General features: G+C 43.6%; 2 protein-coding genes across 6 annotated transcripts; both read right to left on the bottom strand.

The window, feature by feature from the left end:
- Positions 1–2731: 2731 nt before the first annotated feature.
- LOC143843129 (phospholipid scramblase 2-like) lies at positions 2732–27479 on the bottom strand. 3 transcript variants are annotated; one of them, XM_077348748.1, is made up of 9 exons: positions 27345–27479; positions 21450–21482; positions 19321–19431; positions 13631–13797; positions 11550–11592; positions 8421–8641; positions 7343–7504; positions 5682–5843; positions 2732–3222 (listed from the first exon to the last, which is right to left on the bottom strand). In XM_077348748.1, the coding sequence occupies exons 2-9, from the start codon at positions 21460–21462 to the stop codon at positions 3166–3168; spliced, it is 936 nt and encodes a 311-aa protein (XP_077204863.1). In that variant the 5' UTR covers positions 21463–21482; positions 27345–27479; the 3' UTR covers positions 2732–3165. The 3 variants fall into 3 exon arrangements, with proteins under 3 accessions (XP_077204863.1, XP_077204861.1, XP_077204862.1); XM_077348746.1 differs by lacking the exon at positions 27345–27479 and adding an exon at positions 27010–27167; XM_077348747.1 differs by lacking the exon at positions 27345–27479 and adding an exon at positions 26684–26802.
- A 1436-nt stretch (positions 27480–28915) lies between these two features.
- Positions 28916–53009, bottom strand: LOC143843130 (phospholipid scramblase 1-like). Of its 3 annotated transcripts, none has more exons than XM_077348749.1 (9): positions 52935–53009; positions 48888–48920; positions 42463–42525; positions 37763–37842; positions 35297–35339; positions 32894–33114; positions 32124–32285; positions 30951–31112; positions 28916–29280 (listed from the first exon to the last, which is right to left on the bottom strand). In XM_077348749.1, exons 2-9 carry the CDS (start codon positions 48892–48894, stop codon positions 29224–29226), a joined length of 795 nt encoding a protein of 264 aa, XP_077204864.1. In that variant the 5' UTR covers positions 48895–48920; positions 52935–53009; the 3' UTR covers positions 28916–29223. The 3 variants fall into 3 exon arrangements, with proteins under 3 accessions (XP_077204864.1, XP_077204866.1, XP_077204865.1); XM_077348751.1 differs by having other exon boundaries at positions 32124–32237; XM_077348750.1 differs by lacking the exon at positions 52935–53009 and adding an exon at positions 52093–52158.
- Positions 53010–58475: the final 5466 nt, after the last annotated feature.

Raw genomic sequence — 58475 nt, 5'->3', positions numbered from 1 at the left:
GGGATGCCAGAGTTTCTACTTTCCAAAGCAGCCATTTTCTCCAGGGAAACTGATCTCTGTCATCTGGAGATGTGCTGTAGTTCCAGAGGATCCCTGGGTCTCACTTGGAGGCTGGCATCCCTAGCTGAGAGCTACTGTGCCTGGATCCAATTCAAGGGTTCTACACAGCTTGCACAAGGATTCTCTTCCCATGTTTCCCCTTGCCCTGGCAGCCATTTCTGACCCTGGGAAAACATATTCTCAGGTCTTGCTACAATTGCCAGTCTTCTGGTGGTGGTTGGAGATCTCCCAAAGACACCTGCAGATCATACAGATCATTTCCCCTGTGGAGAATTGCTGCTTTGCATGATGGGCTTTATGACAGCTGAGATGAATGCATCCTTGTTTTGCTCAGGCAAGGTTCACTATTTTATTAGTGATGCTATGCACATTGGCAGTTTCCGATCACAGGAAGTGGGTTTGCCAGACCTCTTCCTGGGTCACCAGTGCCAAGATGTGCCAAGATGGTACACCTATATTCCCTTTAGATCAGAAAGGGTTAGTAAGTTTAGTGGGCATGACCCTGACCACTGGTTGGGGAGAGCAGTGTTACCATTTTTCATAACCATGGCTATTCAACTCTATCTACTGGTTGGTGTTATATCTAGAACCGTTGAACATTCCAGACCAGATAAAAGCTGTATGAGTAGACATCATGAGGAAGAACCCATGGGCTGCTGTATAAGAAATTCTTTGCCTAGCCATACGATACTTGGTTATGAAAAATATATAATGCTCTCTGAATGTGTCTTATGTATATCTAATGTATTTGTGATCACTAAGGAAGGCTGTAGAAGCCAAAATGTATTCGGTTTCTAATGTTTCATAGGACATATTCATCCACCAGAAATGCTTGTAAATTATAGCCTGATATGTACTACATACTATATAATTAGTACTTTTATTTTGTTGTAGTTTGACCCTTTTGACACAAATTGGAAGATTTTGGGTTGAGTTTCCCCCCCCTCTTTTGTTGTTTACATAAGGAAGTTTACATCAGATGACAACACTGTGATGGCTATCATAGTTTTTGTTCTGCTGCAATTGTTGTTTGCAGTCAGTTGTTGTAAGGTAATGCATTGGGAGTCACCTTACCTTGACAGCAGAATGTGGCTGCTTCTGTCGACAGGACAGAATGAAGGAGCCGTGGGGACAGAAAGTGGAAGTATTTGGAGACATTCCAAACAAGTACCTTGATTTGCGTTTTTTAAAAGATACATTTAAAAGAATCTTTTGTAAAACGAACGTGAGAAAACTTGTATTATCTTTTGAAGGAGAATAAGGGGAAAGTAAAGGTATTTCCTCTGCAAGCACAGAGTCATGTCTGACCCTTGGGGTGACGCCCTCCAGCGTTTTCTTGGCAGACTCGATACAGGGAGGTTTGCCATTCCCTTCCCCAGTCATTACCGTTTTACCCCCCAGCAAGCTGGGTACTCATTTTACCGACCTCGGAAGGATGGAAGGCTGAATCAACCTAGAGCCGGCTGCTGGGATTGAACTCCCAGCCTCATGGTCAGAGCTTCAGACTGCATGTTGGCTGCCTTACCTTTTTTTTTTTTGATGTTTTTCAGCTATCTGAAATTGCTGGCATCTCAACCTCTCAATTTCTCCCTGGCACAAGGGGTAGTTATTTCCTCAACCCTTCCAACAACATCATTTCAAATTTATTTTTCAAATTCATCTATGCATTTTTTTTTATTGTGGCAAGGGATCCAAGTATATACAGGTAAAAAATTCCTGTTACTTATTAGAATCACCCCCTCCAAAAAAAAATTTAATATAAATTTAGGGTAACAAAATGGACAACCCCCCAAAAATTGCAACAATTTTTGGAATTTTTCAGGACCACCTGATAGCTGAGTTTGATATGCATTTAAAGGACTCTCAGTCCTTTTAAATGCTTTCAGAGTGAAATCTCAGCTTGGAGAAAATATTTAGAGGGACTGAGTGCCCTTTAAATGCCTCCAGAGTTCACTTACCCGATCACAAACGGTATATGATTTTTAAAAGGACAGCATTCCCTTTAAAGTTTAAATGTTTCCTCCACCTCCACTGGAAACAATGGAGGATGGGGACACATTTTTTGAGGGTTGATGAAACTGGACCCCCTGGCCCAATCTTTTTCAAACTTGGAGGGGGTGTTGAATAAAGTCACTAGCAGCTATTGTGCATTTACCTCAGCCCTGCCCCCCCCAAGGCAAAGAAACCCCAAATCAATTCTCCATTATAGTTTATGGGGACCATTAACTAGAATGGTCCTGATAGGCTATAATGTAGGCAAAAAATTCCTTTGCCTTTTCCAAATCACGTACCAGTATTGGGATTTAGGAATATCAGAAAATACTGATTTTTTCCGGTTCAATATAAAGGTAAAGGTATCCCCCCTGTGCAAGCACCGGGTCATGTCTGACCTTTGGGGTGACGCCCTCTAGCGTTTTTCATGGCAGACTCAATACAGGGTGGTTTGCCAGTGCCTTCCCCAGTCATTACCGTTTACCCCCCAGCAAGCTGGGTACTCATTTTACCAACCTCGGAAGGATGGAGAGCTGAGTCACCCTTGAGCCAACTGCTGGGATTGAACTCCCAGCCTCAGGGGCAGAGCTTCAGACTGATTGTCTGCTGCCTTACCATTCTGCGCCACAAGAGGCTCAATATACCTAAGCCAAAATAATACCAGCAATTTTTGAACACCTCAAGTGGAAATTACTTTATTTTCTTTAAATAAAACACAGAATAACTAGTAAGTTCAATTTATTTTATATACAAAGTATCCTTGTCTGCATACAGCTTCTCCCCACCACCACTGTGTGTACACTCACATGGATGGACATCAAAACCTGCACTTGTACAAGCTGTTGGGAGCCTTCTCACAGCACTGTGCCATGAGCAATCACATCCAATATACGTTTGCTATATCAAAAATAATAATTCAATATGCATTTCAATGTGCATTATATTTACAGCACAAGCCTCATAAGTGGAATTATTCCAGCATGTAGCTTCAAAACCTCGAATTCCAAAAATAACATTCATTGCACAGGGTTTGCACCTAGTTTTAGCCAAGCTAGAACAACAGTAGCATAAATCTTTTCTTCGAAGGGTCCCACAATGCAGAAGTCAACTCTGTTACCAGACTCCTGTCCTCTGCTGCCGATTATGCCCGTGTTCAAAAAACATGAAATCCTACAGAAGAAAAATATAAGATGAGCTTGTCAATGAAAGTCTCCCACATCTTTTACAAAATTCTATTAAGAGAAAAAAAAATTACCCAGACATTTAAAGAATGGACAGAGCAGGGCACCCTGAAGTGAGCACAGGATAATGGATCCCGTTAATTTTAAACAGGCAAACCCAGCCTTGAATTGAGAACCAACAGTTTTCTGCTCAACATCAATGGGCCCTTTTTATATGGGTTCTGCCAGAGTGTGATGGCATAGACTTACCTGTGCTGCCTTTTGGCGGGTGGGAAGAGCAGCGGCTTTGCAGCCATGCTCTGGCTGTGGGGGTATGTGTTGCAGCAGCGGCACACACACATCAGGGTGGGGCTTGGAGTGTCCTTAAGGGACACTGTCGGTCTCTTTCCCGCCTCTTTGCTGGAGCATGGGCAAGTGATCCCACCCACCCCCTCCCTTGTTATAACGGTTTGCTTAGGTTGTAATGTGTGTTTCGTCACAGTGTATTGGACACATGAGAATTAGCCTCTTAGAGGAGCCAGTTTGTGATCAGCCTCCCCGCGGGGATTGGGGCCTCCTTAAAGGGGTGGTGGTAACGAGCAGCTAGCCGACCAGGTGGGGTAGGCTAGGGTAGCTCATTCATGACCAGACAGCTTGTCAAGGTAGTTCACGCCCTTTGGCTCTCTACCTGGGTTATCTCCCATTCTTAGGAAAACCTGATTTGAAGTCCGTATTCCCAGTGGGGAACATTGATGGACTTCTCATAGCTTTTGGTTGTGGGTGGTGCAATCAGCAGACTGCCTAGGTCAGGCTCGTTCCCCTTGTGGAGCGCCAACCCTCTGTGGGAGGTTGTTTATAAAAAGCTGTGGCCATCTTAAAGCCAATACCTGGTGTTGTGTCTTCTTTCTGCCAGACTGGCCTCCTGCCAGTCAATATATCTCACTGTATTTAATGTCAAGATACATCACAAGGTCTAAAAAAATCTGCACACCTTCCCACATCTACCCCATAGATTTCTGCATTATTATACCAGTGGAAATTTGCCAGAACTGACTGTTGAATAGACTGATACTACAGCTGAAGCTACAGCATAGGTACTGACTGACACAGCATAGATACGGACTGACACTGGCAAAGCTGACTGAAATTCTTACAAGTGCAAATCACCCCCTACTCCTTTTGATTTATTAGACAATGGCCTTGTGTTTAAGTATGCTCCTTATCTGTCCTAAGTTCCAGAAAGGACTCCTGAGTCTGCCTTATGATGCTGGAAATCAGGAAAGTGATGCTCACATGAAAAGCCTAGAAAAGATTAGTTACTTATTTAAAAAAAAACCATACACCTTTCTGCCTTCAAAAGGACCAACAAGGTGAGGAACAAATTAAAATATACATCATAAAATTATATATTTAAAATGATTAATCAATATAAAAACACTAAAATCAGAGGTACAAATATATTTGAAAAAATTAAAACTGATGGTGGGAAGGAGGGATCATTGAGGGAATCACCTCCTAGTACAAGTTGGAAAGAGAAGACAAGAGATGAGTCTCTAAGCAGAGTGTTCCAGAGTTTTAGTGCTGCTGTTGAGAAGGCCTTCTCCAAATATAGAAAGGCTCTCTCTAAAAGTAGGACTTTTGAAGATGATCACAGTGGTCTGGTAGGTTCATAAGTAAGTAAGCAATCTTTCAGGTAACTAAGTCCAAAACCAAACCACCGCTTTCAATAATACTGGAAACAGACTGGGAACAAGGGTAAAGGTTCAGGACTAGACTTCTATGGTTCTTCTGCCTTACTCCAGTCACCAACCTAGCTTCATCCCTTCCAAACACTTCTCAAGGGTGGCCAATAAACAACACATTATAGTAATCAAACCTAGTTGCAAGCAAGGCATGCCTTTTCTGCCTACAAGAAGTCATCACTGACTGACTAGTTAAAGTTGGTAAAAGGTTCTCTTGGCCACAGCTGCCACCTACTTATCCAAAATTAGGCCAGAGTCCAAGAAGACCCCTAGACTATGCACCTGTTCCTTTCAAGGGGAGAGCATCCCATTCAGTCCTAATGACACCATAAATCCTAGATCAGACTTTCCACTCACCAGTAGAAGTTCTGGGATTAAGTTTCAAATTATTAGCCTGGATCTGCTTGAAAGCTGCTTCAAAAACAGGGTTTAGGGTTTCTGCAGCCTCCTTGAGATCAGCCAGATACATGCAACACAGCTAAGAGTCATCTGAATATTGATGACAATCTAGCCCAAATCTCCAGGAAACCTTACCTAGCAGCTTCATGTAGATGTTAAAGAACATTTGGGAAAAGACAGAAGGCCAAGGACTGAGCAGTAGCCCCCCAGCACCACCTTTTCAGACCTACCCTCCAGGTAGAGCTGGCACAATCGCAAAGGTTCTTTCCAATCCCATCCTGGACATATGTGCTGAGCACATACCAATGATATAAAAAACACAACTTACTATGAGGAAGCAAGCCCCAAGCATGACTGCTTTCATTTTAACATCAAGGTCCAGTGGGAACTGGATTCCAAAGTTGTCAGCATCTGTAAAAGCCTCCCTCACAAAGCCAGTCCATTGCTTAGAAATTCTTCCAACAGTAGACTTCTCGTCTGTAGACTTCACCTAATTTTTGAAAAAGGTTTTGAAATTGGAAAAACAAACTATTTTACTCTTGCAGCTACCAGGTCATACACATTTATTCAAACAATACTCCATAGCCACTTTAGCTACAAACATAAAAAAAAACAAGTTATTCCAAGCCCAAACAAAAGTAATTTTGTCATAATCCATTATCAAATACTGGCTTCCAGTTGGATTCCGGATCAGGCTTAAGGTTCTGGTAATCATCTTTAAGGCCATCCACAGTGTGGGCCCAGTGTACCTAGGGCAGTGGTTCTCAACCTGGGGACCCCTTTGGGGGTCAACCAACCCTTTCACAGGGGTTGCGACAGGATGAGCAGCTTGGTGAGGGATGGGGGGCAACACCACTGTTGCCCCTCCCCCTGAAGGCACCCGCCAATTTATAACCCATTTATATACAATCATGAACAATGGATCTTCATGCCTTTGGTCAGTTTCAGTTTAATTTCTGTGAAAGAACACTTGCATAATTGTATGGTTGGGGGTCACCACAATGTGAGGAACTGTATTAAAGGGTTGTGGTATTAGGAAGGTTGAGAACCACTGACCTAGGGGATCGCCTCTCTGCCTATACCCCTCAAAAAGCCTTATGCTCCGCTGCTACCAACTGCCTGATGATCCCTGGTCCCAAGGAAGCTCGCTTGACCTCAACCAGGGCCAGAATTTTTCTATCCTGGCCCCAACCTGGTGGAACGAGCTCCCAGAGAAGATCAGAGCCCTAAAGGAGCTTAAACAGTTCTGCAGGACCTGCAAAAGGAAGCTCTTCCGCCAGGCATTTGGTTGAGGTCGACCTGAATTCAATAATCTTCCATTAAAACCACCACTGTTATAACTGTATTGTTTTGTTCCATTTATCGTGTTATAGGTACTGTTTTTCTCCAGTTCCACATAAACCACCCTCAGCCTCAGGGGAGGGTGGTGTATCAACATAGTAAATAAATAAGTGTTGCAGAATCTCAAGTTGGGAGGTTCCTGACCTTGAGACTGGAGGGTGGATATTTTCTTGGTACAACTACAATGCATATTCTGTCACAGGTACAGGGATCTGGTGTCAGCACAAGTGTCAGAAGACCAGGTATACCTTTTCCACCTGCTCTTGTCCAATTTACCTCCTCCTCTGCAATCTCCACCCTACGTGTCTTTTGTCTATGGGAGTCTCCCATCAACTGTGATCCTTTTGGTAGTCCTCCTTTCCTCACCAGCAAAAAGGCAGACAGTAACTAGCCTCATGTTAGCCATTCTGTTCTTCTTGGGGGAAGGTGGGGATGAAATTCATTAGCTAGTTTTACTATTAAGCTAAATATCATATACAGAAACCCACCCACCATAACTAACTCAGCGCTTCATCATTCCTCCCCAAACTACAGTCCCAATTAAAAATGTCAGATTTCAAGCCAAGGCAAAAAAACAAAACAAAACAAAAACAGGTGGGTTCCCACCTGAGGACAACCATAGAACAAAGACTTATGGGATTATCTTACCTCAAAATTAATATCCTCACAGCAGCTGCATACTACACAGGGCCCAACAACTTTAAATATGTCTTCTCCTGCTTCATTTTGAATACTGAATTTAGGCAAGCAAGGATCCCAGAGCTGTTTAATATACCCAACTGGTGTACCTGGAGGTGCTTGAACTTCAAGCTTTAAGAAAAAAGAAAACACTGCATCTTCAGAATACAAAATTATACTTCAATTTTTGTAATAAACGCCAAAAAAAATTGCCCAGGCATGATCATAACTAACGTGGCCTGAATTTGCATTCTTGCAAAGAATCAGGTGATTCAGGATTTCTGCAAACTACCAAGAAATTGCAGAGGGGTTGTGCCACAAAAGAGAAGAAAAAAACTATAAGAACTGTAAGCCATGACGCAAAAGTGTAGGCAAGGTGATGACAGGACATTAGAAGTGACTTTGGGAACAGGATTTTGGGAATCAATCTGAAGAAAGATCATTTTTAAAATCTACCTGTGCAGTTTGGGCTTCCTACAACCACCACAGCTAGGTTAATACATAAAGCAGGATCATTTTCAAAAATCCTTTAGAGAAACAATTTCTCAATAAAGTAATGCATCTACCTTTTAGGTAAAGGTAAAGGTATCCCCTGTGCAAGCACCGGGTCATGTCTGACCCTTGGGGTGATGCCCTCTAACATTTTCATGGCATACTCAGTATGGGGTGGTTGGCCAGTGCCTTCCCCAGTCTAATGACAGGGTGGTTGGCCAGTGCCAATATGGGGTGGTTAGCCAGTGCCTCCCCCCCCCCCGCAAGCTGGGCACTCATTTTACCGCCCTCGGAAGGATGGAAGGCTGAGTCAACCTTGAGCCGGCTGCTGGGATTGAACTCCCAGCCTCATGGACAGAGCTTTCAGACTGCATGTCTGCTGCCTTGCCACTCTGCGCCACAAGAGGCTCATTTTATCTATACATAATTAAAAGGCAAAAATAAAATATTTCATGGTCAACTAAATGAGACTGTCCATATCATCATTTTGATTAAAAATTCTGGCTCAATAAAAGAAAAAAATAGAATACAAGTCAAGGAACAAAATGTGTTTTACCTCCTGCAAGCAACAAGGACAACAGCAACTGGAGCATCTCAGAGGTCTTGTGAGCTGTATAACAGGCTGGCCCAAGTTGTCAAATATCTGCATTGTAAAGGGTCGTGAGGGCCCACAGCAGTTTAGTGTACAGAAGTCATTCTCTTCAGCTGCAAAGTAGACCCTTTGTCCCAATGCATTTTTTATTTCATACTTGTTGGCTGTTTCAAAGCCTGTTATGACTATAAAAGAAGCAATATAAAGGCAGGAGGATTAGTTCATTCAACTTCAAATACTAGTAAAATATATGTTTGCAGCCTCAACTAAAATCTATAATGTTCTAGGGAAGACTTTCTCAACTTTTTTACCTCTGAGAAATCCCTGAAACATTTTTGAGGCTTCAAGAAATCCCAGAAGTAGGGTGATAGTGCAGAATATGGTTGGGAAGCCTAGCTGCATATATGCCCAAGTAGGTCCCCTCCCCTTCCCACTCCCTCCAGGCCCATCACTGAGCATTGGGAGCCAGGTCAACATGACCATATATAGTCCTATCACCCAATAAATGTTTAACAATTAATCCCCACTATTTGGGAAATCGTTCCAGGGCCATCAAGTAAATCCAGGGTTTCACAAAAGCCTTGTTCTAGGGTCCTATAAAAGCACCTGTGTTCATTAGCTTGACAAACTAATATGTCTATGCTTATCTATACACATCCTCTAACATATACAGCCTTACTTAAGCATATATGAATTGCCCTAAGCACAGTCACATCCCACTCCACCAATGAAAACTTCCCCAGGGCAGATTGCAGGGGTATAAAACTCTTTAAGTATTGAAAAATACACACAATCAGCAAGAGATCACATATAAAACTGATAAAAGTTTAAACCCTGAATACCAATAAAATAGCAACAAAGAAAAGGTTACGATTTCTAGACCAGCCTCCAGAAATAGAGGAAGAATTTGAGATTGGCGGAGGGGAAATAAATCAAAAGAGCAGTTAAACTATAAATTAAAACAGTCAAAGAGAGCATACAAATCCATCAGAAGGGATTAGTATATAAGGCATATGGCGGAGGGGAGGACTGCAGCAGAATGGCTATCTCCATTTCAAGTCGCCATAGAGCAGTTCATGACAAGAGGTTAGTCCTAAGCAGCCTAATAAAGCAGAGGGTAACGTTAGTTAAGCATATATATCATACATAAAGAGAAGAGAAAAGAAGCAAACAAGGTTAGAATCAGGGACAGAGCAAGAGTCTTGGTGAGAGTCACAAGTACCACAGTAAACAATATACAAATCTAAGAAGTAAACTGAAAATAGCAGTCATGCATCTAGAGCTCTCTGACATCACAATGACAGGAGACTCTGAAAAGGTGGAATGCTATGTTGTCATACATTGCAGAGGAAGAGAGAGAAATAGATGCCCCGGCAGCCATAGGCTGCAGAATTATGTGTCCAGTATGGCTTGGATTGGCATCAAGAAGTGCCCTTAAGTTTCAAAGCAATTATATTTTTCAAAGAAAAAATAGAGTAATCCATACTGAGAATCAGCAGGAACCCCCTTTTTCTACAGTAGAATTATCAAAGGGCATTACATAACAAGACCAAGAGCAGATCTTGCAACTAAACCTGCACACTGGAGATCACAGAAACACTGAAAATGGAAGCGGGCTGAAACAGAAGTCACACAGGGCTCAGCATGCAGGAGCACATTCATAGTGAAGTTAACAGATACTAAGATAAGAAGAATCTCGGGATGGGAATGATGGGCTCTGGGCTGATAAGGCAGGTGTTTTGTAAAGCATTGCCAGACACAAGAGATAAGTCCAGTACTTCTGGTCCTCACAGTTCAGATAGGCTGCAATCCGCCCATCACACTATCCTGGCTCATACAAACAGCCCCAGCTGTGTAATGCATTCAGCTCAGTCTTTAAAAGGGGTCACTAGATAATCCAAGAAAAAAAAGGAATCCATTTCAGGTTGTACTTTACCATATACCAATAGGACCTAGAGGAAGAACGGTGAGGAAGGGTAGGGCATTCTTCAAGGGCAAGGGTTGGGTTTTCACACTCTAGGGCAGTGGTCCCCAACCTTTCTGAGGTTGGGGACCGGCAGGGCATGGGGGCACGGGCCACGCCCGCGCATCGGGCCGCACCCGCGGGCCACGCCCGTGCGTCGGGCCGCGCCCGCACATCGGGCCGCGCCGCGCGAGCCGTGCCTGCACATCGGGCCGCGCCCGCATGGGCGCAGCCCGGCCCCGATTCCCTCTCCCCGCCCTCCCGCAGTAAGAAGCTTCCCAGGCCGCAAGCTTGCGGCCTGGGAAGTTTTTTACTGCGGGGGGGGGGGGCGGGGAGAGGGAGCCGCGGCCCGGCGCCATGGCCTTCATGGCCCGGCACCGGGCCGCGGCCCGCAGGTTGGGGACCACTGCTCTAGGGTCTAAGTCAAGATTTTATCAGCTTTTAAATAAGCAGAGTCTGGCAGGAATAAGAGTCAATAAAATATTCACAACAATTTAGAGTACAAGGTCAGTTTAGGGATTGTAAATTCTCAAAGAAAAAGAAGGAAAAATTTCTTCGTAAAGCATTAACTCATTTTTTTAAAAGTCTGTAACAATCACTACCTTGATACTGACTATAATGCAACATGTTAATGAAAACACTGTATTATATTCCTAACTAGTAAGCAAGCCCACTGTAATCTAAATACAGCGGGCGCTAGACCAGGGAGCCCCCTGGTCGAGGGGCCTGACGCAGCGAGAGGCCGCCGGACAGGGAGCCCCCGGCAACCGCGCTCTGCGCTGCTGCTGGGGGTGGCCTGACGCGTCGGAGGTGCTTCACGTCTCCCGACGCATCAGGCCACCATCAAGGGAGCAACTGTCAGCAGGCTGGGAATCGGCCGGGCCGGAGGAAGGGGCCAATCAGGCCCCTTCCTCATCACGGACAAAGGCCTCCCCCCAAGGGCTTAACAAATTATTTAGTCCGCGGCATGTTAAGGATTGTATTTCAGAGGCTACAAATAAGCAATGCTTTTACAACTCAATTATCTCCACATATCCAGGATTGCAAGGAAATAGAAGCAGCTGAGGAACAAATGTTTGAGATATATCTGGGCGCACAAAGAACCTCAAGTAGCATAATAAAATACACACCTTCCAGAAGTTCAATCTGCTGATGAATTAATATCTGATCAATCTGTCACAGTGGTTTAAAAGAAAAGCACATATTAAAACTGCAATGTGATTTAAAACGTCATATTCCCAGCTATTTTATGCTCTGTCTCCATTATCTCATGACTCAGGCTGCTCTATAATAAAATTGCTCAACCAAATCCTAAAACACATTAATTTAGAATCAGTTTCTATGAATCAATGGAGATGACTTTTTGGTCAACGCACTGTATGGTCATAAGCAGAGAACCCAGATAAAATGATAAAACAGCTGGGACAGGGCAGGAATGACTTTCACCAGGCCCTTTCAGATAGGGTTGCCTGACTCTGGCTAGGTACTTCTGGGAGCACTGGAGAAGACAGTGGGGACTGCAGTAATCAGCACTCCATGATACTTTAGGGATAGTAGTACAATGACAGAAAAAAAATCCATCAGCAACCTTTTACTAAAGTGGAATACAAAAGACAGTTTGAAACTGGCCAGTGTCAAAAATGCACAGAGGTATATTTCAAAGTCTTTGAGGCTCTATCTCCGTAGTTATTATACACCTCTGGAATACTTTTCCTGCCTACAGATTCACTCCAGCCATGTTAAGGTTTCCTTGGAAGTGACTCAACTTTGCTTTGCTAACCACAGGCAAGTGGGTTAGAATGAACAAGTAAATAAATTCTGATAGCAGCTGATTATCAAAACATGTCTGCCTGATAGGAAAGGAAAACTCAATCCGGAGCTGGTTTCTAAAACAGAATTCAAAGGCAGTTTCAAACCGGCCAATGTCAGAAATGCACAGAGGTGTATTTCAAAGCTATCTCAATAGTTACAGCTCCTTAATGCTTTTCATACCTACTCGTTCACTCCAGACATCTTCAGCCATCCTGGTCCGGGTGCTGTTGCCATGTGAAGCTTGGTGCATGGATAATCCCCAAAAGTGCTTTCTTGGTTGTGGCATCAAAACTTTAGAATTCCCTCCCTATGGAGATGGCTCCACCTGTTGCTATTGTTGTCTGCTGCCAGAGGGTGATGGCTTTTCCCTCCCTGTTTTGTTTGGTGTACCTCCTGTACCTGTTATTGGTCCAACATCCTGGCGTGTGTTTGTGTTATATTGAATTTTTTTAAACATGAGCTTTGGGGTAGATGACAGGGCAGATGGACGACATATGCAGCCAAAGTTACGGCAATGGCAAAGTACACGGGTGTCCTGGAGGTGGGCAGTTTGGGAAAGATGCTCTCCTCCAGGCAGAGAGGGCTTTTTACAGCCAAAAAAGAAAACATGCTAACTGTTTGATCAGAGGGACCATGTTCCGGTGGTCTTGATCCACAGGACATAGCACCTAGATTGGCTAAAGACCTAGCAGCCCATGTGGGGAGGGGTCTCCAAAAGGGGAGCCATTCCTTTGTTTTGGTCCTGGTTGAGATGTTACTGTGATTTTGGGGGATTCATGCCTACCTGTGAGTGTGCATTACAAGGAGGGATGATAAAAGGGGAATCATGGAAGGTGCTTGCAATGGTGCCTGGGAAGGGGCACCATGCAACCACCAGAGACCAGAGACCTCAAGGACTGTAGGGAGCTAGCTAGTATACTTTATTCTGATTAGCAGTACCAAGAAGTTGTCATGTAGTTACCCAGAGTTTGTGCCATGTCATAATAACATGCTTTAAACGAAAGAGTCTGCACACTTCCATGCTCAACTCCTTGCCATCAGACACACTAATAAAATATGTCCCAAAAGTGTGAACCTCGGACAATGCTCAGAAAGAAAGAAGGGCAGGTTTGATTCGAGGTGGTGGCACTATCAAAGAAGGTCAATTAGCAACTTGCTGTCTCAGCTTCCTGACTGGGCTAGCAGAGAGCTGGCAGGAAAAGTCTAGAGATTAGATCTGGATGGAAAGGTGGCATAGAAATATTTTCACTGAATATATTACTGGACATGACTGCACCTATTAACATATTGTGCTTGTGTTTGTGCACTCATGTATATATTCATATATATTATATACATTCTTATTCATTAGGAAAGGGGGGGAGAAGCAGCAACATTTAAATAGAGAAAGGGAAAATACCTGAGTTAAATATTCTAATCCAGGAGGACAGTTTGGAACGGGAGGTGGGGCTGGCATCCAAATTGCACCCCCGGGTGCATTAGGCTGGCCTTGGACAGGTGGTGCCCCATAAGATGGTTGATAACCCTGGAAATTGTAAGGAGGTTGTCCTGGAACACCTGGAGCTCCTAAAGAAGAGATACATACTAGATTGTAGGATTCTTATTGTCAAAAGGAAAAAAAAAACACTTTCTATGTCATTTTAATTTGTTACCAGTCCTCTTCTAACCAAGCCCAAAGGGGTTAACAAATGCCTATGTAATATACTTGAATGCTGGAAAACAAATTGGTGCTTCCTATTCCAACTCAATGTAAACAAACTGCATAATCAGAAACAATGCATAATTTCCCGGAGCTGACCTTTTAGCAGTCCAAACAATGCAAACTAGCAAGGGGACTGAAAACAAATCAGCCTGTGTCAGAATGCCCCTGTATAAATCTACGGTGCAGCCTCATTTGGAATACCGGGTACATTTCTAGTCACCACATCTCAAAAAAGATATTATAGCATTGGAAAAAGTGTTGAAATGGCCATGAAAATGATTAAGGGGATGGAATATCTTCCCTATGAAGAAAGGTTAAAGAAGTTAGGGCTCTTGAGCATGGAGAAATGATGATTGAGGAGTGACATGAGAGAGGTTTACAGAATTATGCATGGGATAAAGAAAATCAGAATTGCTTACCTGTAACTGTTGTTCATCGATGTCTTGTGAGCAGACACACACTGGGGGCAACTGCCCTGCTGACAGCACATGAATGAACTTCCTGCCAGTCAGATCACATGTCCAGGGCAGTATGCTCCACCCTCAGTTTCCCATGCCACTGCAAATCCCATAAATAACATCACCATCTCCAGGGGTAGTCAAACTGCGGCCCTCCAGATGTCCATGGACTACAATTCCTATGAGCCCATGGACATCTGGAGGGCCACAATTTGACTATCCCTGATCTAGGCCACCAACCAAGTGGCCCTAGCCTAAAGAAGAACTCAAATCAGGGTAGGAGGGAAGGAGTATGTGACAGCACACAAGATATCGATAAACAGTTACAGGGAAGCAATTCCATTTGTGTCTTGCATCTTACAGCACAACCCCACATTGAGACCTTAGCAAACTCCAAATACCTGTGCAGGAGGGTTGATGCTCTCAAACAACAAGTATAACATTTGCTTTCTGAATTCTGCATCCCTATAAGCCTACAGGTTCAGAGCAAGAGTTTAATAAATATCTTCCATTGCTCAAGTTATTGCTCAATAAATGTCATCCAGAGAAATTCTTTTGTGGAAAGACACTGATGTAGTTTGTGCTGTAACTGAATGTGCTTGTGCATCTAGAGGACATGGCAAAGAAGATTCTTCTTCTACAGCCTGTATAGGAGCTACCACCTAATCATGCAATAATTGGGGAAAAGCAGCCTCATCTTCTTTAGGTTTCCAATAACACCCAAAAAGAGAATTCAACTTCCTAAATGTCTGGTTCTCTCTAAATAAAGAATAGCACTCCTAATGTTTAATGAGTGTAGCATCTTCTCTGCTTTTGAACTAGCTTTCAGAAAGATAACTGATTTTCTGGGAAAGGTAATTTCCTGGGAAAGGTGATATGTGGATAGCACCTTAGGCAAAAATTCCCAGCTGGGATGCAACATTTCCACAGAAAAAAAATTAAGAAAAGGAGGGTCTATTTTAAGGGCCACCAGCTCTCCCACCCTCCTGGCGGAGGCAACTGTCACCGGGAAGGCTACTTTCATTGGCAAAGAGCCCAAATGCAGAAGTTGCCATGGGTTCAAAGGACATGTACATCAATCAATTGATATATTTTAACATGCTGTCCTACAAAGAGAACTGATACACTTCAGTTACTGCTTGGCTGTTTTCTATGTGGAAATTTAGAGTCAAAGAGAAGTAGAACTTCCTCCAAAGGATATCTAAATGTCTACTTTCCCTGTCAATGGGCAAAGAATGCTGCCTGTGTCTAGGCTGCATATATGTTTCACTTAATATTTTTGTAAGGCCTTGGAGGAGGAACATGTCTCATGTCTTAAGTGCCATTCAGTGCTTAACAACCACTCAGGGTGGCTGTCCCACCCCTGAATGCCACTCCTCCTCCAACCAGCTTGCCTGTCCACCCAGCAGCCAGCCAAACACCTTCCATTCCCCACCTTTGACCACCCCCTCCTCCTCCCATTTCCCTCTGAGGCTTGGAGTTCTTGAGATGAGAGCTACCAGTTCTATAACAGTTGCCTGCAGCCTTTCTAGGTCCTGGGGGGAGCAGGAGGCCATCTGCAGAGTTCTTCCGCTCCACCTCCCTAATCTAGTGCCCACTGTATTCCTGAATGCCCCTAGTTTTAAATCATTATTTATTGAAATAGGGATTGGCCCCTTGTTTTCAATCATTATTTATATTGTATTTATATTATACTTATATATACCACCCTCCCTTGTATTGGAAACTTTCATAAAACATAAAACAATGCTATGAATATCTTGACTTAAATATGTAACATCTGTATCAATAAGAACTTGTATTGAAATAAGCATTTTATAATTCAGCATTCAACAACTCAAATTTTACTGTACTGTGATTCAGTTTTTTTCTTCTATGGGTGCAGTTGATGGTGGGAGGGGAATGGGCACACAGAAAGATATTCAGCTGAGTCAGACTTTATATGGTATAGGCATCCCAGCTGACAGGGGCTCATGGGAATTGTAGTCCATGGACATCTGGAGAGCCACAGTCTGGCCTCCCCTGGATAGGCTCTCAATTTTTCCTTGGAGCTACCTGTACAGATGCTCATCTACTCCAAATTGGTATGGTTAGATTGTGAAGCCTTGTATAATAGGAAGGGCAATGACTGGTAGTATTTCCAAATATAGGTGGCAAAGGATTGTGTCCATGGAACGCATATGAGAAACTGGAATGTCCAATTCTAAGGCCTTCAACCATTCTCAAAATCTGTCCCCAATAAAGTTTATAGGCCTTGCTAGGAGAAATCTATACCAGTTTAGCTATGATCATTTAGTGATGGATCAGCAGAGCTCTCTGGGCTATTCCTAGATGGGGCAGCTGACTCTCAACTTATTTAACAAAGGGAATACAGAACATGTCAAAAGCCTTAGTGTGTTCTCCAAAATCTAAACCTGAATATATACTTCTGGATCGGTTGATCCCACTGTTCCAAATAAGCTGGGGAGCCAGCAGTATGCAGGCTGAGCAGCCAGCCTCTCCACCAGTGGTTAATTCAGAATGTGCCTGACCCAAAGGTATCTCTGAATCATCATCTCCCAAATCCCACACTGTTCCCTGAATGGATTCAATTCACAGGGAAGGGGTAGTATGCTGGAAGCACTAGAAAATTCCCATCACTAGAAATCCATTTGTGGATCACGTCTTCTTCGTCCTTCCTCCGATCCCACTGCTTCTAGAGGGCTGAAGATCATAAATACGGTATCCCCCAGGTATTAACCCAGGTTTGAAGAAGGACAGAGAAAATGGTGAAAAAATTCACACACCCGTTATCCATTCACAAAAGTTTTCCAGTGGATCCAAGCTTATGCCCACTATACATTTTGTACACAGCCCTTACTGCTAACTAAATGATACCAGGTTTTTGAGTTGCATGGTTTCAAAACCCAGTGTTATTTGTCTCTCACACACAGCTCCCATGTCCCTATGACGACCCTAACATATAACAGGCCTCTTTGTATCCCATCCCTCTTCTCGCAGTCTCTAGTACAGGTGCGGCTCTATTCCTGCAATCAGGAAACCCACTGTGTACTCCCATTCCCAATGTGGCTATTCAGTTTAAATAATCCGACATATTTGTGAGATGCTTGAGTGTGCCAAAGAAACCAATGCATCCATTAGATCATTCAAAACAGCACAGAACATCAGGTACATCACTCAAATTAATACAACTGCATATGCTACAGTGTGCCAGCTAAATGAAAGAATACAGTCCTTGCACTGCCCATTGTTATTACTGCTGCAGTTATTTAAATAAACAACAATTGTACCCACTATATGACAGAATTAATCAGAATGCAGACAACTGTTCAGAACCTATCCTGGCAGGGGTTTTTTTTGGGAGGTGGGGGGAGAAAAGAATGAGGGGTTAAAAGAGGTAAGGGCTTTATGGAATGGGTTGGATTTGAAGGAAAATACACCATGTGGGTATAAGACATTAAAGATAGTCAAGGAGAGTAGGTGGAATATTTTAAGACATCTTCGGTCCATTTGAGACTTCAGTACAAGAGCTTTCTGATCACGGCTTCCTGAGATTCATATCATTTGACCTCACTAGCATAGGAGGAGAACTAGACCAGCTTCTTACTGAATACCCCTTGTCTGAGAATTTTAATTGGAGGCATTCTAATGTTTTTCATGTTTTTAAATGTAATTATATACATACAATGTATGTATTGTTACCCATCCTAAGTGTTATGCAAGGGCAGGTTAAAAATAAAGCATATTAGTTTTATTAAGGATTTCTTTAAAATACCATTAGGTATTGAACAGTTAAAGAGAAAAACCACACACTGCAGAAACATGACCAGCATATAGACATGGCCACAATATGTGCTTGCATTTCTCTGAACAAACCAGAATGTTAGTTACAAAGTCATGTCCAACCTATCGTGACCCCATGGACAATGATCCTCCAGGATTCCTGTCCTCTACCATTCCCCGGAGTCCATTTAAGTTTGCACCTACTGCTTCAGTGACTCCATCCAGCCACCTCATTCTCTGTCATTCCCTTCTTCTTTTGCCCTCAATCGCTCCCAGCATTAGGCTCTTCTCCAGGGAGTCCTTCCTTCTCATGAGGTGGCCAAAGTATTTGAGTTTCATCTTAAGGATATGGCCTTCTAAAGAGCAGTCAGAGCTGATCTCCTCTAGGATTGACCGGTTTGTTTGCCTTGCAGTCCAAGGGACTCGCAAGAGTCTTCTCCAGCACCAGAGTTCAAAAGCCTCAATTCTTTGACGCTTGGCCTTCCTTATGGTCCAACTTTCACAGCCATACATTGCAACTGGTAAGACCATAGCCTTGACTAGATGCACTTTCATTGGCAGGGTGATGTCTCTGCTTTTTAGGATGTTGTCTAGATTTCCCATAGCTTTCCTCCCCAGGAACAAATGTCTTTTAATTTCTTTGCTGCAGTCCCCGTCTGCAGTGATCTTGGAGCCCAGGAAAATAAAATCTGTCACTACCTCCATTTATTCCCCATCTATTTGCCAGGAATCAAGAGGGCCAGATTCCATGATCTTAGTTTTCTTGATGTTGAGTTTCAAGCCAACTTTTGCACTCTCCTCCTTCACCCGCATCAAAAGGCTCTTTAGTTCCTCTTCACTTTCTGCCATTAGAGTGGTATCATCTACATATCTGAGGTTGTTGATATTTCTCCCTGCAATCTTGATCCCAATTTGTGACTCATCTAACCTTGCCTTTCTCATGATGTGCTCCACATACAAGTTAAATAGGCAAGGCGACAGTATACAGCCTTGCCAAACTCCTTTCTAAATTTTGAACCAATCAGTGAATCCATGCCCAGTTCCCACTGTTGCTCCTTGACCTGCATATAGGTTTCTCAAGAGACAGATAAGATGCTCTGTTATTCCCATCTCTTTAATGTTATAGTATAGACATCCACTTCTTACCTTGAAAACCTGGCCCAGGGGTATATTGAGGATAGCCGTAAGGTGGCTGTGGTCCAGGGTACCCAGGCCCCATGTACCCAGGAGGTGGAGGCACATATCCAGGCTTGTTAGCTGGAAGAAAAGGCAGACATTATGAACATACCTACAACATCAGCTCATCCAGGTGTCCTATAGGTACATGTTCATTTTTCATTATGCTGCATTAGTAATGTTATAATCTTGATAGCATCAATGACAATGTTTGAAGCCTCTGGCTTTTGTTTTTTTTTTTGAAAATTTGAACATAATCTAAGTGAAATATCCATTCAGTTAATACTGAAATAATAAGATTTTGTGAACTCTATTCTGATTTTTAATCTTATCCAAACATTTATACATATTGCAGTAAATCCTATGTTTCTAATTTACAAAATAATTCAGTTTGACAAGTACATCTTTATTTTTTAGTTATTAGATTGTTTAAGGATCACTCACCCAAAGGATCTTGTGGCAACTTACAACATTAAAACCAATAAGGTAAAAACATCCATTAAATTATATTTGGCTATCACTATACCATGATTAAGAGTCCAAATGTCTAGTTACCCTCTAAAACCCAACCTAAATAATTCAGCTTTGCATGCCCTGCAGAAAGGAAACAAGTCCAGCAGGGCATGTGTGTCATCTAAGAATGCATTCCACATGGTAGAGGTCACAAGTGAGAAGGCCTTTCCCCACTCATGGAGATATAGCCCACACACGTATGCTTCCTACTTGAACAGATTTCAGGTATGTGTGCTGATGACCTGGCACAGGGAGGAAAGTGGGGCTAGTGCATTCATACCAGCTTCCCTTCTATGTATACTGATGTCAACTTAAGTGGAGAAGGCTTCTGAGGTTTAGAATCCAGCTTGTGAAGATAAAAACTTCATCAAGTCCCTGCAGCCATCTGTCACACAAAATTGCTTTAGCAAGGTTTATCAACGTCATTATTGCTACCAGGACTACAGAGAAACATCACCTGCTACCTATTTTACACGGCTTTGCGCATGAAAAGAGTATACTATGTCTCAGCCACAACTCCACTCAATAGGAGTTTGGAGACTAGAGTTGGTTTCAAACCAGCCATCCTTAATCAAACTACACACAAGAAGAAAACAAAATAAGGAGATCCATGAGAGCATGAGGGGGGGGGCATTTTTATGCACATCTTAGTTTCACTGGAACTTCTTGTGATGTTTGAATGAAGCTTAAAATGTAGCCATGCAAAGACAGATACTTATGATGACATCCCAGTCTTTGCCATTTACCATTTCATACTAAGTCAATTCTGTTTGTGTAGCCAAAGGCCATTACAAAATATTGAATAATTCGTCCAAGTTATTATAACGATAAAATGGTACAATGATAAAAGTATTTGAAAAGTAAAGAAAAAGAAAATATAAATATAATAAATAATATACAAATACAAGAACCATTCCAAAACTGTTGGTAAACATTTACTATGCCATTACTTATTCCCGAGAGTTCTATTGTTCTCTTTAGAAGATTAAGAGTTGGTTCTTATATACCACTTTTCTCTACCAGACGGAGTCACAAAGCAGCTTACAGTTGCTTTCCCTTTCCTCTTCCCGCAACAGACACCCTGTGAGGGAGGTGAGGCTGAGAGAGCCTTGATATTACTGCTCGGTCAGAACAGCTTTATCAGTGCCATGGCGAGCCCAAGGTCATCCAGCCATCTGCATGCGTGGGAGCGAGGAATCAAACCTGGCTCATCAGATTAGAAGTCTGTGCTCCTAACCACTACACCAAGCTGGCTCTAATTTTGTTTGTTACCAAATTACTCAATGTCATTCTTTGAATAACAAGACAGTCAATGTCTGATTATAAGAAAATTATTTTTTCAGAATCAGAATTAAAGATTAAACCATTTAGTAGTCCTTTAAGAAACTTTGTCCTGGGTGACACTGACAGGGGGCATACTAAGACATAATGAATTCAATTCTCCAGGGCTGAATCTCTGCAAATACACAAACATTGGCAAAGCAAAACCACAAGAGGAAGCCATGGGAACAAGGTTGATTTCAGCAAAACTAGGCATTCTTGGTCAGGAAAGGCAGAAAAATATATTGACAAAATAGGTTACTCACATTCCATTTCCATAGATCCGCGTACAGCTGTTTCTGGGGAAGCAAAGAGTCATTTTTAATATGATACTTCTTTCAGCTCTGCTTTTCAGTTTAGTATTTGAAAGCCATTTCCAAAAAACAAAACCATAAGTTCCATGCGGGTTGTTTTCAAGGATCTGTAGTTCTAATTATGTTAAAACAATGTGTTTTTTTTAATGGCTTTCACAATTTATTGCTTTAACTATATCAGCTGCCTGGAAAGCTACTGGGAGAAGCAAGCACATCTACATTTAAACAAATAGCTCAAATACTTGCAAAAGGTTCATTTAGAGTGGCAGATTTTTATCTCAAAAAGTTGTGCAAGAAAATCTGTCCAATTTATATTCTGTCACTAGTTAAGATTTACATCCTATCTTTGTTTTCCAAGCTTTAACTCAATTTGTCTCAGAATAAATAACTCCCAATCATCTTACAAATTAGATTTAGATTATTACAAGTGGGGGACATGCAAGGACTTGTAGCTGGCATCTCATCTCTTTCCATAACAGTCCTTATATGCTCCCCTTTTTCTTCTTCCCATCCACCAGCTAACCTAACTTTACGCCATCTCTTCAGAGCTCCCTTCTTCCCTGTTAGACATCCTCTTCCCAGGAAAATTATGGCTGGGCGGCAGGTCAGCCCTGAGTTGTGCTGTGGCTGGGCCAGAGTGAGTTGCACGGTAGCTGCTGCCACCAGCCTAAGTGTGGGCAGTCAGTTTCCACTAGTCATTACTGGGCCTGTAGATGGTGAGTCCTCTTCTACCATGGACAGGACAGCGAATGGTAAGCAAGCCATTTTCAGGGATGTTCTGGCCTCTCAGTCCCCTCCTGCTCTTTCATGGCTTCCAAACTAATTTTTTTATTATTACAGGTTTTTCTTATTACATGTATTGTTTTTGTAGTTTGGGGATTTTTAATCCCCAGACACATTTTTGTTATTCTAGTTTTTTCGGCAACTCTGGAGTATCCTTCAGGTTTGAGAAGAAATCTCTGCAAGCTGTCCCTTCCATTCTGAGGCTCCCATTCTCTGTAGTGCACTTCAGAAACAGATATATTTCAAGAGCCACAAGGTGGGACCTGTACTGCAGTGGTCCCCAACCTTTTTATCACCGCTTGACAATTTTACTGGGGCCCGGGGAGGGTAGGCTTTTGCCGAGGGACGTTGCCATTGCCGCCTGAGCCCCTTCTCTGCTTTCTTTCCTGCCGGCGCCCCTGACTTTCCACCACCCACTGGAGGGCGCTGCCAGCAGCACCTTTGCAGTGCCACACTGAGGGGGAGCCCCAACCATGGCAGCCGCTGGAGAGCACCAAAGGTGAGCCGGCGGCAAAGTGGCAGGGCAGCCCCTGAGGCAGCAGCGGGGGAGGAGGACGAGAAGGAGCCACGGCCCGGTACTGACTGGTCTACGGACCGGTCCCGGTCCCCGGACCGGGGGTTGGGGACCACTGCTATACTGAGCAAAAATTCATCCAGGTTGTCTTGCACTTTTTGCATAAGCCAAGGCTGGCTAGCTCATCATTCTGGACTGCTACATGAGTCCTCATTCCAGCTCAAACTTCTCCCACCAATTACTTCTCGCATACAACACCAAACGTTATGGTGGGGGGATATGGTTATGAGGGCAATTGAGGGAATGTAGAACATAAGGAATTTTGGTACAGGAAATACAAGAGATGAGACACTGGAAGTTAACACAGAAATGCAATGCAAGACAAGATCCTTATGGGAAATTAAGTTCAATAGTGAATATAACAAGGCTTCAACGATTAACATTTTCTTTTGATAAGAACCACAAAGCTAGTGCAGTCCAAGAAGTGCTATATATATAACATTAATAATCATCTAATGATTATTTACATTATTATTTGCAAATGTACCAACTCATTTTTCATTTGCTTCTTCTAAAGCTTGTTTTGCAATGGCTAGACCCATGTAACTAATAAACAAATGGGAACTGTGGTTCTTTGGCAATTCAGAGAGTACAAGCAATTTCCTTGCTATTGTGTCTGTACTGTTTCTGGGAAGTAAGCCTGCTGAATTAGGAAACCATTTCACTACATCTTGGTTAGGTCATGGATTCATTCATCCAGGGCTGGTTTAGCCATGTAGCACGTGCTATGGTCCCTGTGCATCCAGGACCCAAGCGGTGCTTTCCCCCACTCTTACCAGGGCCGGAGCCTTGTAGCAACATAATCAAAACATGCAATATACATTCCAGTAAGTTATAAACAGGAATATGTAAGGCCCACACTTCTAGTATCTCTATCATCATGGTGGAGAAAGGATAAGAGATCCCAGAGTGCAGCCCTGAAATCTAGCCTGACATCCACAGCTCCACACAATAACTTCTGCAAGTTACCAGACTTCTTAGGATTATATTTAGCTTTACTGACCACTCACCAACACAGATTTAATATAGGCTACACTTCACTCACAAGGAGAGTCTCAAAACAGCTGCCCCCAAGGGGCCAAGCTCTCTGAAATGAATGACAGGGTCACATGTAAGGCTCATCTAGCAGTACAGTCTTGTCAAATCTTGTCTTGCCTCAGAAAAATAAGCCAAGGAAAAGTACACTGACATCATGGAAAGCACACGAAGTTTAGAAAAACTAGTATACTTAGTGATGATGTATCTGTGGAAGAAAAGGAAACAGAATGGAAAGCCATTATTTCCCAGCACTGTGGGTCAAACATAGAGACCCCAAATGGAAACTTAAATCTTTGTGCTTTTTGGAAGTTTTTTTTGTAATGACAAGAGCCTCTTGTGGCGCAGAGTGGTAAGGCAGCCGTCTGAAAGCTTTGCCCATGAGGCTGGGAGTTCAATCCCAGCAGCCGGCTCAAGGTTGACTCAGCCTTCCATCCTTCCGAGGTCGGTAAAATGAGGACCCAGCTTGCTGGGGGGAAAACGGTAATGACTGGGGAAGGCACTGGCAAACCACCCCATATTGAGTCTGCCATGAAAACGCTAGAGGGCGTCACCCCAAGGGTCAGACATGACTCGGTGCTTGCACAGGGGAAACCTTTACCTTTGTAATGACACTCACATTGCCTTCCCCTTTATTAGTTAGTGCTGCAATTTCATGAAGCCACATTCTTCCAAAGAGTTAAAAATAAAAGCTAGCAGGAGCAACAAAGCCATCCCTGTTGCGTGAATATGGGGCATTACACTATTGACTTTGGCAGGGGCCCAGCATATGAAAGGATAAAACCTGTTGTCATTATGTTTATCAGCAAGGGTCAAGCCCATCAATATAGAAAACTTTTCCTATTAGCTGGCTGCTATCACTGTTCACATAACCTTTTGCTAACAATGTTGGCTTCATTTGCCATACAGCAGCAAGCATCCTGTAACAAAATTGGTTATATAAGTATTTGGAGGGAGGAGGGGGCAGCAATTTTCGCAAGTTTCCCTCAATTGATCAGTAGTAAATTTGGCAGGGCTCCAAGGACTGCAGAAGTAGGAAAGGTTCCCTGTATAAAACCTTATAATTGTAGGATACACTCCACTATGTGCTCTGCTGGCCAGTAGCCCTCCAAACCCTTAAGTAGTGAGAAGTCATTCCCCAACACCTACAACCAGGAATCCTTCCACGAGTGATGTCCGGGATTCAACTCAGGGAAAAAAAGCCCATATAGTAGATAATGGACTCCGGTAGAGGACAGGAAGGCCTGGAGGATCATTGTCCATGGAGTCGCAATGGGTTAGAAACAACTTCACAAGTAGCAAGTAGTAGATAATACAAAAAAGTCCTTATTTCCAAACTCAAATCTTGTTTATTTTTGCTTAGAGGTAACTGCTTTAAGCTCACAATGATGGATGAATAAATGGCGTATCTTTTTCAGTGCAGTATAATTATCTAAATCTCATTTTGGTCCAACAGAGATGAATGACGACTAATGTCATAGTGACCTGTATTGTCAGGATAGTGAAGATCTTGAGTCATGGTGAATGTCGTAATGAGAAGGGTCCATTGGACTGTGATGAAGGTCAAAGTAAGAATGTGGTCCATTGGACCAGAGTGAAAGTTGAATAATATTGCACTGAATCAGATGCATCACTTGGTCACTGTGAGCTTCAAACATTATTTCTATCTTCTATGTTGTAAATAGAATATCTGAGGAAAAACAATCAAGATCTGAGTTTGGAAAAGAAAGGAATGTATATATCATAAGTACTGTGGTGTACTACATGGGCTATTTCTCTTGTTAAATTCACTTTACCCTGTATCCCTTCCACTGGTGATGCCAGGGATTCAACACAGGCAGTTTTGCACACTTGCCCTATTAATGTACTCTGGGACTGCATCCAAAAGGAAGCATTCAGTAAATGAATTACATTAAAGAACTGTTGGCTGAAACCATTAATGCTAGCCAATAAATGAAATCTCTTTTGTTTCTTCTAAACAAAGTTAGAAGTGGGGGTAAGATGTCGAAATAATGGGTGGGGAGGAGGGCTTCGGTGCACCCCTCCCCATTTCCCAGTTGGAAGAACTGAGAAGGCCTTCAGTTTTTCGATCTATTAATTTAGAATAAGTTTAAAGGTGTTTAAAAGCACACACTCAAAAGAGAAAAAGGATGTCATAGGTGAATTGTTCCATACTTCCCCCTCTCCAAGTTAGCAACTCTTCTTCAAACTGCCTCAAGCATAACCTTAAGAACTGTTTCACTGATTTTAAGAGGGACACTATTTCACCGGGGGGGGGGGGGTCCCCTAAGTACTCCCGATTTTCCAACTTTTTTCCAACTTGGCCATCTGACAAAACAGGGAGGGATTTCCAGAATCCCCAGTCCGTGCAGGAGAGCATAGGGATTGGGAGTAGTCGCGGGGACAGGCCACCCAATGTCTGCTTTGCTTTCCTCGCGGCGCGATCCTCTGCACAGGGACATCGCGTACAACGGGACTTTTCGCACGCTAAACCCGATAGGATTGCAGCCCTGAGCGGCAGCCTTTGAATTTCGACACGCCACATTTTGCAGCAGGCTAGCAAAGCAGACTTCTCCGGCCATGCTATCAGCGGCTCTACAGGTCGGCGTGACGTCTGAGCGGTCATATTCTCTAGGCCCACCCATCGCCCTGTTGGCTCAGGCTGTTTCCTCCGGGAAGGGGCCTTAGTGACTTCGGAAGGCAGGACGGGACCCCCCCCCCCCTCCAGCATTGGGGGTATCGCCTGTGGAACTGGAAGCTCAGGCCACCCCCAGCCTTCCAAGCGGTGGCTTACCCAAGCGGCGGCTGACTCGGGAGAGCAGTGCGCACCACCTTCAGAATCCAGGGGAGGAGGGAAGCGAGCACCGCAAGAGCCGCATCGCAGGAAGCGAAAGCGAAACCTCCTCGTCAGGGTCTTCCGCCCCCTCCTCACTGTTCAAAGCAATGGAGGGGGGGAGGATGCTAGACAGAGCGCCGCGCACCTGATCCCGCTTGGTGGACTGCATCGGATGGGCTACACGCGGCCCCGAAGCCCCGAGGCTGGTCGCACACGCTCGTCTGAATGGCCGGCCGCCCCCCGTCCCCTCTCCTCCTCCTCCCCCCCGGGGACCCGGTCAGTACCTGAGGGGCTCTACTCCTTTCCGCTTCTGGCCCGTCCGCGTCCGACGAGCGGCAGCGATAGCCCGAAGCTCCGCTTTTTGCGCCTTCGGATCCGCCCAGGACGGGAAAGGAGGGGCGGTGGGTGAGAAAAGCAGCCCGGCGGGCAAACTGGGAGGAGGGCGGAAACGTCACTAGCTCGGCCACAGCTACTTTCCCAGAGAAGGAAATGAAACTCGGGACATCCGCTGTCGGTAAACTTTGGAGCAGGTTCCCTTCTCGACATCCTCATGTTTGCACAAGGACGTGCCGCGGGGCTTAGCAGCTAAAACAAGAAGCCCGGCGGGCTGCGAGGCTACCTGGAGTTGAGTCGCCCGGTGTCGGAAGCCTTGAAGTCTTCCGATCAGAGGGCTGCGGGCGCCCCTGCAAAGGGACGGCTGCCTTCTTCAAGCAGAAGCCCCTTGGGAAGAGCAAGGGGCTCGGAGTAAGGCGCCTCGACGGTATCGCTGCAGCCAGTGCCCTTCTGGCGAAAACAAAGGCAGCCTCAGGTGGGAGTATTTATTGGGCGGGGGAGGAGCAGTTGTTTTAGAAGCATTTATTGTTTCTGCTGTGGTAATGGTAATAATGAGCAAATCAAAACCAGCCAGCCGTCTCTCTCTTTCCCCCGCTCCCATCTGATGGCTCAGAATATACTTGTTTCTTCTCACTGCACCGAAGCCTTGAAGATATTTAACCTGAAAAACAGATTCAGGTGTGTAGCCCTGTTGAAGCAGCAGAGCGAGGGGATGCTAATCTTCTGGCAGGAGTTCCAGGAAGGGAAGAATCCTCTCCCACAGGAAGAGCTGAAAACCGGTTACAATTGTTTCATACTTTGTAGTTTTGAAACCTCAAATTGCAGAAGAATATAAATTCTGACTCAGGACATCCAACCTTCTTCCTTCCCTGTCAGGAGGAGCAGAGCAGTAAGCTGATGGTCCCTTGGCTATATCTGCTCTATAACCAAGGAGGATGGAGGTGGATACAAGTGAAATAATTCAGGGGCTTCTTTTATACAAATGCTGGCTGCCAGTGGGGGAGTGCAGAATCGAACCCGACATGCCAGATTAGAAGTCCACACTCCTAACCACTACACCAAACTGGCTCTTGAGATAGATTTAAGAGACAGACTTTTGCCATATTTCCTGCATGATGTCTCTTTTTGTTTGTTTTGAGATTTTTGTAGTAGTTTGAGTAGTGTGAAATGAAGCATGTTTAGATTTTAAATTTGTTTTTCAATAAACATGATTTTCCATTTGATGTGTGTATTCTTGCAGTGAAGGACCACTGAGTGTACAAAGCTTGGATACAGAGTCTGGAGAAGGTGTTTAAAGGTACTGAGAGCCCTTTAAATGCCTTCAGTATTACTAGCACTATCACAGCAGCTTGCAAAAAGCATTTAAGTCCTTTAATACTCAAATATCCTCCCCCCTCCACTGGAATCAATGGACATTTGGGGCACATTCTCTGAGGCCTATGGAACTGGACCCCTTGGCCCAATCTTTACAAATGCAGTGGGGTGAGGGGAGGGTTGACCAGAGCCATTTTTGCAAATTTGGTCCTTTGACCTTAAAAATAGCCCCCCTGAGCCCAAGACACCCCCACATTGATTCTCCATTATAACCTATGGGGATCACTGAATATAATGTTTATATTTATGTTTATTAAATGTATAGTCCACCACTCCTTGCCTGCCAGGTTGGGGCAACTCACACCAAACAAAACAACATGATCACCATAGGCTGTAATACTGCCATAGCTTTCCCAAATATTTCCTGATACTTTTCAGGTTCAGTATACCCAACCCAGAAAAATACAGGGTTTTGGGTTTTCTTACACAACTCTAGTGGAAAGTACTTTATTTTCCTTAAATAAAATGCACAAGAACACAGTGTATGTTCAATTTTTTTAATATACAAAGTATTCTTGGCTGCATACAGCTCCCCCCCTCATTGTGTACTGTGACACAATCACACTCCATATAAGTTTGCTATATTAAAAAACCCTCAATATGCATTTCAATGTGCACTATATTTGGAGCCACAGCCTCATACGTTGACTTATTCCAGCGTGTAGCATCAAAACCCTGAATTCCAAATATGTCATTCAGTGCATAGGCTTTATACTTAGTTTTAGCCAAGCAAGAACAACAGTAGCATGAATGTTGTCTTTGAAAGGTTCACAATGCAGAATTCAACCCTGTTACCAGACTCCCATCCTCTGATGCCGATGATACCCCTGTTCAAAGAACATGAAATCCTACAAAGGAAGAAAAATATAATTAGATGAGCTTGTCAATGAAAGTCTGTTTCCCACAGGTCCATTATACACACACACGACCCTCCCCTGAGGCTCAGGGCGGTTTACATATAATGCGGAAAACAGTACATGTGCACCATATCTAACATATCACCTTTACTAAATTTTGATGGGCTTTTCGAGGCTCATATATATGCTCATGGCAGTTTACATATAATGCGGAAAACAGTACATGGACCTCAGCTTTTTACAATACCATTAACATTAAACTGTAACAGAGGTAACAGTATAACAATGCAAACAGGTCCAGAGCAAAACACATGGGTGGATTTCTGGGAGTGAGCAGGGGCCCTGTAGATGTTGCTGGTTACCTGGTCTCAACCAAATGCCTGGTGGAAGAGCTCCCTTTTACAGGCCCTGCGGAACTGTTTTAGCTCCGTCAGGGCCCTGATCTCCTCCGGGAGCTCATTCCACCAGGTGGTGGCCAAGACAGAGAAAGCTCTGGCCCTGGGTTAGGCCAGGCAGGCTTCTTTAGGGCCAGAGATCATTACTCGGTTGGTGGTGGAGGAAAGTAAAGCTCTTTCTACCCACTAATCTGCAAGGCAAGGATGTTCAAAAGTAGGACTTCTGAAGACGATTATAGTGTTCTGGTAGGTTCATAAAGGAGTAGGTAATATTTCAGGTATGTTGGTCATGAAACCAAACCACCACTTTGAATTGTGCTGGAAACAGACTTGGAACCAGGAGAAATGGGGTGACTAGACTACTATGGTCCTTATGCCTTACTCCAGTCACCATCCTGGCTTCAGCATTTTGCACCAACACTTCTCAAGGGTGTCCCATATACAGCACATTACAGTAATCTAATCCAGATGGAAGCAAGGCATGCATCACAGTGGGCAGATATCTGCCCAGCTGACTAAAAGTCAAAACTGGTAAAGGCCCTCCTGGGCACAGTTGCTACCTGCTTATCCATAAATATGCCTGAGTCCAAGTACACAACCAGACTATGTACCTGTTCCTTCAAGGGTAAAGCACCCCATCCTATAATGACACAGTAAATCCTAGGTCAGACCTTCTGTTCACCAGTAGAATTGCTGGGATTAAGTTTTTAATTATTAACCTAGTTCTACTCCAAATCTGCCCCCCAAGCAGGGTTCAATATTTCTGCAGCCTTCCTGAAATCAGCCAGGTATAGTCAACAGAGCTGAGGAACATCTGCATATTGATAACAGCCCAGCTCAGATCTTCAGATAACCTCACCTAGCAGTTTTATATAGATGTTAAAGAACATCTGGGACAAGTTGGACCCCTGTGGGACCCAACAGGCCACGGACTAGTCTAGGAGTGTCCAAACTGTGGTTCTCCAGAGGTCTGGAGAAGAATAGCAGACGACAACATATCTAGACTACAATTCTCATGAGCCCCTATGGTACCCCTGGACTAGTCCCTCAGTACCACCTTCTCAAACCCTTAAGGTACTCCACCAACTCTTCTTCTTCTACTCTGCAATCACCACCCCATAAGGCTTTGATCACTGAGAGTCCTCCATCAATTCTGAGCCTTTTGCTAGTCCACAAAATCATTACAAAGGTACCTCCCAATCCATCCTGGACAAATGTGCTAAGCAGATACTGATGACGGTGTAGGATTGAGACAACTCAACTTACAATGAGGAAGCAAGCCCCAAGCAGGACTGCTTTCATTTTAACATCAAGGTCCAGTGGGAACTGGACTCCAAAGTTGTCAGTATCTGTAAAGAGCTCCCTCACAAGACCAGTCCACTGCTTAGAAATTCTTCCAACAGAATACTGTTCATCGGTTGTCTTCACCTAATTTTTGAAAAAGAGGTTTTCAAATTACTCTTGCAGACACCAGGTCAACAGTTAGTCTGGAAAATCATTTCTTTTAAGTATAAACCATTATCAAATGTTAAGTGTTGCAGAATCTCAGGTAAGAAGGTTGCTGACCTTAAGACTGGAGAGTAGACATTTTTTTTATAAATGAATATTCTGGCACAGGTATAGGGATCTGGTGTCAGCACAAGTATCAGAAGACCTTTACCTTTTCCACCTGCCCTTAGTCAATTTACCCCCTACTGAAAGCCCGTTTGGTGTAGTGGTTAGGAATGTGAACTTCTAATCTGGCATCCCGGGTTTGATTCTGCACTCCCCCACATGCAACCAGCTGGGTGAACTTGGGCTCGCCATGGCACTGATAAAACTGTTCTGACTGAGCAGTAATATCAGAGCTCTCTCAGCCTCACCCACCTGACAGGGTGTCTGTTGTGGGGAGAGGAATGGGAAGGCGACTGTAAGCCGCTTTGAGTCTCCTTCAAGTAGGGAAAAGCGGCATATAGGAACCAACTCTTCTTCTACTCTGCAATCACCACCCCATAAGGCTTTGATCACTGAGAGTCCTCCATCAATTCTGATCCTTTTGCTAGTCCACAAAAAAAAGCAGATCATATCTAACCTCATGTTAGTCATTCTAAACTTCTTGGAAGAAGTTTGGGATCAAATGCATTAGATCAGGGATATTCAACCTGCGGTCCTCCAGATGTTCATGGACTACAATTCCCATGAGCCCCTGCCAGCAAATGTTGGCAGTGGCTCGTAGGAATTGTAGTCCATGGACATCTGGAGGACCACAGGTTGACTACCCCTGCATTAGATGGTTTTACTATTAAGCTAAATATCACAAAGAAACAAACTCCTCTTCTACCCACCGTAACTTCCACTCAAGGAAAGGAAGCAGGTTAATCTCTCACTCCCCACCCTCAGGACAAAGGTCATGAGCCAGCATAATCAAACATAGAACACAGGTCTGTAGAATCACCTTACCTCAAAATTAATATCCTCACAGCAGCTGCATACTATACAGGGCCCAACAACTGTAAATATGTCTTCTTCTGCTTCATTCTGGATAGTGAATTTAGGCAAGCAAGGGTGCCAGAGCTGTTTAACATACCCAACTGTTATGCCTGGAGGTGAATGAACTTCAAGCTTTCAAACAAACAAACAGAAACACTGCATCTTCAAAATACAGAATTATGCTTCAGTTTTTGTAACACTCTCCAAAATTTGTTCAACCTATAGTCATACCAGTGAATGTGGAATTTGCATTCTTGCAAAGAATCAGGTGACTCAGGATTTCTGCAAACTACCAAGAAATTACAGAGGGGTCGTGCAACAAAGGAGAAGAAACAGGCTATAAGAAGTGTCAGCCATTATGCAAAAGTGTAGGCAAGGTGATGACAGGAAATTAGAGGTAGTTTTGAGAATAGGATTTTTGGGAATCAAACTGATCATTTTTAAAATCTACCTGTGCAGTTTGGGTTTCCCACAGCAACCACATTCCCTGGGCTAATACATGACCAGGATCATTTATATATATATATATATAAATACTTTAGAGAAGGTATGATTTCTCTGTCATAACTTTTATCTATGCATAAATAAGCCACAAAAATATAATGGTTGATGATCAACTAACTAATGACATTTAAATTACACAAGGCGGGATTCCAAATGTCCATATAATTTTGCTTAAAAATGCTGGCTTATCAAAAGAAAAAAATAAAACATAAACTGTGGAGCAAAAGGTGTCTTACCTCCTGCAAGCAGCAAGGACACCAACAAGTGGCACATCTGAGAGGTCTTGTGAGCAGAATAACAGTATGGCCCATGTTGTCAACAATCTCCATTGTAAAGGGTCGCAAGGGCCCACAACAGTTTCGTGTACAGCAGTCATTCTCCTCAGTTGCAAAGTAGACCCTTTGACCCATTACATTTTTAATTTCATACTTGTTGGCTGTTTCAAAACCTGTTATAACTATTAAGCAAGCAACATAAAGGCAGGTGGATTAGTACATTCAATTTCTTATTCAAATATTAGTAAAATATGTTCATAACCATCTAAAATCGACAGTGTTCTAAGGCCTTATCAAGGCATCTGTATCTGTCAGCTTGACCCATATTCACATCCTAACCTGTCAATAAAAACTTTCCCAGGGCAGCTCACAACAGTAGAAAACTGTAAAAAAAATTACAAATTGCATACAATCAGCAAGAGATCAGGTAGAATAATGATTAAAGATTAAACCCTGAACACCAATCAAAGAATAGCAGACGACAACATATCTAGATGAGCTTCCAGAAGAAAAGAAAACCACTGAGAATCGATGGGGAGGAATAAATCAACAGAACAGTTAAATTATCAATTAAAACAGACCAAGAAATCATAAATACCATATGCTTTGGGCTGATCCTGCATTAAGCAGGGGGTTGAACTAGATGGTCTGTATGGCCCCTTCCAACCCTATGATTCTATGATGGATTTTCCATAGGGTAGGATGTTCAGCAATGCCCTTGCCTGGTCCAGAGATGGCCATTGATGGGCTTAGACAAAGGCATCGATGGGTCTATGAACTGGGAGCCATCATGTTTCAATTAGGTCTAGATGCTGGGCTTGGGGAAGAGATTTTCCCTGGCAGAGGGGCCAAGCAGAAGTGTAAGACAAAGAAGTCTGCCTAGGAGCCCCTGACCTGGGTCTGACCTGGCTTGCCAGATTTTAACAGTGTCTTGGTTTTGGCTCAAGCCTAGACTATTGAGGGGTGCCACTGGTTGTTGAAGACAGTATGCCAGTCTGGGACACAGGGGTCCCAGTTGAGGAGTGAGATAGATAGATGGGTGGGTTGGTGGATTGGATGGATGGATCAGATGGATCGGATATAAAGAAAAGTGAAAAGAAGCAAACAAGAATCTTGGTGAGAAATGGAATTACCATAGATAATATGGTAATTCCATTTACAAATCTAAGAGGTAAACTGAGAATGGAAGTCATGCATCTAAATCTCTCTGACATTACAATGAGAGGATATTCTGAAAATGTATAATGGTATGCTGTCATGAGACTAGTTAAGTTCTATCATACATTGCAGAGGAAGAGGGAGAAATAGATGTCCCACCATGTCTTGTTTTGGCACCAAAGAATGCCCTTAAATTTCAAAGCAATTATATTTTTCCAAAAATATATAGTAATCCATAGTGAGAATATGCAGGAACCCCCCTTTTTCTGCAAGAGAATTATCAAAGGGCATTAAATAAAGTCTTCAAGATCAGATCTTGCTATCAAACCTGCACACAGGAGATCAGAAAAACGTTAAGAATGGAAGCAGGCTGAGACACGAATATATACACGTTTCAGCATCCAGGAGCACATTCATAGTGAAGTTAACAGATAACTGAAATGAGAAGATAAATCTCATGATGGGAATGATGGGTTCTTGACTGATTAAGCAGCTGTTTTTCAAAGCACTGCCAGACACGAGAGATGGGTCCAGTACTTCTGGACCTCACAGTTCAGATGGGCTGCAATCTGCCCATCACAGTATCTGGCTCATGCAAACAGTCCCAGCTGTGTAATATATACAGCTAGGTCTATAAGAGGGGTCACTAGAGAATCCAAGAGAAAAAGGAATACTTGTTTTCTGACTTGAATGCCTTTTGCATTTCAGGTTGTACTTCACAGTATACAAATAGGACCTAGAGGAAGAACAGTGGGAAAGGGTAGGGCATTCTTTAAGGACAAAGGTTGGGTTTTCACACTCTGGACTTTAAGTCAACACTTCAGCTCTTAAATAAGTAAAACCTGGCAGGAATACGAGGCAATAAAACATTCACAACTACTTTGAGAACAAGGTCAGTTTACGGAATAATAAATGCTCAATAAAAGTGAGGAAAGTATTTTCTCCTAAGATATTACCTGATTTTTGAAAGAAAAATCTGTAATACCCACTACCTTAGCTATGTAGTCTGATTAAATGCAGCTCATTAATGTTAACAACATATTACATTCCTAATTGTATTTCAGGGGCTACAAATAAGCAATGCTTTTACAACTCAAATATCTCCACTCATCCAGGGTTGCAAAGAAATTGAAGATGCTGAGGAACAAACATTTGAGATATCTCTGGATGCACCAAGAACCTCAAGTAGCGTAATAAAATACACACCTTCCAGAAGTTCAATCTGCTGATGAATTAATATCTGATCAATCTGTTACAGTGGTTTAAAAGAAAGGCACATATTAAAACTGCAATGTGATTTAAAACTTAATATTCCCAGTTATTTCATGTTCTGTCCCCATGATTTCATGACTCAGGCTGCTCTATAATTGAACTGCTCTACCTAATTCTAAAACACATTTATTGGGAACTATTTCCATGAATCAATGGAGATGACTTTTTGGTTAATGCACTGAACAATCATAGCCAAAGAACCCAGATGAAATGATAGAACAGCTGGGACAGGGCAGGAATGACCTTCACCAGGCCCTTTCAGATAGGGTTGCCTGACCCTGGCTAGGTACTTCTGGGAGCACTGGAGAAGACAGTGGGGACTGCAGTAATCAGCACTCCATGATGCTTTAGGAACAGTTGTCCATATGTACTTAAATCTAGTGAACTCCTAAAACAATGTGCAATGCTTTGAGGTCACTTCTGGTTATGAGCCTGGAAGCAATCTTGTGCCATGGTGATGCCCCATCCCTAGTGCAATGACCAAATGTTTACCCATCATAGTGGGCAACTTGGCAAACCTCCTTTCAAAGACCTAGAGAGGCCCAGGCCTTTCCTAGCTTAAGGGCCACTACCCATAATACAAATTAAAAAACATGACATGGAACACATAACAATAAATTGTGATACTTATGAAAAACAACAAGCCTCAACATGAGGCTCAAGCCAAAGGACCCTCCAGGTTCAGCACTATCAGGTTAGCTCAGACTATCACATGTACGTGAAATTAGAGAGATTCTGGCCCAGATCAAATAGGAAACAGAAAATGCTCCGAGTTTGCCATCTTGGAGCCAAAAGCAGCTACTAGTACTACCCACAAATAAAGTTATCCAGAGAGATAGGGTTGGCCACTGTGTGAGACAAGATGTGGGCCTTGATGGACTACTGGTCTGATCCAACAGGGCTCTTCTTATGGTCATCTTTCCGCATTGTCATGGAGCAGTTCCTCCTCATGTTGCTTTGCAACAGCAAAACACAAGAAAGCTGCAGAGAAAACAGCATTTGCAGCTTGTCTAAGGTCAAGGACTCTCTCAAGTCAAGTAGAGCAAGGGGACATTCTAGCAACTGATTCAGGCTTAGCCTCCAACATTCACACACACACACCCTGCCCAATCTTAAGAGTTGTTCCTACTTATTACCGTACTTGCATGGGAAGTGATAGCAACAAATTAGATTTTTTCAAGAAATGTATGGAGATTTTCACATTCCCATTCTAAACCAGAAGTTATTAATTGGTAGCCCAATGTTGCATAATGCAACACAGGTGTGGGTTTCATGCAGCAAATTTCCTTCTGTTAATGAGTTCCCTCTAAATCACTATTGTCATTTCAAGCAGCGCTGCTTTCTTCCCCCCCCCCCCCCCCGGCCCTTTCCACTGTGGGATCTTCTCTTGAAGGTTTTTTTTTTTTTTACATTTTAAGTTGAGCGCTATAACACTAATCCAACAATGCTATGAGGTTACCACTGAGATTCTTCGACTCCATTAAAGTCAAGGCATCTCAACGATGCCACTAGAGTACTGAAGAGCTATATTGGTTTAGTGTTATAGTGCTCAACTTAGAACATTAAAAAAAGTCTGTGACAGATCATGTAGTATGAAAGGGTGGGGGGAAGCAGCATTTCAGAAAGTGCAATGGACATTTTCAACAGTACACCACAGTGGCTCAGAAGTGCAATGAGGGGATAGGAACTGGAAGAAGCCGTTTCCCTTAAAAGTGACTCAACTTTGCTTTGCTAACCTCAGGCAAGTGGTTTTGTATGAACAAGTAAATCACTTCTGCTAGCAGCTGGTTACTAAAACAGGTAGAAGTGACAGAAAAAATCCATCAGCAACTGATTACTAAAACAAAATTCAAAGGCAGTTTGAGACTGGGTGATGTTTGAGACTGGCCAAAGCCTCTGAGCTATCTTGGTAGTTATTATACAGCTCTTGAATGTTTTTCAAATCTATTCAGTCACATCAGCCATCATCAGCTGCCCAGCTTTGGTGCCATGGCCATCTGAAGTTTGGTGGGTGACAACTCAAGAAAGTATCTCCTTGGTTGTGGCACCAAAACTTTAGAATTCCCTCCCCAGGGAGATGCTTCCACCTGTTGCCAGAGGGTGAAGACTGTTCCTGTTACTGGCCCCCCACCCTGGTTGTGCTATGTGTGTTCACATGTTTTATTGAATTATTTAAATGAGGGTTTTGGGGTGGATGAGAATATATGCTGTAACAGTGCCAGTGAGGATCAAATGCATTGGCATCGCAGAGGTGGGCAGAATATGGGAAAAATAAATCTCCCAGGCAGAGAGGGAGATTTACAGCTGAAAGGGGAAACATGCTAGCTGTTTGATCATTGGGCTTGATCCCCAGGATAAAGGATAAAACAAGCATCATTTAAATATAGAAAGGGGAAATACCTGGGTTAAATATTCTAATCCAGGAGGACAGTTCATAACTGGAAGTGGTGCTGGCATCCAAACCGTGTCACTAGGCTGACCTTGAGAGAGAAAAAAATAGATACAAATTTGTGAGATTCATATTACCTCCCCCCTCCCCCCGCACTTTCCAGGGTTGATTATGCACTGGGTTTGAAGCTTATTCAGTTCAGTTTTTTTAAAAAAATTACACCAATGCCAGTGTCCACTCTGGTGCCATTCACCCTTTTTTTCCAACCTGCACTTTCAGGAACCCCTACGGACTCACTCCACTTATCCCTTGGCATATCCAAGGGTGGATTTTCTCCACTTAATTGGAGAAAGGTTTTCCCATTACACACTCTTAGAGGAACTGATGTGCATCTCTTTGGGATTTTCTCCTCCACCACCACCACCACCTTAGCCAGGCCTTCAGCACCAATATTATGCTGTGGTCTCTGGTAACTGGCATAGTTCAGCAGAGGACTTTATTGAAACTGCAAGGAAAGCTCTGCTTTCACTTCTGGGTTCGCTATTGTAGTGAAAGGCCTACTTGCCTTCATCTTGTCTAATGAATACAGAATAGAAATTTCCCTCTCCCCTTTCCCTCCCATCTTGGCAATTTCTTTCCTTTAAAGTAGCGGTCCCCAACCTGTGGGCTGCGGACCGCATGTGGTCCTTCGACTAATTGGAGGTGGGCCCTGAAGGACACCTTCTCTTTCCCCCCCCCCCGGCCCTTTACTTCATCCCCCCCAGCCCTTTACAACACACTTCATTGTTGTGGCGTGTCTGTATCTTATTTTGAAGGGATGTTTAAACATTACCATAGCGATCAGAGAGTGTTAGGGCAGTGGTTGAGAGTAGAGGAGCAAACTACCCCCCCCCCACTGGGCCTCAATAAAAGGCGTTGAGTGGTCCCCGGTGAGTGGTCCCCGGCGTTGAGTGGTCCCCGGGGATAAAAAGGTTGGGGACCACAGCTTTAAAGAATCAGTATCCTGGGGACTATCCAAAAGGCTCCCCTCCCCTTTCTCTGCTGTCAAAATGTGTAGATACATCATATTAGCATTCCAGGTGAGAGGGGGGGGCAACATAAAAGAAATAAACCATGGTGGGGGGTGTTGAGACATACAGTTATTTTGGATTTGTCTGTAAGCAGACGTGCATGCGTGAGCACATGCATTTTCCCCCAAGCAGCAGATAGGAGCTTAGATTTCTGTCAGCTACCAGATTTCCAATTTCTCCTTAAATTAATAGTCATTTCCCCTCAAATTGATGGGTGAAGAGGGGAAAGGTGGAGAGAGAACAAAGAGAGGAAAGCAATGAAATGTACCTGCCCCAACCTACTGACCTACCAATGACTGTTGATTGATGTGAGATGACATAGAATGCCACAAAAAGTGTTTTTTCCCGTTTCTGTTCAATGCCTGCTTTCAGTGCAGAAAGGAGCACTTCAGTAGTCATGCTTCAGAGTCATCCTATTTTGGATTGATTTGGGATAGGCAACTCTGATGCTGAAAAAAAATTGTGAGTGTAGGCTGTATCCAGGTCATTTTGATATGTTACTATCCCCCTCTTGTAGGTTTATTTACAGAATAAGATAAGACTAAGCAATTACACAGTCAGAGATGTTAAGGCTCTTTCTGTAGAGATTCAGAATACAGGGAGGGAGGGAGAGAGATTAGAGCACTAAAAGGAAATGGGCCTGAGGTCTGGGGAAGGCAGCATGACTGTTATGCAAATTCAGGGAAGAGTACAAGAAGAGTACAAGTACAAGAGTACAAGAATTCAGGGCTCTAAACTTAAGAGAGAAAGAGAGATAAGAAGCAGTAAATAGATGTGTATTGCTTGTCACAATAGAAAGGCTGTCAGCCCAAAGCAATAGAGAAACTTTTCACTATAGAATGTAAAAGCAGATTCAAAAACCTTGGAGTCTGATTACAGAGTTGGGAACCAAAAAGAAAAATCATTTTCAGAGCAGTGGAATGCCAAGTAGCAGCCAGGAGTCACAATATACCTTTAAACCTCCCGTGGCGCCGCCGGCGCCACGGACTAAATAAAAGGCTAAGGGGTTCTAGGGCGGGATGTGTCCGTGATGAGGAAGGGCCCTTCCTCCAGACAGACAATCGGAGGGACCAATCGGCAGGCGTGCAGCGCCTGCCGATTGGTCCCTCCGATTCCCAGCCCCAGCAACTGCGAGCCGCGTGCAGCGCGGCTCGCAGTTGCTCCCTTTGCCGCTGGCCTGGCGCATCGGAGGCACAAAGTGCCTCCAATGCATCAGGCCGGCTGCAAGGGAGCCCCCGGCAGCTGCACGGAGCGCGGCTGCCGGGGGCTCCCTGCCCGGCGGCCTGATGCGTCTTGCCGCTTCAGGCCGCGTCCCAACGAGCCCCCGCCAGCCGCCCTGGCCCGCCCAAGGACCCAGCAGCAGCCGCGATGGAGGCGAAGGCACCGGCAGCAGCGCCACCAGCGGAGGCGCCACCAGCAACGACGGAGCCGGCACTCGGGCCGGAGCAGGGAGTGGCGGCACATGCCGTCTCAAAAGACCTGCTATCACGGCCACAATTGGCGCCGGCGGTGGCCCAAGCCAGCAGAGCCGCAACCCGCCGTGGTAGCGGTGCTGCGATTGCCGGCGGGGGCTGTGATTGGCGGCGGCGTAAGAGCCGCGATCAGCGGAGGAAGCGGGCCTGTTCTCGGTCACGGCAGCACCAGAGCCACCAGCGCCCCCTGCCCCGCACACACACAGACCCGCTCCCACTCTGCAGCGTCAGGTTGGCTGCGCCGAAGCACCCAAGCTGGCCTGGGAGGGGGCGGGGAGAGCCTGGGGAGGGGGCGGTGGAAACTCCTTCTTGAGAAGGGAAAGAGCTGGGTCCAGCTACTTCCCCAGCCACGAAGCCAGGAAGCTGGCCTGGGAGGAAGCGGGGAGGGCCCTCCTAGCACCCGCTGTATTTCAAGTACAGCAGGCTTCACTACTAGTCAGAAATAAAGCATCAATGAACATTCCCCCTCAAAGTATAGAGCTGACATTATAACAGTGCAAACAATGCAAATAAAAGAATCATTTAATTGCATCATTTTGGCATAAAAATGAATACAAGAGCATCATTCCGTACAACCTTTTCTCTGTACAACCTGAGAAAAGAATGCAAAGCATACAGCTCTTGTTGCATGCCTCTGCCAGACTATGTGGAGCCATCAGAAATGTATCTTGGATTCTCTCTAACCTGCCCTTATATGAGGTCAGTATTTATTGCAGCATTTTTCATTCTAGTGAGGAGGCCAAAGAGGCTAACTGATTTGAGGGGAATTTCAGCTTGATTTACAAGCCAGTTAAACTGCAAGAAAAATCCCTTGTTCAAATCTGCTTCTCTCAATTTATCTAAGTGACACTAAAGTTTCAATCCTCTGTCTGCACAGTTGCTCCAGTCAAAAAATGCCTATATTTACCATGGAAGCTGGATCCACTGGAGGATTTCCATCACTAGACATCCACCTATGGATCATGTTTTCCTTGTCTTCCGCCTGTACTCCTGCCTAGGAACAATATGACCCAAGTATTGCAGATTTGCAATAAAATCACCCCACCTTTCTTCCATTAACAGAAATTCTCCAGTAGCTCCAAGATGATGCCTACTATACATTTTGTACACAGCCCTTACTGCTAACTGAATGATACCAGATTTTTGAGTTGCATGGTTTCAAAACCCAGTCTTATTTATTCTCACACATATACACTTTCCACATCCCTCTGATGACCCCTCTAACCTACAGTAGGCCTCTTTGTGTCCCCCTCCCCTGTCCTCATATCCCTAGTGCAGGCAGGGCTCTGTTCCTGCAATCAGGAAACCCACTGGGTACTCCATTCCCAATGTGTTTTTTCAGTTTAAATAGTCTTAACAGACACACTTGCTGGGTACTTGACTGTTTCAAAGAAACAAATGCATCCATTAAATCATTCAAAACAGCAAGGCACATTGAGCACTCCACTCAATTGAATAACATTTTATATGCCACACCGTGCCAGCCAAATCAATAAGTTTCACAAGAACTGTGCTGGAAGAAAGAAAACGTTCCTTGCACTGCCCATTATTATTATCACTGCTGTTATTTAAATATAGCAACAACAATGTACACAATAGTTGACAAATTAATCAGCATACAGACAACTGTGCTAAGAACCTATCCTGGCAGTTTAGGGTGGGGGGAGAAAAGAGTGAGAGGCCAAAAGAAGTCTTTTGGGAATGGGTAGGATTTGAAGGAAAAAACATGACATGGTTATCCCTGAAGATATGGAGGATAGCCAAGGTGAGTGGGTGGATTATTATATGGCATCTTTGATCCATTTGAGACTTCAGGTACAAAATCTTATTACTGCTTCCTGGAATTCTTGTCACTTGATACACCGTGCTTGATCCTGGCCTGTGTAATCCTCCTAAATCTTGTCTATTCCTCTGGACAATTTTTATTCATTTTAGCACCGGGCTTCTTTTTTAAGTACTATTTTCTCTATTTTTGGTATTAAGGAAGGCATCTGGTATGCATATGGTTAGATTCATGCAAACACACACATACATTAGGATATCTTTGACATACAATTGCATATGGAAGTGTTGGGAAAGCAACATACCGCAAACACACGGCCAGCATATGGACATGGCTTGGGTTTCTCTGAACAAACCATAATGTTAGTATAGACATCCACTTCTTACCTGGAACATTTGGTATAGGAATGCTGTAAGGTGGCTGGGCTCCAGGGGATCCAGGCTGGTTAACTGGAAGAGGCAGACATACCTATCACCTCATCTCATCCTAGTGTGCCAGGACTACACATGTATTTTTCCCCATTATGTTGCATCAGTAATGTTACCAGCTTGCTAGCTACAATGACATCGTGTGAAACCTCTGACTTGTAATGTTTGCAGAGACTGTAACACAATCTGAAATAACTATTCAGTCAATACTGAACGAATGAAATTCTGAGAACTCTGTTCTGATTTTTAGTTCGATCTTATGGTTTATCCTATATACATATTGAAGTAAATCATACTGTTTTAAATGTATGTAGGAATTCAGTTTAACAAGTACATCTTACTTTATTTTCTATTTATTAGATTGTTTTCGTCACCACTCACCCACAGGGTCCTGTGGCAACATTAAAACTGATAAGGTAAAATAACATAAAAACAAATGTAATATAGTAACATTAAAATATTAAAATATGCGGCTATCATCTTACCACCATTAAAACAGCCCAAACATGTTTTTACTCTCCAAAAGCCAATCTAAATAATTCAGCTTTGCATGCCCTGCAGCAACTACCCAAGTCCAGCAGGGCACAGGTGTCATTAGAGAGTGCATTGCCCTGGTGACAGCTAACCAAGCCATCCTGGGGCCAAGCACCTGCAAGAGGCCTCTAGATTCAGGGGTGGCCAAACTGTGGCTCTCCAAATGTCCTGCTGGCAGGGGCTCATGGGAATTGTAGTCCATGGACATCTGGAGAGCCACAGTTTGGCCATCCTTGCATAACCAAAGGGAACACAGGGGGCCATTTCGCACGGCTTCAAAGTAGCAGAATGGTTGCTATTTGGAAACGCTACTAATTTGACATAACCCACGACGTCGTAGACAATCTGCAACAATCCTGAAACCAATCAGCAAAAAGCGCTTCGTTGTGGCGCTTTCAGGGGAATCAAGAAAAGTGGATTCACCCTCCGGATAGCGATACACTCCTGCAACCAATCTGCAACAGTAGCGCTAAAGATCTGTGCGTTACCATTGTTGCTGGTTCTTCAAAGTCCCTCCCCCTGGCTCTCTCCTCCAAACTTCCGGCGAAGCGATCGCCATTTTTTTTTCTCCGAGCGAGCGGGGATAAACGCACCGGCGAGCCTCTTTCTGTTTAGAGGCTTCCCTGGCTTCAGTCCTTCACCTTTAGTCACTAAGCACAAACAACTGAAAAGCCCGTTTGCTGAAATAAAGTCCCTTTATTTTTTACAAATAAATTCAGCCGAAAATCGTGCCCATGAGAGGGGGGGGGGATTTTTTTTTTTTATCACTCGAGGCAGCGTGCAAATGATCATACAATCAAACGACAGCTCACATTAGGCAGCTGGATGGGTCTCTCCGTAGCAACGAATCTACCTAGATTCATTGCTATGGGTCGTTTTTTTTTAAAAAAAACCTTTCTTAAAGGGAAAGGGGCTGTTTGGGAGCATGCTAACGGCTGCCCATTGGCTGCTTGACGGCCAGGGGCGGGACGAGCTTGGCAATAGCGCTTCCTTTCTAGCGATTTCTGCCGAGACCGGAAGACTGTGGGAAACGCTAAAAAACGCAACTGATTCCACTACAAAGGCAGGTATGCATAACGACGAATTCCACTATTTTAAATGGCGATTTTTCATTCCGCAAACAATTTGCAACAAAGATCCCTGTGCGAAAAGGCCCAGGGAGTTGTAACAGGAGAGGCAGTCCTGTTTGTATGAGGGTTCCATATCATCACTATGAAAGTTTCGGATCAATTATAAATTTTCAAGCGGGAAGATTTGTTTGACAGAACACTCCCAATGTTAAAATTCAATGTAATTGGAGAAAATCCCCCTGCTAGACATCGTATCTTTTGAAACACATCTGCTTCAAATATTTTGTTTTCAGATATTGTAGCCTTTGGATTTTTATTCCATCTTCCCTTATAGGAAAGTTTCATACTCTCTTCCTGCCAAAGGCTGTTTACAGCTGGTGTAACTTGGACAGCCATGACAATACAGTGAGGCCTGCTGGATTTCTGGTCATTGGCCAACTGCTCAGAGCACACAGTCTCTGGCAGGAATAAGCAATTGGAGAACTTACTTACCTTACATGACTCTGTTCAACTAGAGCAATGAGTTAGATTCGCTTCCTAAAACTCTCCTGTAGCTTCCAAATTTTCCACAGCCATTTTAATCTTCAAATTACTCATTATTTTGGGCCACAAGCCTCAACCTGTTGACTTGAATATGATTCCACTGATTTCAAAGGTACTCTCTTGATAACATTATTTACAATTCCATTAACCTCATCACTAGAAGCCACCTGAATTTGTGAGCTAAATTCAGCCATTACAAGATCCACTTAAACCAAGATGTGCACCAACAGAGGTTGCTACCATGCTAGCCTCCCTCTCATCTTGCATTTAACATGATGAAAAACTGTTAGATTGAAACAAACTGTGCTTCCACTTGCTGCCTGAATGCAAGAGTCTGCTAAACTGACAATTTGTTTTCTTCCTATTTTCTATACCTGCATTATACAAGCCCTCCATATGCACTTCTTTTTATCCTTTAGCTGGCAGTTGGTGGAGCAAGTTCTCCTCCCAGCCAATACGCTGCTGTAGGTGCCGCTAGATCTTTTGCCTTGTTTATAATATGTTTCCACTCTTGGCAATTGGTGGCAGTAGTTTTGGCCATATGGATAGTCAATCACTGGTTTCTAAAGTCTTCCTCAATATGTTTAAGCCTTGTTTTCTTTGGCACCAGTCATTGGATCTTCCATTCAGTTGGTCATTCTTGCCAGAGGAGCTTATGAGGCAGTCATTCTGCAGACATGGCCAAATCATTGCAGTCTGCACTTTTGGATTTGTTCTTTAATTTGCGGCTGGTTGTAACATTTTGTCTGAATTATCTTATTTTAATTATGGTCCACATGCCCTACACATATTGAAATCAACACACACACAGACAGCAAGTATGAGTGTGTTAATTCCCCTTATGGGTAATTGCTGGCTTATGAGCCTACATACTTAGAACATGCATGCACATATGATCCCATGAACGGGAACATTTAAAAAAAGAAGTGTTCCCATTCCCATGCCTGCACATATACACTTCCTGCATGAACGAATGTCAGGTATACCACCTGGCGACCTGGCATAGGGGGGAAAGTGGGGCCAGTGTGTTTCTACCTGCCACCCTTGGGTATGTACTGATGCCAACATGAATTGAGAGAGCTTCTGGGGTTTAGAATCCAACTTGTGAAGATAAACATTTTGATTCCTTCAAGTTCCTGCAACCATCTGTCACATGAAACTGCTTTAGCAAGATCTATCAAGGTCAGAAGCAACATGCTATGCACAAGATGAAAAGGAAATAAGGAGGTGTCCATATCAGCATGGCAGAGGGGATGGGAAAGCCATGTTCATGCACATCTTAGTTTACCTGGAGCTTCTTGTGATATTTGAATGCAGCTTAAAATTTGGCCATGCAAAGATATATACTTACCATTGCATCCCAGTCTTTGCAGGTACCATTTCATTCAAAGTTAGTCAAATTTATTCATGTAGCCAAAGGCCATTACAAAATATTGAAAAAATGTCCAAGTTATAAAGATAAAATGGTACAATAATGAAAGCTTTTTAAAAGTGAAGAAAAGGGAAATATAAATACAGTAACCATCCTATACTGTTGTTAAACAGTTACTGTACTAAGGGCCATTTCGCACGGGGATCTTTGTTGCAAATTGGTCACTGAATGAAAAATCGCCATTTAAAATAGTGGAATTCGTCGTTTTGCACACCTGGCTTTGTAGTGGAATCAGTTGCGTTTTTTAGCGTTTCCCACAGGCTTCCGGTCTCGGCAGAAATCGCTAGAAAGGAAGCGCTATTGCCAAGCTCGTCCCGCCCCTGGCCGTCAAGCAGCCAATGGGCAGCCGTTAGCATGCTCCCAAACAGCCCCTTTCCCTTTAAGAAAGGTTTTTAAAAAAAAAAACAGACCCATAGCAAGGAATCTAGGTAGATTCGTTGCAACGGAGAGACCCATCCAGCTGCCTAATGTGAGCTGTCGTTTGATTGTATGATCGTTGGCATGCTGCCTCGAGTGATAAAAAAAAAATCCCCCCCCCTGTCACGGCCCCGATTTTGGGCTGAATTAATGTGTAAAAAATAAAGGGACTTTATTTCAGCAAACGGGCTTTTATGTGGTTTGTGCTTAGTGACTAAAGGTGAAGGACTGAAGCCAGGGAAGCCTCTAAACAGAAAGAGGCTCGCCGGTGCGTTTATCCCCGCTCGCTCCAAGAAAAAAAAATGGCGATCGCTTCGCCGGAAGTTTGGAGGACAGGCTCAGGAGGAGGGACTTTGAAGAACCCGCAACAATGGTAACACACAGGTCTTTAGCGCTAGTGTTGCAGATTGGTTGCAGGAGTGTATCGCTATCCGGAGGGTGAATCCACTTTTCTGGATTCCCCTGAAAGCGCTAAAACGAAGCGCTTTTTGCTGATCGGTTTCAGGAGTGTTGCAGATTGTCTACGACGTCGTGGGTAATGCCAAATTAGTAGCGTTTTCAATTAGCAACCATTGTGCTATTTTTAAGCCGTGCGAAATGGCCCTAAGTATTACCTATTCCTGAGATTTCTAGGTGATTGTTCTCTTTAAAATCTACTTAGTTCTAATTTTCTTTTCTGTCAAAGCAAATAATGATATTCTTTGAGTGACATAAGAATCAGTTTGATAATAAGAAAATTATTTTTACAGAATCAAAATTAAAGTTTAAATCATTTAATAATTCTTTAAGAAATGTGGTCCTAGGTTTCACATACAGGAGGCATACTAAGATATAATGAATCAAAATCTCCAGGATTTAATCTCCGCAAATACACAAGCATTGGTCCTTTGGTATTTGGGAATAATAACCAGACAGAAAAAGCAGTTGGCATTGTTTGAAAATGCATGGATCTAAAGGCCACTCTAAGAGTATAAATTCAAAGGCTATTGAGACAGGGGACTGTAAGATGATCAGATTTGTAGAGTATATACCAAGTTGAGAATTTAAATCCTAAAATTGAGGCTCTATCAAATTATCAGAGGTGTAAACCCAGTCTCTCAGATGTGACTTTTCAGCTGAAGTATTTAAATCAGGAATAGAATAGTGGGAGAGTATATATTGACAGGCAAGCAGGCATTACTGGCTTCAAGAAAGACCCTGATTCTTATTAATTTGGCGTAACCAGGCCACGGGTTTATTTTAACAAACCTAGGAGTGTTGGTCTAGCATAGTTTTGCGGCCGTGGTCAGCCGAGCACGCCCCTCCCTTACATGATCTTAGTGCCCCCGAAGGTATCCCCTCCTGTCTCCCAGTCTGGAGCATGGGATCCTTTGCCACCAAGTTCCGTACATTGGAAGTGTCCCACCCAAGGTACCACTGGAGGCACACATCACCATTGGTCCACCTTGAACCACCCAGCTGTGTGAGCTTGTGGAATGGCATAGGAGGAGCCTGTGTTTTTTTTGGAGGAGGTCTAGCCTGCGTTCCAAGACTTCTAGGTTTCAGGGCCTCCTAAGAGGTGGGGCTGCCTATGCACTAGGTGGCCTATGCTTAGGAGGCCCTGAAACATAGAGGTCTAGGACGCAGGCTAGACCTCCTCTAAAAAACACAGGCTCCTCCTATGCCATCCCGCAAGCTGTGACAATAATGTGACAATAATGCAAAATACAGTTTTCACACCTTAAACCTTTAAACCACACATGGTGAGAACATGCTTAACAACATAACCTAACCCCAGGGCGGGCGAGCGGGAGAACTGTCTGCTGCAAACAGTCCAGGAGAAAGAGGGTGGGCCAGACCATGGTACTATTTATGGCCCGGTCTCCACCCTGCCCCTGATGTGTGTGTTTCTGAGCACCCTCTGAACATGCCTGCCTGCCACATGTCCTCCCTTCGCACCTTTCTTAAGGCACCTGTGCCACTGCCCATCAATGGGGCAGCTCTGGTAAGTCAGGCCTTTTATTATTGATAAAATCTTGATGACTTAATTCTTTTGACAATAACACATTGAAAGATTGTTCACTAAACATTTTTGTTCTTGCTCTGTATCCCTTCTACAGTTAATGGGCAGTAAAAGCAAATTGGTAGTTTGGCCATGATCAGAAGTACTGGTTTTGGTGTCAAATGTGATTTTTAGTCAGTCTTCTAACACACAGCAAATGTTTGCTATACGATTTAGCTGCTTTATCAAGGAGGTTTATAACTCTGTAGTAATATCTTATTGATAGGGATAATAATGCTGTAATTCCATCTGGAAGTGATCTGGCCCATTTAATTAATTTGTATGAAAACTAGACATTTTTGGTCAAGAAAGGCAGAAAAATACATTAACAATATAAGTTACTCACCTGCCATTTCCACAGACCCACATGCAATTGTTTCTGGGGAGGGAAAGAGTGGTTTTTAGAAGACAACACTTCTTTCATCTCTGTTTTTGAGTTTAGCATTTGAAAGACCGTTCTAAAAAACAAAACCTATAAAACCTATAAAAGGTGTCTGTGCACCTTTTATAGACTGTGCAGGCTATTTTGTTTTCAAGGGCCTGTAGTTTTTGTTACACTGAAACCATGTTTTTAAATGGCTTTCACAATATATGATTTTAACTATATCAACTTCCCGGAAAGCTACTGGGAAAAGCAAGTACATCTCCATTTAAATAAACAAATAGTTCAAATACTTGCTAAAGGTTCATCTAAAATAATATGTTTTCATTTCCAGAGATTGTGCAAGGGGAATCTGTCCAACTTACTCTTCATTTGTTCCACCAACTCCCAGTACCTCAGTCAAGATTTTACATGTTACAAAACAGGTAGTCAGGCTACCCCTACACCCCCACACTCCCTCTGGTAGTCTGCCACCACCCCTGAGTCTATTATTGTGACTCTGTGGGGTTTCAAGGCAAGAGATGTTCAGGGATGGTGAGCTCCCCCTCACTGGCTGTCTACAAGCAGAAGTTGGACAGATACCTATCATGGATGCTTTAAGCTGATCCTGCACTGAGCAGGGGGTTGGGCTAGATGTCCTGTATAGCCCCTTCTATCATTCAAGTTGCCATTTAGGACTCATCCAGACATACAGAGAAGTTTGGATCAAACAGGGATTGTGAACAGTTCTTAATTTTTATATTTAGCTTTATTTACCACACACCAACACACATTTATTATATGCTGTCCTTCACTAACAATAATAGCTACCACAAAGGGGCCAAGCTATCTGAAAATGAATGACACAGTCACGAGTAAGGCTTATCTAATGGCACAGCCTTGTCAGATCTTGTCCTGACTCAGAAAAATAAACAAAGGAAAAGTACACTGACATCATGGAAATCGCATGAAAAGTTAGTGCACAACCTGTGATGACATACCTGTTGAACAGAAGGAGACAGAATGGAAAGCTATTATTGCCCAGCGCTATGGGCCAAATAGATCAAAACTGCAAAGGTAAATCTTTGTATTTTTTGTAAAGTACGAAGTGCAATTTCGTGAAATAATGTTTCCCAAAGAGTTAACGATAAATGCTAGCAAGAGCAGCAAGGCCAAACTCATCCCTGTTACGTGAACACAGGACATTACACTATTGACTTTGGCAGGGGCTCAGCCTAGAAAGTTATCATTATGTTTATCAGCAAGGTAGGAGCAAGGGTCAAGCTCAACAATGTAGAAAATTGCTGGTTGCTCTAACTATTCAAATAACCTTATGCTAATAAGTTTGCTTCATTTCCCCTACAGCAACAAGCATCCTGCAACAAAATTGTTTGTGTAAGTCTTTGGTGGAGGGGTGGGGGGAGCGATTTTCACTAGTTTTGCTCTACCATTCCAACTGCTCAGTAGAAAATTTGGCAGGGCTCAGAGGACTGCAAGAGGAGGAAGAAGTAGGAAAGGTTCCTTGTATGAAGCCTGATAATTGTGGGATACACTCGACCGTCTGCTCGGCTGGCCAGTGGTCCTCCAAAGCCTCAAGCAGAGTCACTCCCCAACACCTACAACCTGGAATCCTTCCACTGATGATGCCTGGGATTGAATACAGGCTATTCTGCACACAAGACATTTGCTCTACTAAATGTATTCTGGGATGGCATCCAAAAGGAAGCATTCAGTTAACTGAATTATATTTATAGAAGCCTTGGCTCGAACCACTGATGCTATCCAATATTTGAAATATCTCTTGTTTTTGCTTATCTAAACAAAGGTTAAGATGTAAAACGGAGCTCTTCCGCCAGGCATATGGTTGAGGCCAGGGCAGCTCTCCCACTAATCCATCAGAGGATCCCCTCCAATATTGAGATCTCTAACACCGAGATAATGGTTAGATGTATTGTACTGGTGCCACCCTCTTCTGAACATTATTCTCTCCACCAGGTTGAACTAAGATCAGAATTGTGACCACCGCCGCTATATGTTATGTGATATGTTATATGTAACTTTTAATTGGGGTTTTTATGGGGATTTTATTGTGTTTTAACTATTTATGTTGTAAACCGCCCTGAGACCTATTGGGAGAAGGGCGGTCTAAAAATTAAATAATAATAATAATAATAATAATAATAATAATAATAATTACTGTGCCAATCTTTGAAAAAAATGCCATGCCTAGCTAAAACAAAAATCACCTACTCCAGTTTAGGAAGGAGAATGGAGCAGAATGGAGCAGAAATCATGGGAGGGGGGAGGGAGGAAGGGGGTTTCAGGGATTCCCCCAATTTCCCAATTTTTCTGTTGGAAGAATCAAGAAAGCTTCAGTATTCAATCTATGGATTTAGAGGAAGTCAAACAGCTTTTTAATACAAGGGTTTTCTCACACAGAAGAGAAATAAGGATTTCATTGGCAATTTTTTTCGTATCTCCCCCCTCACACAAAATAACAACTTTTTTTGCAAATGTGTTCATGCTCGATATTTTATGGGGGGGGGGAGACGTGGCCTGTTTCTCTCATTTTACAAGAGACAATATTTCACAGGAGGATCCGCCCCCCCCCCCATGTGCCCCCATTTCCCAAGGTTTCTATCTGGAAAAAAAGGGTTTCCCCCCCCCAAATTTTACTTTCCCCCTGAGGCCTTCCCTAGAGGTTGCCAGTATTCACAGGAGCAGAGCACCAAATATGCATTTGGCTTTAACTACAGCGCAGTCCTCTGACTAGGGACACTGTTCAGCAGGGCTAGCTACACGCTAAACTTGATAGGATTCCAGCCCTGCGCGGCAGTCTTTGCATTTTGAGCAACCACAGGTCAGAGTGATGTCTGAACATATTCTATGCCTGCCCATTGCCCTCCTTGCCCAGAGAAGTGGCCTTAGGGACCTCAAGAGGCAGGATGAGAAGGCAAAGCACCCCACAATGTGCAGACGCTGTTTGTGGAACTGGAAGCTCAAGCCATGCAAAGGTTCTTGTAAGCAAAGTTTCTTATATGAGAATTTTTGATTTGATTTCTGATTTGGCGATAAGCGAGTAAACTAAATCAAACCCAGCCAGCCGTTCCCTCCTGCATCTGATAGCTCTGTGGAGTATACTTGTTTCCTCCCGCTGGTGAATGTGCGCCTGTTTTTGAAGATGCTTAACCTGAAAAATGATACAGGTGGGCAGCAGGGTTGGTCTGAAGCAGCAGAATGAAGTGGACATCTCGTGGCACCTATAAGACCAACAAAGTTCTTTAATGTGCTACTGGACTCACGTTTTGTTAACTTTCCTGAACAAGAACAAATGTAGAGCCCAGCGGCAATTTTAAGGCCAACACAGTTTTATTCAAGGGATGAGCTTTCGTGTGCTTGCACACGAAACGCATCCCTTGAATAAAACTGTGTTAGCCTTAAAGGTGCTTCTGGGCTCTATATTTGTTCTGTGCCTTCAGGCCAACACGGCGACCCACTTGAATCTATCTTCCTGAACAAGGTTTCCATTTGTGAATTTTAAACCCTGCATCACCATTTGTTTTATGGCTGGGTTTTGAATGGCTTGTCAGTGCACTTTTCATGATTTCATCATGTCTTACTTTGGGGGCATACATATTCCACATAAATAGACAGCAATACCTGTGAAAGAGGAAGAAATCCTTCCTCCTCTTGCTTCCTCTTCCTCACCTCCCTGCCCCATGTACCTTACATCAGGGGTAGTCAACCTGTGGTCCTTCAGATGTTCATGGACTACAATTCACTGGGGCAGGGGCTCATGGGAATTGTAGTCCATGAGCATCTGGAGGACCACAGGTTGACTACCTCTGCCATACATGATTCTGTTAAGGGCATCAAGGTGGCAAGGCAGCCTGGAGTCTATTTCTGAGGGGCTGGCTCGTCTTCAGTACATGACTGATGGGGGCTGTTGGCTTAGGGCACCAGATCAGATGGGAGCATCACAATGGAGGAGGAACCAGGCTCAACTTCATATATTGTTGTCCCCTCACCCACCTGGCTTCAGGAGGCTGAAGACCTCTTCTGCATTGCCATGGAGTCAGGGCAGCTCCACTGTTGCCTGGAGCTGGGGGAGCACATAGAAACAGTTGTCATGGTAACCACTACTTCCTGGTTCCAGGTGCTGGAGAACAGTAGTGAGCATGGACTTGCATCTTGGATGTCTGTATGCTTTTGCAGTCTGCCTGTGAAACAAGCAAACCTTGCAGTCCTCCTGAATAGATGCCTGCGTGTATGCAGAAAGCCGACCATGCACCCATTAGCAGTCATTTGACTCCGACTGTGTGGGTTCGAAGAGAGCAAAACATAAGTGGTTCCAAGCCTGGTGAATATGTTGATTCATTGACTCGGATCACAAGCCCCAGGGGGTACTTACCTCTTCTCCAGCAGCTGAGAAGATTTAATTTGTGGAGTGGAAAAGGAGCAGCAACTAATTTGTGACTTGTTCCTGGCACAACCTGATGTTGTATGCAGGTGACTGTTGTGCAGATGCAAAGCTGCTTTGTACTGCACTTGAGGGATTTTGGCAGCAAAGCATCCAAGCACTCTGTTCAAGTGAGCTCCCCTCATGTCTAGCAAGGGAATCTTGTTCATGTCTATTCTGATCATCCCTGGCAATCAAGCTTGCTGTCTTTAAGCTGCCAACAAAAATAATAATATCTCGCAGCTCGTGAGGTCCACCATGAGATAGACCACAACAAACAAGGGAAAGCCCAAACCACATAGATGAAGAATCCAGAGAGGAAGAAACAGGAACAACACGGATCAGTTAAATGAATCTTTTAATTATATTATACAGGCATCACAAACGCTTACACAAATGCATCAATGTCTACCATTACAGCTGTGCAAAGAAACCAGTAAGCAAATGACTTGAGAAGCTCTGGTAGTTCAACCAAATCCCCTTGTAGTCATTGAAATCCTGCAGCTGCTGAAATTGTCCCCAAGGATTTAGCCAAGTGAAACAGGAGACAGGTCCATCACGAAGAGCCTTTTAGGCCCTACATGTGTTTACTCAAAGGAAGGACCATTTTGTTCATTAGGACTTCTTTCTAAGGAATTGTGGCTAGGCCTAAAGCCTGAGGAGCAAGCTAAGCCAGAACTGTAAAAGGCCATGCTTGCTGTCCATTTGTGTCCAGGCACAATTCAAAGTTCCGATTCTTTAAAGCCCTAAATGGCTGGGGTCAGGGGACTCAAAGAACTGCTTCCTTCTTCCCATACTGTCCAGCCCGTCAGATAAGCATAGCTCTCGGTGTCCCTGCCGACAGCAATTTGGCAGGTGGTAACCAGAGGTAGGGCTTTTTCAGCATGGGCACCTTGTGTGTGGAATGGCCTTCCCCTGAGAGTTGCCTGGGACTTACATTGCTTTCTCTTTGGTGCCAGAATATTTCTCTTTACCTGAGCCTTTTATTTTAATTGTCTCAACACCATTTTCATAGTGTATTTTTCATCTGAAAACTTTTGGATTCATTTTTAAAACATCCAGTATTTCATGGTTTTGTGCTTGATGGGACTTTAATGTGGGGCTGTAATTAACCTTTTAATGTTTTCAAATGTTTATTCTGTAAGCTCTTATCCAAGTTCCCTGGAGAGATGGCACAATTAAATAAAGTAGACAGGTGATGTAATATCCACCTGCTTCGTATTCATGCCATACTTTACCAAAGTCTCAGGACAGAAAAAATATTGAAACAATGGAAGATGTGAATTTGACTGCAGTAATTAACCCTGAACTATGGCACAAATAGTATACATAAGAAATAGATTGTAAACTGGTAGTTTTACTATATTTGTCTTCTGTCAAATGACATTTCATGCCCTTTTTTGTTGTCTTCCATCCAATAATTTTTATTTATTTTATTTGCATGATTTAAACAGGAGTATTAGGAAGGAATGCAGCCATGGGTATGACAGTAAGGAGGGCTGCTGAAAGAACATGAACTACACAGACTTTGGTATTATCATGGGCTGTGTCCTCATCAAAGCATACCATATATGGCTGCTTGTCTTCAACTGGCATGTATAACTGGTTTGGAATTGTTCATATCAGTCAATGCAGAATGCAAAATGGTGACAAATTTATTTGCTTGGGCAGCGTTTCTCCCCAAAAGACACCCAAAATAGCTTACAGAAATGTTCATAACAAGCCAGTGTAAACAATATTCTTTAAATTGACAAATCAAAAATGAGTAGATCTTCATTCTGCCCTGGCTATTGTAGCCCCAGGCTGTGTGCCACTGACTAAAAGCCAAGGGCCCAGTTCCCATTGGCTTTTGACCTTTCATCTAGCCTTTTGCAGCAGAAAGTACCTGCAAAAAAGAGGAGAAAACAAAGTCAGCCAAGATGGTACTCAGCTTCTGCCAGCAAATTAGCAGGCTCTTCCAAGTTTCCTGGCCTGTGTGCTGATACACATCATCATGTCCAATGAGGCTTTTGTCCCACTGAGCACAATGTAGCCCAATGGGAGCACGTTATGGGAGTATGTTAAATGTTTTAAACTGTAAAAACATATTGGGTAATTGTTCACCACTAATGTCAGTGTTCCAGGTTGTTTATCTCAAGGAGATTTCTCTGTGTGGTGAAGTAAAATATTTTCCAGTGAAAGGCTACGGTTTGCCCCAACAATACTTGAAGAATGCTTCCCTAGATCAGGTTTTCTTTGCAAGAACTCAAGTTTAAAAAGTGTTTTGTGGTGGGTGTTTTTGCCCAGAACCCTGCCTCAGATGAAGGTGTACCCTGGCAGAGAAAGCTGTACTTTTCTGGGGTTGATTTATGTCTCAGGTGCAATTTTGCATTCAAATCGAAAACTGTGATTAGCATTTCCCCTCTAATGTATATGTGAGTTTATATTCAAATAGGAAAGTCGGGATATGTTTGGATACTTAACTCTAGTGACTGAGCAAGACAGGTCTTTTTACAACCCTGAAAAGGGCACTAGGTTTGAAGAAGAATGTGAAAAAAAATACACTGGTCATCTTAATAATCCAAAAATGATCAAAGGAGTAGCTTTAAGCAAGAGATTGCCTCAGAGGCTGTTGCTAGACAACTATAGAATTCCAGGCTTCAGTTTCTATGAGTAAAAAATTCCTCTGAATAAAAACTGCCTCTCCATACCAGGAAATCTGGTCCCCCAAATCTAAGTAGATGAGACTGGAGAGTCCAAGACCATTTCCTCATGGAGGCGGCCAAGCACGCTGCCTCCTGGTTATAGATCCACACCTAGGCAGAGTCTGCACTTACTTTCTTTATTCCATTGTCAATCCTGTTGAATTCAGATCGCTTTGAACTCAGGTCTTCCTCTCCCCCCTCCTCCTCATTGAAACAGGAAAGTCTTCTGCACGTGGTTAGGGAGGCTCAGAAGGTGGGGGGGCTCTTTCTTTCTTTTCTTGAAGCCTCTTTCTTTCTTTTCTTGAAGGGGGGGGGGGGAGAGAAGCCAAGCAGGGAGCCTCTTTCTTTTCTTGGAGGGGAGGGGGAGAGGATCGAAAAAGGTAGAGGAGGGAAGAAAAATCCAGGACCGTTAGGGGCTTCTCCTTTAAGGCAAGCATGTCACATGTCCAGGTGTAGCCTATCAGAGGTTCTCTACCACAGAGCTTTCTTTATTCAGGATTAACAGCAGTCTCAGATATCCCACAATAAAGGTAGGGTCACTCCGGATCAATCCTTCTTGCTGCAGAAGGAAAATTAAAATCGCCCAAAATCCAAACTGAAATCGAATTCTGTGTAGAGGGCAGGGACTGAATCGACCTGGGGTTGGAATAAAAGCTCCGTGCAGTTTACACCCTACTTACCTTGTGGTTTCCATCTTCCATCAAGATCTATCTAGCAACACAGAGCCGCAACAACATATAATGATTTAAAGTTAGCCAAGCATTATTTTCATGCCTCTTCCCCCCTCCTTTGCAGGGAAGCTCGATTTGGGAGCATTGCAGTGGGGTGAAGGTGAATGTGGCCACTTTTTTGGCTCCACAGCATGGCTCCAAACAGAGCAGTGCAGTTGAGTGAAGGAAAAAGCAGCAGGGAAGATGGCAAGGAATGGCATGGGCTTTGCTGGTGCAAGCAGCACAGAGGGGTGAGGGAGAAAGCGGTGAGGCGCCCACCTCCCTGCTTCGGCTCCCTTCCATATGGTCAGGCTACAGTCCCTAAAAAAAAAGGAAGAAGGAGAAACACATCCCTCCCCCTCAGCTCTGGTCACCCTTCCTCCTAAGCATGATTCAAGCAATGCATTCATGAAGTGGACTGGGTATAATTTCATTGCAGTTCTGGCCATACACACTTATACAAAATTGCCTCATACATACCGTATTGAGTACATAGACTTGTAGAACGAAGTCCTTTGATTTGCATCAACAATATTAACATAAGTGTCATTTGAAAAAAGGATATTGCTACAATTAAGCAATAACATTTATGTCAGTCACTTGTCAGACAATATGTACCTTTAGCCCAGGCAGGCATTTGACAAGTGCAAACATTACCTGAGAAAGTGAGTATCTTTTACTAACTCTTCAGCCTAAAGGGAGGAGTTCTACATAAAGAATATCTACCAAATGGAGAAAACAATGTGGGGGAAGGAGAAGTTGTGAGCTGGGCCTTTGTGTTTTCCGCAGTGGGCCATAGGACAGTTCCACAGTGGTATTTTGGGTCAGAAAAATGTAATGTAAAAATGATGAGGCCTCTGAGGAAACTGTGTCCACCCCAAGGTCACACAGCTTGCTTGTGAGGTAGATTATTATTATTATTATTATTATTATTATTATTATTATTATTATTATTATTATTATTATTATTATTACAGTATTATTAAACAATAACAAGAACAATAAAACACAGTACACCAGTCACAACAAGGCAAGACATAAATGGAGGCCAGGTTCATGCAACTAACCCAATTTCCATAACCCCACTAAAAGGAAGAAACAAAAAAGGGGGGGCTGATGGTACACGCAACCACCACATTTGTGAGGGGGGATGGATCTCCCTTGCTGCCTGGCCTCAACCAAAAGCCTGGCCGAAGAGATCTGTCCTGCAGGCCCTGTTGAACGTTGAACATTCCCGCAGGGCCCGCAGCTCTTCCGGTAGCTCATTCCACCAGGTCGGGGCCAGGACCGAAAAAGCCCTGGCCCTAGTCGAGGCCAGGCGAACTTCCTTGGGACCGGGAATGACCAATAGGTTAGCCCCCACAGAGCGTAAGGCCCTGCAGGGGGTATAGGGCAATAGGCCGTCCCTCAGATGGGGCTGAGAGACCTCTGAGGGAACTGTGACCGCCCCCTCCATGTTCACCCCAGTTGGCTGCACATGGAGGAGTGGAGAATCAGACCCAGTTCTCCAGATTAGAGGTTACCGTTCTTAATCATCACACCAATTTAGTCAGAAAAATGATTTGAGGAGGGGAAAGGTTTAATTGTTGCCTTCCTACCTCTTCCTCCAAAATGTTAGGGATCTGTAACATAAACTCCCAGTGTCTCATGTGGTATGCCCTAATTTTCCCCACATCTTTTAGGTTAGAAGTCCGCAGTGTGGTGTCTGTCAGTATTATTT

Source organism: Paroedura picta, chromosome 8 (genome assembly GCF_049243985.1).
Source record: "Paroedura picta isolate Pp20150507F chromosome 8, Ppicta_v3.0, whole genome shotgun sequence".
Taxonomy (NCBI): domain Eukaryota; kingdom Metazoa; phylum Chordata; class Lepidosauria; order Squamata; family Gekkonidae; genus Paroedura; species Paroedura picta.
This window is presented reverse-complemented; position numbering and strand designations above follow the sequence as displayed.

Bases quoted from the DNA above. Each gene is read 5' to 3' on its own strand.
- LOC143843129 (XM_077348748.1), bottom strand. The intron at 13,798-19,320 runs GTAAGAAGTGGA...TCTCTTCTTTAG, and splicing joins CCCTGGGCCAGGTTTTCAAG to GAGCTCCAGGTGTTCCAGGA. The intron at 3,223-5,681 runs GTAAGTTGTGTT...TTTCTTCTGTAG, and splicing joins TTGGGGCTTGCTTCCTCATA to GATTTCATGTTTTTTGAACA.
- LOC143843130 (XM_077348749.1), bottom strand. The intron at 37,843-42,462 runs GTAAGAAGTGGA...TTCTCTCTCAAG, and splicing joins TCCTATACCAAATGTTCCAG to GTCAGCCTAGTGACACGGTT. The intron at 29,281-30,950 runs GTAAGTTGAGTT...CTTCCTTTGTAG, and splicing joins TTGGGGCTTGCTTCCTCATT to GATTTCATGTTCTTTGAACA.